Source organism: Arachis ipaensis, chromosome B10, assembly GCF_059453495.1.
Source record: "Arachis ipaensis isolate K30076 ecotype BB chromosome B10, ASM5945349v1, whole genome shotgun sequence".
Classification (NCBI taxonomy): domain Eukaryota; kingdom Viridiplantae; phylum Streptophyta; class Magnoliopsida; order Fabales; family Fabaceae; genus Arachis; species Arachis ipaensis.
The window spans coordinates 138478804-138550892 of NC_142435.1; the positions used below are offsets into that span (position 1 = coordinate 138478804).

Below are 72089 nucleotides of genomic sequence, written 5' to 3' on the forward strand. Positions count from 1 at the left end.
GACAACGGATTATAACCCTTTTACTATGTTTATTGTCTTGTGTTTTTTTCTAGACATACCTTATACATTCTTGCTTAGGGGTGTCAAAAATCCCCAGGAGACAGGGATCCTCGCGGGGACCGCCCTGAATGGGGCTCCAATGATGGAGAATTTTTTCCGTGGGGATGGGGATGGGGAGCAAAATTCTCCCGAGACAGGCGCGGGGACCCGAGCGGGGATCCCCGCCCCATCCCCGAAATTTCTCGAATTTTTGAAGTTACTTAAATACCCTTACTTTATTACTAATATAGGGGGTGTTTTTGTAATTTTACCCATTAAAAAACCCTAAATCCCCTAACCCTATTATCGGTATCTCATATTCTCATTCTTCCCTTCTCACTTTGTGCCGTCTAATACAGTTCTACTATCCCATTCAGTCATTCTTCCCTTCTCACCTTGCTGCGCCATCTACTCTACTCTACTATCTCATTCACCGTCATCGGTCACCACTCCTGCTACCGGCCACTCCTGCGTCACTCGCCACCGCGTTGTTCTCTCTCTTCAGGCGCGATGTCTTTCCCTTTTCTACTCCTGCGTCTGCGTGTTTACTTCCGCATCTTCACTGTTCGCCGCGTTGCATCCCACTGCTCCACTATCTCTTCGCTGCTTGTCGTTTACTGGAGAGCATAGCTGCTGACCCTGCAACAGCCACCGGTTGTCCCTCTTCCAGTCCTCTTCCTTCTTCCCATCAACTTGACTTCAGGTTAGATTTTCTCTCCTTCTATGTATCTGAAGCAGTTAGACATATAAGGTTTATAATTATGAAATAGTTAGGGTTTGATTTTGTTAATTATAATTTCTGTGATTCTGAGTTGCTGGATTTGGTTAGGATTTTGTTAATTTATGGTTTTCTGGTTTTTTGGTTTTGTTCATTTCTGGTTTAAGACATCGTGAATTTCTGTATAAAGTTGTACCATCTGATGATGAGTGGAAAATGGCAAATGAACTTGTTGATAAATTAGAAGTCTTTTATAGTGTGACTGAATTATTCTCTGGCACTTTATATCCAACGACAAATTTGTACTTTTTCCAAGGTGTGTGAAATGAGATTGACATTGAATGAATGGTTGTGTAGTCCAAATGAGATAGTTTATAGAATGGCAACAAATATGATTAGTAAGTTTGAAAAGTATTGGGATCAAATTAACGAAGTCATGGCTGTGGGAGCTATCTTAGACCCTAGGTATAAGATGAAGTTATTGAAAAAAATTTTTCCTAAAATATATGGATCTCAAAGTGATAATCATCTGAGCAAGATGAAGAAAATGATGGAAGAATTAGTATGTGAATATCAACTTAAGGATAGGGTTAAAACAAGGGCAACAAATGATGATAATTCAGCTTCTACTTTGAATGTTGGACATGATGAAGGATCTTCAAAGAGAAAATTTAACTCTATCTACTTGCAATTTGTGGAAGATACATCTGAAGATTGCGCCGCAAAAACTGAGTTGGATTTCTATTTGGAAGAGAGTGTTATGGTAGATAAACAAATTTGGAAAATTTTGACATTTTGGGCTAATGAAAAAATATTGGAGTGAAATATCCAACTATACAAAAGATTGCAAGAAATTTTTTAGCCATTCCTATTTCTACTGTTGTCTCAGAGTCTGCTTTTAGCACCGGTGGTCGAGTTATACATCCACATCGCAATAAATTGGATTGTAAACTTGTTGAGGCGTTAATTTGCACTCAGTACTGGATACACTCTTCAGGTAAAAGTACTAATAACTCAAATTTTATTTCGCATTAAAGTTCAATTTCATGTTAAATTTAACTCTCGTAAATTGTTGGTTGATATAATATAGATAAATCACGGTTAAAAATTCCAATTCTTTGGGACTATGTGATGGATATGGAGATTTAGGAGTTTAGGTAATTATTTTTTTATTATGTCAAATTCATATTAAATATATGATATTCTTGTTTATGGTGTATGTTAACATATTTATATTTGTGTTGTATTTTAACAGAGAATATGGAGTTGTTTGTTGGAAGTTGAAGACTTTATTTTATGACTTTTTTTAAGAATGGAAGTTGTAATAATATTTCATGGATTATGATTTGTTATTTTATATTTCTTGACTTGCAAGTTGTAATCTTGGATAAGATATGTATGTTTGTGTGTTGTAATAATGTTTTGTGGTTTTTTTTATATTTTTTTAAATTTTTATTGTAATTTTCATATAAATGTTCAACATAAAGAGATGGGGAATGGGGACTCGCGGAGAACACGGAGAACGCGGAGAATGAGAATGGGGCAATTATCTCTCCATGGTGGGGATCGGGACGGGGACGGGGACGGGGAGGCATCCCCCGCTCTCGTCTCGCCCCATTGACATCCATATTCCTGCTCCACTTTCTGTGTTGAGCTTGCTTTGTCCAAAAAAAAATAAAAACTTATTATGTTAATATTCAATTAAGACTTTTATATGTGTATTATAGTATCATTTAATGTGCTACATTAATAAATTTTGACATTAAATATATAAAAAAATAATAAAAAAATTAACGCGATTAATTTAAAATTTTTAAAAAATAAATTTAATTAAAAAATAAAAACTAATTTAAAAAATGAATAATCTTAACGAATTTAACTATTTATTCATATTCTTACCTACTAAGTGGCAATGCAATACCACCGTACTAGCTTGCTAGTTCCTAGTATTACTCTACACAATAAATTCGGCACAAGTGACGGTGACAGCTTGACAAAAGTCTTATATCTTAGAGAATTGGAAAATTAGGCATGTGATTTAGATACCCTTCTCTTTGGTCTTTAACCTTATTTGGGCACATAAACCACATCTTTGACTCAAGTCGCTCGGTTATTCTCCTTCTTTATAATAATATTCTCCTCGCATACGTCCAATAAAAGAGAATCTCCATTAGAAATATATCCTATGATAATATGATGGTGTAGGCATGTTATTGGATATTGATTGATAATTAATAATAATAAATTATCAACTAATCAACTCTCTCAATGTTATTATGATCTAGTAAGGGGAAAAAGATACTAAATATTGATAATTACTAGTTTAGTATCCTGCCATTTACGAGGTGGTTAGTGGGCTTAATTTCAGGGAACATGGAGGAGTTGCAATTGGCAGGCAGCATTTATTTTAAATGAATTAATTGTTTTATAGTGGTGGCAGATCAGATCACATTCACATTCAGAATTTACTTTTGATATATGACCAAATGATCAGTAATAACTAATAAGATACGTAAATCCTAGAGAATTTATGATGAATTTATAAATCTTAAAAAAATATTAATTAAGTTCTTAAAAGATTGCAATATTATTAGATTTATAGATTTTTTATTGAATCAGAAGAATGATAGAAGGGTACATTTTGTCTAATATTACAATTTTTTAAGATTTTAAGTCTATTATTATAATTATTCAGGAATTCACTTAATTAATTCTTCTTTGGAAATTTATAAATCCATTATATTTTTTAAACATCTACTTATCTTATTATTTTACACTTCTTTTACATTAGTATAAAGTATTAAATTGGTCTTTTACGTTTGGGCGTAATCCTGTTTTAATTTTTAAAGTTTAAAGTGTCCTATTTGAATTCAAAAAAGTTTCATTTAGCTTCAATTTAGTCCCACCGTGAGATCAAAGTTAAATAATTAACTAAATGTCCTACATGACAGGTCGATAATCTGGAGAATAAATACAAGTTTCAAAGGCACAAAATCAACTGTGGATGCATTAATACATTTATTTATCATTCTCCTTAGTTTTATAGAAAATATTTTACTTAAATTATAAAAAAATGATAAATAAAAGTATTGATGCATCCACGATTGATTTTGTGCCTCTGGAATTTGTACTTATTCTCCAAATTATCGACCTTATTCTTGTACTGCTGTCATGTAGGACATTTTGTTAATTATTTAACTTTGACTTCAACTACATTGAAATTAAATGAAACTTTTTTAGATTCAAATAAGATACTTTAAACTTTAAAGATTAAAATAAGATTATATCCAAATATAAAAGATTAATTTAATCCTTTACCCTTTACATTATTATTTAATCATATTCGTTCGTCTAAATCACTTTTAAAAATGCATATAAAATGTAACTAATTTTGTTGGCACAATAATACATAAATGACTTTGGTATCACATTCTTTTATTAACTAAATTTCATTTTATTAATATTTTACTTTATTGCCTTTTACCTTAAAAGCAATATGATAAGAATAATCCTTTTCTCCGAATTTCTTTTGCTTCACTCCATGCTTGTTATCCATCCATTGGACTAACATCCAAGGTTCGGAAAATCGGATCGGTCATCAAACTGCTCTAGCTATTGGTTTATTAATTTATTGGTCTAACTGGTTTAACCAGTAGTTCAACCAGAAAAATCATTTCAAAATAAAATAATAAATAAATTATATATAAATATCATAAAACATAATTATAGTCTAATATAAATCTTAAATATCTTCCAAATTTAAAACATTATATGAAATGTCAACCAAATCTATATGATCTTATCAAAATACAAAGTTAAATAGTGAAAAGAGTAATAGTGCAAACAGCAATACAACTAGAAATAATCATTAATCACCCATAAATTAATTCAAAACAGTAGCATAACAAATAATCACCCCTAAATTAATTCAAAACAGCAGCATAACAAGATCACTAATATAATCATAAATCACAAATCACATTCAAAATTCAAAACACTCAGTGCCATAATTCCATAACAAAACAGTAGTATAAGTGCATAACAAGTTAACAACAGCAGCTAATGTCATGTGTCTTTTGGGATTCTTCACTTCTAATATCAGAGTGATGCTTCTCAGTGACACTATCTTCGTTGGTTGAAGTTTGAACTTGATCTGTTTCATGTGCATTTCGGCATTCTTCACTTGTAATATCAGAAGGATTACACTTGTTTCATTGGCTGAAGTTTGAACTTGATCCACCTCTTGCGTATTTCGGTGTTCTTCACATTTTTTATCAGGGTCATGTTTCTCAATGACACTTGCTTCATTGCTTGAAGCTTGAATTTGATCTCCGTCATCATGCTTCTGCACAGTAGTAGCCATTCCTGTCTTAACATCATTGTTACTATGTTCTTCAGCAAGCTGTTTTTTTCTGCCTGAGGCTCCACTGACGACTCCATTCTCTTCGTCTTCAAGAGTTCTTTGCATAGACTTTAATTGCTCCTGTTGCCTAGCAAACAGTAATTGTATCACTCACATGTTGAATGAAATGCCCGAAGTTGTGTTTTCCTACATAACATCGTCGAACATTAGTGGTCTAAAATTCTAATATCACAATGAAGTAAGATGCAGGTGAAGAAGTTGCAACATGAAGCGGAGGTGTAAATCAGCATGTAAAGTGACTATTATACAGAAGCAATTATGAATACTATATTTAGAAATTTTTATTGAAATAACAGAGTAAGAGTAGAGTGTATATATAAAAGAAATGTTTAGTAGTGCATATTCTAATCAAGACAACACAATTAATCATCCAGAAACCTGCATTGTTGTTTAGGCTAAGATCATAGCTCTCAAATTAGTAGTCAAGAACTATAGAAATAGAACCCTATAATTTTGTGGTCAATTATTGATAGAGGAAGGGTGTATAAATAGAACAATTGTTTTTAAGTAGCAATAACTCTGAAGTTTTCACTAATCAGTAATCACAAATTCCAAACTCAAATCAGCAGCATTACAAAAGACCCAAGAAATCACAAATTACAAATTCAACCTCAAATCCCTGAAAGAGTAACACAGATTCAACTTTTCACTAACCTCAAATCAGTAAATCAGTAATCAGTAAATTAGTAAATCAGCATTGATCAAACTAAATGTATACTAGCTACCTTCAATTTATTTTTGTATTTTGCAACCCCTGGTTCTGTTTTGCAGTTTTGCTTCCTTCCACTTGATCACATTAGATGTATTGAATCTAATTGCCAACCCTTCATCCAATGGCATAGCCCCCTTAACTGAAAGCCACAATTTGGTGCAGCCCTACTTGCCCATTAATTTCTCCCACAATTTGGTGCAGAAGGTTGCATATTCAGCTTGACAAAAATGTCAGAGCTTCCATTTCCACCAACCTTAGAAATTCAACCTGAAATTCCTGAAAATAGCAATAAATTGAACAAAAAGTGCAAACTAAGAACGTTTTCATGTTTCTGTATCAACTGAGGAATTAATTTAATTTTAAGATTTTTTTTCTTATACTAAACAACAAATAGAAATTGAAGACCGAAGAAGACCGAAGAGGCGAAGAACGAAGAAGATGCGCAGAGGAAGTTCAGAGAAGATGAAGACGACGCGTCACTCACCTGGGTTCGATGGAGGGCTACTGGTGTTGAAGACCAAGTGATGATGAAGACGATGAGAGGGCTACTGGTGTTGAGAAGATGAAGACGATGGAGGGCTACTGGTGCTGAGGACCAGGCAACAGTGGTGGCGCTAACGACCTGAGACCGCGGCGACGATGGAGGACTACTGGGCGACGATGGAGAGGAACTTCAGAGGGCTAGGGTTGGTTCACTGTGAGACTGAGATGAATGAATGGAGGTGGGGGTGCTTCACGAACGGGTCGGGTAGGTTTTCATTTTTTAATTTTTTAAAACAATTAAAAAAACGGCGTTGTTCAGAGGAACCGGCCGATCACCAGTCCGCCCCAATTAGCCGGTTTTTGGCCGGTTCACCAGTTTTTCAACGGTTATTTTTCAGGCGGTTTCTAGAGAAGGACCAGACCGCTTGCGTCGCCAGTTCGCAGTTAAACCGGTCGAACCGACCGGTCCGATCCGATTTTCAGAACCTTGCTAACATCCTATAGCACGGTTATTAATTTGCCTACTTTAGAGGTGGATTACAAATGACACATTATATTAAAAAAAGTTTTTGGCCCAACAATTTTTAATATTTTTTATTATTTGATCTGTATAAATATTAATTATATTTAATAAATAATTTTTTTATTAATTTATGTATATAAATTTTAATAAATATAAATATAAATCATATGTTTTGTGCGTATAAAATTTTTATAAATATAAGTATAAATTATTATTGATAAAATATTAATAAAAAATAATAATATTTATTAATTATATAACATTACTCTTATATTAATTAAAGTCAAATTATAACATAACATTTGTATAACTGAAATGGATACATGGTCCGAATCATTATAAAATCACATGATCAAAGGAAAAATATAAAGCAAACTCGATTAATTTACAGTACAGTATTGATGTGAGAATTTTATGTCAGTATAAAAATTAGCAATAAATCCAATCGTGAGTATAGTCTAACCAACACGCAATTTCACATTAAACAAATCTAAAATCAACAACCGAGAGTATTAGTCCCGAGTTATTCTCCCTAGGAATTGCCTTAGAGTGCACATCATTGGTTAGGAAGTCTTTTGTGGTTTTGGAGTTTAGTGTAAGAATTCAAGCTAACAAAAGTGGACAACAATCAATCAAGATAAAAGCTATGGCTAGGGGTGAGTATTGGAAGTTCCATCATTATAGCTTCCATCAATTGTGACAACAATTGATCATTGCTTCACTTAGTTAACCTCTAATCATGGAGGAAAGTTAAGTGAAAATAATCAACTTGAATCACAAGTCCTAGCCTAACCCTAGGAAAGTCTAGCTTTAGTGACATACAAGTTAATTAGCAATTCTCAATTGATAATCAACAAAGGATATTAACTATTCAAGTGTCTCCAACAACTTAACCCCTAAGCCAAGAAAGAGGATTCTACTCCATAACTAAGGTTGTCATTTCCTCAAACAATTGGTGAGCAATAGTGAGAGACATTATGAAATTGAGAAAAGGAATTGAATTCAAGCTATCTAATTCAAGCAATTATCAACAATCAAACAATTGAAATCAATGAACATGAAATACATCAATTCATTAATCCAAATCAAAGTAACAAAGTCCAAATCTAAGATCCAAAGTGAATGAATAAAAAAGAGCACTAATTGAAAGTAGGAGAATTAGATCTACAACTTGAATAAAAGTGAAATTGAATTGGCAATTGATCTCACCAAAGGAATCAAAGAGCAATTGAGATGGAGAGAGCAAAATCCTAGAAAGAAGTTAGAGTTTCTCTCTCTACAAAATGTAACTAACTAAGAAAAATATCTAAAAATGTGTGTAATATGTGAATTGATGTGGATCCCTTCAATCCTTGGTCTTTTTATGCCTTTTCCCTCCAGAATTCTGCTCCAAATAGGGTCTGTAACTCCCCTGAAATCGTCAGTCACGTTTTCTCTTTAAAAGTCACGTGCGGGCATCAACGCGTACGCGCACAGCACGCATATACGTCCCTGGAGCTTTACGATCCACGCACATGCGTAAAGCACGCATGCGCGTCCATGAGGTTCTGGCTTAGCCATGCAGATGCGCTGGCTTCTGGCTTTGGCTTCCTCGCGCCGATCCTAGTAGCGTGCATCCACATGTACGCGCAAGGCACGCGTACGCGTCGCTGCTCAAACTCCAAAGCTCCACTTTTCTATGCTCCTTTCATTTATGCATGCCTCCTTTCTCTCTTCTAAGCCATCCTACTTCTGAAATCACTTAACAAACGGATTACGGCATCGAATGGTAATAGATGAGGATTCAAATATAACATAATTAGTGTAAAAGAGGCATGTTTTCATCCATGAAGCAAAATTGGAAAGGAGACACAAAACCATACATTTCATATGAATAAGTGTGTAAGATCATTGATAAAACCCTCAAAATCCATACAAGATAAACCCTAAAAACGGCAACCTCCCCACACTTAAACCAAGCATGTCCTCGTGCTAAAGGGAAGCAAAAAATCAAAGGATCACAAAGGAATGGGATGTATGAGATGCAATCTCCATATATGGATGCAACTAAAATGAATGCTACTACCTACTTGATCAAAAGCAAATCAATCTTCCAAGAACACATATAAGCACGTAGGGCAAAATAATAAACAATATATGGACTATACCAATTCCAATAGTCAAAGTGAAGTGTACATAACTTGCATGAAGAATGCTCGCGAGAGCCAGGAACAAGGAATTGGGCTTCGAACCCTCACCGGAAGTGTTTGCACTCTATTCGCTCGGTGTATGGGGTTGATCACTCAATTCTCCTCTATTTCATGCTTTTCCAAAATTTGTTCTTCCTCTAACAATCAACAATTATTCTAAGCATGCATACATATATCATGAGGTCTTTTTTTAGGTTGTAATGGGGTTAGGGTCAAGGTATGGTTATATATTTGGCCAAGTGGACTAGAATTTGAACCTTTAATTAACCTAAGTTTCCCACCTAACCTATATAACATCCTATACAATTATGTACTAGCCTAACTACCCATTCCTCATTTTTTCACATACTCATGCATTCTCTTTTGGTTACTACACATATGCATTGATTGTTATTGCCTTACTTTGGGGCATTTCGTCCCCTTTTTCTTTCTTTCTTTTCTCTTCTTTTTTTCTTTTTTTTTTCTTTTTCATTATTCATTTTTTTCTCTTCCTTTTTTGTTTTTCTCTTATTTTGTATTTCTTACCAACGCATATGGTCTACATATTTAGTTAACACATGAGTATGTACCCACTTCCTAATATTTTAACAAAAACAACATCATGCTCTTACCTCAACCAATGTACCCCCATTTCCCCACACTTGAATGACACACATACTAGCCTAAGCTAATCAAAGATTCAAATATGGACATTCATGGTTTTCCACTTTTGGCTTGTAATGTGCTAAAATTAAGAACAAGTAGGTAAATCGTGGGGCTCAAAGTTGGTTACAAGGGTTGTTATAAGGTAAGGCCATTTAGGTGAGTGGCTAAGTGAAATGATGGTCTCAATCACATACATGCATTCATACATACAATAATGGACATATAGAGTCAAACAAATTAAGGATCACAATCATAGAAGGAGAACAATACACACAAGAAGGAAGATAAGTGGCTATAAGATGTAGCCACGCAATTGGGCTCAAGACTCACTTGCTTGTGTTCTCAACTCAAAAACCATGTTCCGAAATACATTCCTCAAGCAAGCTTAACATCAAATTTTCAAAATTGGTAGGGTTGTCCTAAGATTCTAGTTCCTTGGAAGAGAAGTCATTACTCTAACTAGGGGTGTTCATGGTTTAGTTTTTTCATAAACTGAACTGAAACTGTACTAAACCATTTTAAATGGTTTAGAAACTGAATCAAACTACTTTATCAAATAAGAAACTGGTTTTAAACCAGTTTGCAATACAGTGCACCAGTTTAAACCAGTTCATAAAAATAAAACCAGTTTTAATTGAAAAAACTAATTTAAACTGGTTTATAGGCTAAAACTAGTTTTAACTTTTAACATATATAAAATTAATTTTTTATATTTTCTCTCTCCCCCTCTCTCTCCCACTCTCTTTCTTCTTCTCTCCCTCTCTCTCCTTCCGTTCTCCCTCTCTCTCTCTCTCTCTCTTCTTCTCTCCCTCTCTCCCCCTCCTTTCTCTCTCTCCTTCTCTCCCTCTCTCTCTCTTCTTCTCTCCCTCTCTCCCCATCCTTTCTCTCTCTCCCTGCTCTCCCCCTTTTCCTTTTCACTCTCCCCCTCCTCTCTCCCTCCTTCTCTCTCTCTCTCTCTCATTCTCCCTCTCTCCCTTATCCCTCTTCCTCTCTCTCTCTCTCTCTCATTCTCTCTCTCCCCTATCCCTATTCCTCTCTCTCTCTCCCTCTTCTCCTTTCCTCTTTCCCTCCCCTCTCTCTCTCTCTCGCTCCCTCTCTCTCTTAATATATATAAAATTAGATTTTACATTCTCCTTCTTCCCCTCTCTCTCCCTCCCTCTGTCTCTCCTTCCTCTTTATCTCTCCCTCTCTCTTTCTCTCTCTCATTCTCTCCCTCTCTATCCCTCCTCTCTCTCTCTCTCTCTCTTTCTCTCTCTCCCTTCTCTCTCTCTCTCTCTCTCTTCTTCTCTCCATCCTTTCTCTCTCTCTCTCTCTCTCTCTCTCTCTCTCCTTCTCTCCCTTTCTCTCTCTCCTTCCCCTCTCTTTGTCTTTCTCTCTCTCCCACCTTTCCTTTTCTCTCTCCCCCTCCTCTCTCTCCCTCCCCTGCCCCTCTTTCTCCCCCTCCCATTTCTTTCTCTCTCCCTTTTCTCCATTTATCCCTTTCTTTCATTCTCTCTCCTCTATCCCTCCTCCTCTCTATCTCTCTCCCTCTCTCCTTCCCTCTTTCCCTCCTCTCTCTCTACCTCTCTCTTTCTCTCACACTTTCTCTCCTTCCCTCTTCCCCTCCTCTCTCTCTCTCCCTCTCTCTTTCTCTCTGTCTTTCTCACTTTCTCTCCCTCTCTCTCTTCCTCTCTCTTGCGCTCTGTCTCCCCCTCCCTTCTCTCTCTTTCTCTCTCCTCCTCCTCTCTCTCTTTTTCCTATCTCTCCTTCTCCCCTATTTTTTTCTTTTTTTTCTCTCCCTCCTTTTCTCTCTTATTTTAGAGAAAAGAGGGGGAGAGAGAAAAGAGGAATATAGAGTGAGAGAAGGTTGAGAGAGAAAGAGAAAAGAGAGAAAGGAAGGGAAGAAAGAGGAGAGAGAGAAGAGGAGAGAGAAAGAAGGAAAGAGGGAGAGAGAGAAATAGGAGAGAGAAAGAGAAAAAAGGGAAAAAGGAGAGAGAAAGAGAGAGAGAGAGAAAGAGGAAGAGGAAGAGAGAAGGAAGGGAGAGATAGAGGAGGGAGAGGAGAGAGAAAAACAAAAAAGGAGAGAGAGAGAGAGATAGAGAGAGAGAGAGAAGGGGGAAAGGAGGGGGAGCGAGGGAGAGGGAAGAAGAAGGAAAGAGAGGGAGAGAGAGAGAGCGAGAGGAAAAGGAGAGAGAAAGAGGAGGGGAAGAAAGAGAAGAAGGAGAGAGAGAGAGAGGAAGAAAGAGGGGAGAGAGAGAGAGAGAGAAAAAAGGGGAGAGCAAGGAAAAGGAGGGAGAGAGAGAAAGAGAGAAGAAGAGAGAAGGGAGGAGAGAGAGAGAAAGAGGAAGGAATTAGGAGAGAGAGGCAGAGGAGGGAAAGGAGAGAGAAAGATAGAGAGAAAGACAAAGAGAGATGGGAGGGGAGAGAGAGGAGGGAGAGGAGAGAGAGAAAGAAAGGGGAAGAGTGAGGGAGAGAGAGATGAGAGAGAGAAAGAGGAGGAGAGAGAGAGAGAGGGGGAGGGAAAGGAGAGAGAGAGAGACAAAGAAAGATAGGAGGGGGAGAGAGGAAAGGGAAAAAGAGGAGAGAGAGAGAGGAAGAGAGACGGGGAGAGAGAGAGAGAGTGAGAGGGAGGGGGGAAGGAGAGAGAGAGAGAAGGGAGAGAGAGAGAGGAGGGAGAGAAGGAAGAAAGGGAAAAGAGAGAGAAGGGAGAGAGGGGGGAGAAAGAGGAAGGGGAGAGAGAAAGTGAAGGGAGAGAGAGAAAGAGTATGTAAAATTAATTTTAGAGTTTAAATAAAACCAGTTTTAATTTGGTTTAAAACTAAACTGAACCATAAAAACTGGTTTTTAATAAACTGGTTTTTATAAAAACTATGGTTTCAGTTCAGTTTTTTATTTAAAAAAACTAGTTTATTTAAAACAGTTTCAGTTCAGTTTCAATTCAGTTTAGTGAAACTAGTTTTTTTGCACACCCCTAACTCTAACCAAGTAGACCTAACAAGAAATAACTATCATGCAAATGGTGTCAAAAAGAAAAAACCTAATCATGCAATCTATCCTAATTAACAAAAGAGATTCAAAGTTTATTTGGGTGTTACCTATGGAGATCGGTCGACCAACCTCCCCACACTTAAAGGTTAGCACGGTCCTCCGTGCTATGAGTGAGGCGCAATGGGCAATTGGCTCCGGAATGTCCATCATCTCCTTCATCATCGCTATCTTCACTTGAGGTTGCGGTAGATGTGGAGATCTCCGATTCCTCCATAGGTGGGGTCACAACACTCAAAAGCTTCTTCACATAAGCATACCGGCGTTGGCTCTGTCGTTCATATCGATCCATCTTCTTGTGGAGATCCTCAAGGCGTTGGTGGGATGATCTTGGTGGTGCGGATGAAGCAGTGGAGATGCATACAGAAATGGCCATGCCAGGGTGTCCGGTGTCCGCCGGAGGCTTGAGATATTTCCTGGTTGGGACAACATTGCCATCTACCGGGATCATGGCCTTCTGATCCTTAGTCTCCCGGGGAACACCGGCTGCGACAACTAACTCGGTCACCAAAACGGGGAAGGGTAGGTTTCCCTTAGCATGGATACGCCCCATGGCTTGTCGGATGATAGATGGTATGTCGATTGATTTCTCAGTAAGTATGCACCAAACCAATAAGGCTAGCTCGGCGGTGATAGATGACCCATCGGTGCTTGAAAGCACATAATGGGCTAAGATTTGGGCCCATGCCTGAGCCTCTACAGTGAGAAAACGTGCGTCAATGCCCTTGGGCCGGGGTCTCATTCTCCCTTGAATCCAAAATGCTTCCGGTTCGGCTATGACCCGGAGAATGGCATCCCAATCGAAACCATATTCACAACGCTGTGACAAGATCCCTTGGTAAGCGTCAATTCCATCCGCTAATGGCCCGGTCCTACGCACTCCTTGAATAGCTTCCTCCGTGACGGGGATGGAGGACTAGCTTCCGATGCACAAAAACCGATGTAAGAAAAGGTGAGTGGTAGTTGGAGTAAAATTCTACCACCCAAGATAGGTTGGCCTCCTGCGGTTGTCTCATGAGAAACCCCCATTGCCGCCGCTCGATGCGGGGTATCACAAACGGAACAACATGAGCCGGAGGGGCAAGAAGAGGCTCAGCGTGATAGTTCCTTTCAATTATCATGGGGTATACGAGCTCACAGTATTGGTTGGGAAACTTAGTTGGATCCCTCGCAGGGTTATCCTTCTCTAGTGCATCACCATTGATGATGCTCCTCGCCTTCTTAGCTGCTTGGGGCGCCTTGTTGGTGGATCTTTGAGGTGCCTTTTTAGTGGCCGGTTTCTTGGATGCCTTTCCCTTATCCTTTTTGATGACCATCCTATGAAAGAGGGAAATGAGGAGACATTAAACTCAAAGAAACACTCATAAATGGTAATCATGCAAGTGAGAAGGAAGGCCATAAAAGAATAGGTGGCTTAAATACATGACAGCTGCAACATGTGACTAAGACAACAATGAAAACAATGGCAAGTTACTAGCATGCGATGCAAGAGTGGTATAGGCATGCAAGTAAAAGGCATGAGAAGCATATACTCAAGTATCAATAACAAGAAGCAAGTCCGAAGGGGTGAGCATGTGAAATAAGAAACACGAAGAGTAATAGGCTCAATGCACATAGGAATAAGCAAGTGAGTGAGAAAGGACACTAAGTGGAAAGCATTGGGTCAAATTTGAAACAAAAACTCATATGTGCCTTTCATCAAACACTTGGTGTGCAACCCTTGAGCAATAAACAAATGGAGAAAATGTAATAATGTAGCATCCAACAAAGCCTTATCAATCATCATAGAGCACCACATATTGCAAGGAAATAAAATATAACAAATGAATCCACTAATGCAAGAGAAATCTCCACCCTCAACACCCATGAAAAAATAAAAAAAAGAAATGGAAAAGCAATCAAACAAGTAAGCATGAATAAGAAGCTAACTAAGAAGGAAAGTAAGGAAATGCAACCAATGAAAGAGAAGGAAAGAAGCAAAACAAAGAAGGGGGAATGTGAGAATACCTTGTGAGGGAGAAGAGGGTAATGGAAAATGTAAGTGAGAAGAGAGAAGAAAAAAATGGGGAAAGAGAGGAGAGAGAAGAGTGTGGAACCGCCGGAAGTGGTGGTCGCCGGTGGTCAGTGCCACCAGTGGAAAGGACGGAGAGAGGGTGATAGTGGTGGTTGAGGAAGGGGGAAGGGTGGGAATAGAAGAAGAATATTAATGAGAGAAGAGGGAGAGGGGGATTTGAAAATAGGCGCGTTGCAGGAGAATTGCGTCGCGAATTCAACACGCGCGCCCTCCATGCGTACGCGTGGATGGACAGAAGACAGCAGGGAAGCGGAAGCGTCGCCTACGCGTGCGCGTGGGCAGCAAAACAAGGAAGGGAACGTACGCGCAATCAGCGCGCACGCGTGGGGTATTTGTGCTAGTGGCACAATACTAGCATGAAAGTCACCCAACTCTCTGGTTTAAGTATCGGGAGCTGGCTGCAGGAATATCGACGCGCACGCGCATGGTGCGCGCACGTGTGGATTTGGCATGAAGCAGATGGACGCACAAGTGTCATGTACGCCTACGCGTGAGTGGGAGTTGTGCTCCCAGCACAGTGTTGGCGCGATGTTCGCGCAACTCTCGAGAAAAATGTACCAAGATTTCGAGTTGCGCGATCGACGCGGACGCGTCATGCACACTCACGCGTCGATGCGCAGGTTACAAAAGGACGCGTACGCGTCATGTGCGCATACGCGTGGGCTAGGTCAGGCGCAGGGCATGGTGTCAGTCCAGAGTTTGCCTAACTCTCTGGAAAATATACCAGGGATGCAGGTGACGCAGTCGATGCGTACGCGTCGCCCACGCGAACGCGTGGGTTGCGCTTTCAGGAATATGGACGCGTACGCGCCAGGTGCGTGCACGCGTGAGTGGGGTTGGGCGTGGGGCTCAATGTTGGATCAAGTCTCACATAACTCTCTGAATTTTTGTACCAGGAGTTGCAAGGGCCATCAACGCGTACGCGTCTAGCACGCCCACGCGTGGATGCCCTTTTCTCTCTCTCTCTCTCTCTCTCTCTCTCTCTCTCTCTCTATAGACATGAAGAAATGCATTTGTGTCACAAATTGAGCAGGCAAGCAAGCCAAACGGACCAAAAACACCCAAAACTCCATGCAATACCTAAAAATTGGGTGTTTTCTTCCACACTATCAATCCACCTACTTAAAATCAATGCAAATCTTTATGAACAACTTATCTAAGGCAACCAAAATCAAATATATCTAAACAATTCTATAGCTAAGCAATCACGAATCAACAAAGAGTTCAAGAACTATATACAAAAGAGACAAAATGGTAGATCTCACCATGGTGGGGTGTCTCCCACCTAGCACTTTTGTTTAATGTCCTTAAGTTGGACGGTCACTAGCTCAATTCTCTTTGCCATGAGGTGCATCTTCGAAAAGGAACACCTCAATCTCCTTGTTGCTCTTCATCTTTTCTTCATGATACAACTTTAGATGATGCCCATTAACCTTGAAGATGTCGGGGCTTGAAGGATGGCGCAAATAATAGACCCTGTATAGCTTCGCCTTCTCCACTTGATAGGGTCCTTCCCATCTTGACCTTAGTTTTTCGGGCAACAATCTTAATCTTGAATTGTAGAGAAGGATTAGGTCGCCGGCTCCAAATTCTCTTCTTCTTATGTTCTTATCATGCACGACTTTCATCCTCTCCTTGTAAAGTTTAGAGTTCTCATAGGCTTCCAACCTCAAACACTCCAATTCCACTAATTGTAGCTTTCTCTCAATTCCGGCCCCTCCAAAACTTGGATTGCACTCCTTGACGGCCCAATATGCTTTATGCTCTACCTCCACCGGTAAGTGGCAAGCTTTCTCATATACCAACCGAAAGGGACTCATGTCAATAGGCGTCTTGTACGCCGTTCGGTAGGGCCATAGTGCGTTGGTAAGCTTAGCACTCCAATCTTTTCTATTAGGATTCACAATCTTTTCTAATATGCGCTTGATCTCCCGATTGGAAACCTCGGCTTGGCCGTTCGTTTGGGGGTGATAGGTCGTGGCTACTTTATGTATGATGCCATATTTCTTCACGAGTCCTCCCATTCTTTTATTGCAAAAATGTGAACCTTGGTCACTCACGATTGCTCATGGTAACCCAAAGCGACAAATTATGTTATTCCTCACAAAGGAAAGGACTACATTAGCATCGTCCGTCCGGGTGGGTATCGCTTCCACCCATTTGGACACATAATCAACGGCAAGTAGAATGTAGATAAAACCATTAGAATTTGGGAATGGCCCCATGAAGTCAATACCCCACAGATAAAAAATTTCACAAAGTAGCATGGTTTGTTGGGGTATTTCATCCTTCTTGGAGATATTACCAAATCTAAGACATTGAGAACAAGATTTACAAAAGAGAGAAGAGTCCTTGAAAAGAGTTGGCCACCAAAATCCATAATCTAGGATCTTTCTTGCCGTCCTTTGAGGTCCATAATGTCCACCTCCCTCGGAGGAGTGGCAAGCTTCCAAGATTGATTGGAATTCAGTTTGTGGAATGCACCTCCGAATTACTTAATCCGCTCCACATCTCCAAATATATGGGTCATCCCATACATAGTATTTGGATTCACTTTTTAGCTTATCTTTTTTATGCTTGGAGAGATTAGGAGGAAAGGTGCGGGATACCAAGTAATTGACTATTGGTGCATACGAAAGAATGACTTCCGAGATTGCTTGCAAGCCCTCAAAGGGGAAAGAATCATTAATAGGAGTGGGATCGCCTTTGGTGTGTTCAAGGCGACTCAAGTGATCCGCCACTAGGTTTTGCGAACCGCTCTTATCTTTGATTTCCAAGTCAAATTCTTGCAATAATAAAACCCATCTAATCAATCTTGGTTTGGATTCCTTTTTAACCAACAAATATTTTAACGCCGCATGATCCGAGTACACTACCTCCTTAGAACCAAGTAGATAAGCTCGGAATTTATCCAAAGCGAAAACAATAGTCAATAGTTCTTTCTCGGTGGTAGTGTAATTGGATTGGGCTCCATACAATATTTTTGATGCATAGGCTATGACATATGGATTCTTACTCTCGCGTTGTGCTAACGTAGCTCCTACCGCATAGTTGGAAGCATCACACATTATTTCGAACGGCCGACTCCAATCCGGCCCTCTCACGATGGGAGCTTGGGTCAATGCAACCTTAAGCTTGTCAAAAGCCGCCATGCATTCTTCACTTAAGGTCAAACTCAACGTCCTTTTGCAACAATTAAGATAGAGGCAATGCTACCTTACTAAAGTCCTTGAAAAATCTTCGGTAAAAATCTGCATGTCCAAGGAACGAACGGACTTCCCTCTCGGAGGAGGGGTAAGACAAGCTAGATATAACATTAATCTTTGCTGGATCTACAGAAATACCATCTTTGGAGACAATATGTCCTAAAACGATACCTTGCCTAACCATAAAATGACACTTCTCAAAATTTAGGACAAGGTTCGATTTAGTACATCTCTCCAACACTTTTGCAAGGTTATCCAAGCAATGATCAAAAGAGTTCCCATAGACACTGAAGTCATCCATGAACACTTCCATGCATTGCTCTAGAAGATCGGCAAATATGCTCATCATGCACCTTTGGAAAGTTGTCGGTACATTGCATAAGCCAAATGGCATACGCTTATAGGCATAAGTTCCAAAGGGGCAAGTAAATGTAGTTTTTTCTTGATCTTCTAAAGCAATGTGTATTTGGAAATACCCCGAATAGCCGTCTAGAAAACAGTAATGAGATTTACCGGATAACTGATCAAGCATTTGATTGACAAACGGTAGCGGAAAATGATCCTTTCTAGTGGCCATGTTCAACCGTCGGTAGTCAATGCACACCCGCCAAGAGTTTTGCACTCTCGTAGCTATAAGCTCCCCGCTCTCATTCTTGATTGTGGTCACCCCAGACTTCTTTGGCACAACTTGGACGGGACTCACCCATTCACTATCCGAAATGGGATAAATGATGTCCGCCTCTAATAACTAGGTTAACTTTTTTTTTACAACCTCTAGAATGGTAGGATTTAGTCGCCTTTGAGGTTGCCGAACGGGTGTAGCTCCTTCCTCTAAGAAGATTCGGTGCTCACATACTTGGGGGCTTATGCCCACTAGATCCGCCAAGCTCTAACCTATGGCCCTTTTGTTCTTCCTCAAAACATGAAGCAACTTCTTTTCTTGTTGAGGAGTGAGTTCCCTTGCAACAATCACCGGGAACTTGTGGGCTTCATCAAGGTAGGAGTACTTTAGGTAGGGCGGTAGTGGCTTCAATTCTACATTTTGTTCTTGACTTGACACTTGAACTTCCGGTGGTTCCGAATGGGGTGAGGTGTTCTCTTCATTCGGTTCTTCAATCATACTTTTCTCATATAGCTTTGCATAATGCACTTCGACCACAATGTTGTCAATTAGGTTACACCGGAATATGGAATGGTTCTCCGGTGGGTGCCTCATCGCTTCATCTAGGCTAAAACTTACGACTCTCCCGTCGATCTCAAAGGACTAAGTTCCCGAATAGACATCCAATTTGAATCTAGAGGTCCTCAAAAATGGCCTCCCAAGTAAGATGGATGATGTCTTTTCGGATTCACTCGGTGGCATCTCGAGGATATGAAAATCAATCGGAAATACCAAATCTTTTATGTTTACCAACACATTTTCCACAATACCCGTCACAGTTATTATGCTTTTATCCGCTAAGACAAACATAGCCGCCGACCGCTTCAACGGTGGGAGCTTTAATATATGATAAACGGAAAGAGGCATAATACTAACGCATGCACCAAGATCACACATACAATCAATGAATTGAACTCCATCTATGGTACAAGTAACCATGCACGGGCCTGGATCACCACACTTTTTCGGTAATGCTCCCATCAACGCGGAAATAGAACTCCCTAATGGAATAGTCTCTAACTCATGAATTCTATCTTTGTTCATACATAAGTCCTTAAGAAACTTTGCATATTTAGGTACTTGATGGATAGCATCAAATAGAGGGATAGTTACCTCAACTTTCTTGAACATCTCCACCATTTTGGGGTCAAGCTCTACACGCTTCTTAGCCTTCCTTGCTAATGTGGGAAATAGAATTGGTTGAGCAACTTCCTCCAAGACCTTCTCATCTTTGGAGACTTCACTTCTTGGTTGAGAGACTTCATCTTCAACTACTTCTTGTGCCTCATTCTCCTCTACAACTTCTTCTATCTCAACCTCGTCCTCATCTTGAGTGACTATTATTGGGCTTGGTTTCTTTGGCCTCCTCTCTTGCAATTTGGTTCTAGACCTCAAGGTAATAGCATTGATGCCACCATTGGGGTTGGGTAGAGGTTGAGAGGGTATGGCACTAGAACTTGAGGTTTGAGGAGTGGAGGATGGTTCCATGCGGGCTAGAAGATCTTGGAGAGTAGATGTAAGACCGGTGAGGCCGGAGACAAGTGTAGTTTGAAGTTCTTTTTGTCCTTGAAGAATGGAGTGGAGTGTATCATCTTGATTGGAAGAAGTGGAAGGATAGATGATTTGAGGGGCTTGTAATTGATTGGGTTGAGGTGGTTGTCTTTGATGTGGAGGTTGATAGGTTTGGTAGTTTCTTCCTTGGTTTTGTTGAGGGTATGGTTGGTTTTGTGAGTATCGGTTTTGTGAGTTGTTGTTGTTCCATCTTTGATTTCCTCCATTGTCCCTACCTCCTTGTTGATAATTATCCCGCCATCCTTGGTTGAAATTATCTCTCCAACCTTAATTATAGTTGCTACCCCCTTGATTATAGTTGGAGACTTGGACACTCATCCGTGTAGTGGGAGTAGCAAGAGCAAATACCACACACTCGTTGGGGAACCAATTGTTGGCTTTGTTGTTGAGGAGGTGGTGGAGGTTGATGTTGTAGTTGAGGTCGTTGTTGACCAAGTTGGAGTTGCTTAAGAAGGCTTGTCATCTCACCCAAGGATTTGGCAAGGGCGGCGGTCTCACTACTAGAAGATACTTCATTTACAGTCTTTGGATGGTTGGTTCTCCGTCTAGCATGTTGAGTGGACTCGGCCAAGTCGGTAATGAGTTGCCATGCCTCCTCCGCCGTCCTATACTTTGATAAAGAACCATTGCTTGAAGCATCCAATAGAGTTTTGTCTTGAGGTCTCATGCCTTGGCACACATAGCTAAGCAATACTTGAGTGTCAATCATATGGTTGGGACACGAGTCAAGAAGCTTGCGAAATCGTTCCCAATACTCGTATAGAGTCTCCATCTCACCTTGAACAAGGCATGAAATCTCTTTCCTTAGCTTGTCCGTCACTTCCACGGGAAGGAATTTATCTAGGAACTCCCTTCTAAGCAAGTCCCAATCGAAAACAACCTCACTAGGTAAAGTGTAGAACCACTCTTTGGCTCTTCCCTCGAGAGAGAATGGGAATGCAAACAACCATATAGCAACCTCATCGAAACCTTCCCGCCTAGTTGTTGAGCATACACCTTGAAAGTCCTTGAGGTGTCTTATAGGGTCTTGTGCAGGAAGTCCGTCAAACTTCAGTAGAAGATTGATCAAAGCGGTCTTAAGCTCAAAGTTTGCATTCAAGTTTGGATGAAGCACGTGAAGGGGTTGAAGAAGTCCGGAGCACCCGCTTCCTTAAGAGTAACTCTCCTTGGAGCGGCCATAGTGTCGGCACCTAGATCAAGAGAAGAACTATTAGTAGTATCAACGGAAGAGTAATTAGTGCCTTCTTCGAATGACGATTCGGAATCAACCTCGGGTATGGTTGGTGAATTAGTAAAAACCTTTTCACCACCCTCAAAGGCTAACCGCCTCCGAGCTTGCCTAATGTGAAGCAAAGTTCTTTCGATTTCAGGATCAAATGCGGCTAAGCTCGGATCTGGTAGTGAACGCGTCATACAATGAAGGAAGTATAAAGCTCATGACAACAAATTGAACTAAGCAAAGATTAATCCTAACTAACACACACAATCAAACAAATAAACAATCAAGAGAAAATGTAAGCATTCACATATCAACATATTCACACTAACCAATAACATGCCACGCATATGCAATTTTCCAGCAACGGCGCCATTTTGATGTGAGAATTTTATGCCGGTATAGAAATTAGCAATAAATTCAATCGTGAGTATAGTCTAACTGACACGCAATTTCACATAAAATAAATCTAAAATCAATAACTGAGAGTATTAGTCTCGAGTCGTTCTCCCTAGGAATTGCCTTAGAGTGCACATCATTGGTTAGAAAGTCTTTTGTGGTTTTGGAGTTTAGTGTAAGAATTCAAGCTAACAAAAGTGGACAACAATCAATCAAGATAAAAGCCTTGGCTAGGGGTGAATATTGGAAGTTCCATCACTATAGCTTCCATCAATTGTGACAACAATTGATCATTGCTTCACTTAGTTAACCTCTAATCATGGAGGAAAGTCAAGTGAAAATAATAATCTTGAATCACAAATCCTAGCCTAACCCTAGGGAAGTCTAGCTTTAGTGACATACAAGTTAATTAGCAATTCTCAATTGATAATCAACAAAGGATATTAACTATTCAAGTTTCTCCAACAACTCAACCCCTAAGCCAAGAAAGAGGATTCTACTCTATAGCTAAGATTGTCATTTCCTCAAACAATTGGTGAGCAATAGTGAGAGGCATTATGAAATTGAGAAAAGGAATTGAATTCAAGCTTTCTAATTCAGGCAATTATCAACAATCAAACAATGGAAATCAATGAACATGAAATACCTCAATTCATTAATCCAAATCAAAGTAACAAAGTCCAAATCTAAGATCCAAAGTGAATGAATCAAAAATAGCACTAATTGAAAGTAGGAGAATTAGATCTACAACTTGAATCAAAATGAAATTGAATTGGCAATTGATCTCACCAAAGGAATCTAAGAGCAATTGAGATGGAGAGAGCAAAATCTTAGAGAGAAGTTTTAGTTTCTCTCTCTACAAGATGTAACTAACTAAGAAAAAAAATCTAAAAATGTGTGTAATATGTGAATTGATGTGGATCCCTTCAATCCTTAGTCTTCTTATGCCTTTTTCCTCCAGAATTCTGCTCCAAACAGGGTCTGTAACTCCCCCAAAATCGCCAGTCACGTTTTCTCTTTAAAAGTCACGTGCAGGCATCGACGCGTACGCGCACAGCACACGTACGCGTCCCTGGAGCTTTACGATCCATGCGCATGCGTAAAGCACGCGTGCGCGTCCATGAGGTTCTGGCTTAGCCATGCAGATGCGCTGGCTTCTGACTTTGGCTTCCTCGCGCCGATCCTAGTAGTGCGCATCCACGCGTATGCGCAAGGCACGCGTACGCGTCGCTGCTCAAACTCCAAAGCTCCACTTTTCCATGCTCCTTCCATTTATGTATGCCTCCTTTCTCTCTTCTAAGCCATCCTACTTCTGAAATCACTTAACAAACAGATCACAGCATCGAATGATAATGGAGGAGGAATTCAAATATAACATAATTAGTGTAAAAGAGGCATGTTTCATCCATGAAGCAAAATTGGAAAGGAGACACAAAACTATGCATTTCATATAAATAAGTGTGTAAGATCATTGATAAAACCCTCAAAATCCATACAAGATAAACCCTAAAAACGGGGTTTATCAAGTATTTTATTTAACATTTATTAATTTTAATAATAATTAATGAATATTAAATAAAATAAATTTTTGTTATTTTTAATATTATTTTTTTCGTTTGGTTACCAAACTAAGAAATTCGACGTGTTATACCTCAATTGGAGTTCAGCCAAAACAATATCTAACCTAATGTTTGAAGTACGTAAAAGAAAAGTACAAAGAGAATTTTTGTATAAATATTTTTACAAAGATACAGGTATGTTTATCAACTCTTTTTTTTAAAAAAAAAGGGGTTACAACCTAAGCAATCCATCAATTACAACTTATATTTTATTATGATAGTTTAATATTAAAATATTGACAATCTAAAACTTAAGCCTAAATTCAACTAAATTGTTTCAACTAAAAGTTAATCATATTTAATTTAGATATTTTTTTGTTTTAACATTATTTTTGAAATTTTAATTTAAGATGAGAAGACATCACATCTAATTCAAAACCTTAAAGTATTAAGTTAATATTTCTTTTATTTTATAAACTCCTCACTCTTGTTTTTTTTATATGGGACTAATTTTATGCATTCCTCATACTTAAAACATTAACAATTCAATTTGTTGGACTTTTTCTCTCCTTTAGGAGGCCTAAACCTAATTTTTTAGGATGTCTCCTTGCACCCTTGTATCATTATCCTAATTAGATTTTTGGAAGTCGTTGAGAGTGAAAGAGAGCAGCCACAAAGTGAGAGAGAAGAGAGAAAAATAGAATTTTCGTTTTTGTGCAGAGCAACAGATTTCAAATAGCTTCGTCATCTTGTTCTTTATTCTAAACAGTGAAAATTTTGATTAAAGGTTTGCAGAGGGAAAAACTTGCTTCGAATAGCAGCTCTGTTATTGGATATTTTTTCATCTTCTTATTACTCATTTGTAAGCTTTGGTGCTTTGATGTGTTTGATGATTGTATGCACGTGTGCTTTATTTGAGATTCTCTTGTACCTTATATTTGATTATAGTGGAGCTATTTTCTTAATCTTGATAACTCGTGGTTTTTACCTCTCACATTAAGGGGGTTTTCTACGTTAAAATATCAGTGTGTTCTTGTTGTTACTTTAGTTGATATATTACTTATAGTTGCTGCCATATTGTGTTGTGAGTGCTTTCATATTATTCTTGTATTTGATATTTGTGTTGTTTCTTGTAATACCCTCACTATCAGAATGTCACGCTTCTGTCTGCGCCACTCTGATAGTAAGAAGCATTACGACTACTTCATATACTTAATAATAAAATATGAGCGTTTGATTCGAAAATGTATCGCTAATTTTTTTGAAAAATCGGAAAACTACTTTATCTTGAAAACAAACCAACATATGTTTATATACAAGATTTCTTACATAAGTAGCTAATAAATACAATATACATATAAAACATACAACTCCTACCCCTCTTACATCATTTTAATAATAAGGGCGAGGGATAAAACCATAACATGTGTAAACAAACAGAAACAGCATATCTAAGTACTTAACTAAAATTTCGCAAGCTTCTTTGTCCGTCCTGAAAAGATAAAACTGTAGGGGTGAGAACCTAACCACTTAGTCTCACTATGGAGTTTCAGAATTATCATAAGAAGATATTTAATAAGAAAACTGTTTTTCAAGCTCAGTGATTATCGTTGCCTTATGAATCTTTGAAAACAGACGGTTTAACCATCCAAAAATTTAAAATCTTTTTAAAGAAAATTAGTTAATTATGCAAATCCAAAACCTTTCTTTTCATATAAGAAAAATCTTAAAAATTTCCTAGACTGTATGAATAACCAATCTGTTCTAAGCATAGGTTCATTAAGTCTATGCTAAACCAGCTTGATTTTTCATACTTAACTAGACCTCAATCAGGAACCAATCACGGCCTCACGCCCATTCACGTAATCAATCAGTACTTAACATCAATTCAACACCAAAACTCTATCTCAAAAGTTCCACACCAAAAGTTCCACACCATAGCAAACATAGGCAAAACAAAAAAGGAAAACACATGCATAGATAGCAGTTACAACAAGTAGCTCAGATAGCAGTTAAAGACAATTAAACAAACTAAAACAAATTCAAACTCAAACAAAGCATACAAATGCATATGATGCATGCCTGTCCTATGGCTGATGATATCATCTGTCAGTTATATAGCCACCCCGACATGTCTTGGTAGCTAACCATGGACTGAAACACCCATTGCGGAGTAAGTGGGTTTGAGCTACAACCCCTTTACTACTACTCGCTTAACCCAGAACCAGTGAAATAACTACTGCTGCGGCTACTACCCAGGCGGGTGTTTAAAAGTTCAACCTGGAGCAAGTAGAATAATCCACTATGCTACTACTACCCAATCGTCACAATCACTGATTTGGAGCAAGCGGGATGAACCACAATCCTTGCTACTGCCCAGGTATCTCAAACATACATTCATTCTCATTATCATTCAATTATTCAAAAATCATACTCAAAAATCAATCTTCATTCTCACAGTCATTCTCATCATACCTCTTATTACTACCTTCAATAATTTAGGTTCAAAATATAATTCATTCTTTTCTAAATAAATCAAACTCCAAACGTAACCCTTTTCTTTATAACTCCAAAAATCAAATTATAAAATCTTTAAAAATCTAAATCTTTCTAAATAACCATTTTTAAACTAAGTCTCTAATTTTTATAAAAATTTGGGCAGTATCTCCTCTAAAATTCAGACTATGCCACCCTTACGGGTTCCATTAAAATCACATTTTCCAACCAATTTCCAACTAGTTTCAAATACCAAATCCTTTTCAAAATAAAACCAAATTTCAATTTTGAATCTTTTCTAAAATCAAACATTTTCAAAATTAAACTAAATTCCAACATTAAACATTTTCCAATAATTCAAGGAAAATCAATTCAATAATGACTAACTTAACAAACCAAAATAGCAAATCAAAATAACCAGCTTCCTCAATAATTCAATAAATCAATCAAATAAATGATCACATCCATCCAAACAGTTCAATTCAATTCATAAAACTCATGTAATTATAAAAATATATTTTTCATACTATTATCGACTTATAACAACTCTTGAAAATAAAATGAATTTAAGCAAACACCCTACCTCGATTGTGACTCAACTACGCGACAAAACTCTTTTTCTTTCCAGCCTGCAGCAGCTTCAATCGCAACTCACAATAACCAGAACTCGACCTACGTTACCAAAACCTCAGAATCTCTAACCAAACACAATAGAATACTAGTTTTAAAAGGTTCCAAAATGTAAACACTTACCGTAACAAAGGTGTAATGACTAAACCAAATTGCAGAAGCTTTGACGGTGGTTCTGGCGGCCACAGAACCATTCCAGTGGTTAGAATCTCGGTGACACAGCCTTCTCCTCCTCTGGCAGTGACTCCACAACGGCAACGTCCAAAATCCAACCACTAAACCAATCTCACCAAATCCCAAACCTTGATTTTGGAAAACCCCAATCTATAAACCTTCATCCTCAAACCCCAATAATACCGTGCAACTTGCTGGTGATCGTGACAGCAGCAGAGATGAAGCACGGCAACGAAATCAGAGACGGCGGCGCAACAAAGCTGGTGGCGCAAGGCGTGATGGCGACCATGGGCTTCCTCTCGGCGAGCACAAATGACAGCGATGGTGGTCTCTCTCCCTCTCGGCGCTGCTCTCTGCCTCAGGTCTTGGTAGGCGCGACGATGATGACGACCAGGCAGCGGCTTGGACAGCGACAGCGGCAAGCTCCACGAACAGCGACGGCTCGAGCTTGATGGAAGGCAGAACAGCGACGGCGCGCGAAGACAGCCCTCCAACTCGTGCGAGCTTTCTCAGCGACGGCCCTGGCGGTGGTGACGTTCCCCACGGTAGCTCGCTTCCTCTCTTTCTCTGGCAATGGTGGCACGGCGGCAGGACGCAGCATGGTCCCTTCCTCCCTACCTGATCTCCCTTCCTTTCTTCTTTTCTGTCTTTTTTTCTTTATTTTTTGTGTATGTGTGATGCAACTGAGAGGGGAAAAGGGGTGGGATGGTAGTGGGTGAGGCGGCTAGGTTTAGGTAGTTAGGGTTAGAGTTGTGTTTTGGGGATTTAGGGTTTTGACTTGGAAATTAGGATTTTGTGTATGAAATTGGGGATTTTAGATTTAAGTAGAATATTAATTAAAACCAAATTTAATGCAACGATAATATCTATAAAAATACTATTTAATTATCAACTTAAAATTTATTTTCAAATAAATAATCTGATTCAATAATTAAAGATATTAGAAACCAATTTCTTTTATAATCATAAAATAGAGTTCAAAATCTAATTATTCAAATTAAACTGTATATCTAAAACCCTCGTTATTTTTCAATTACTTGAGCTTTCAAATCGATAATAAGAAAATATCCAATTAATATAAAAATTTCTGAAATTAATATCTTGAATAAATAAATAAAATAAATCATAATTAATTTATTATTTAATTTCTAAAAATCTGGAGTCTTATATTTTTGCTGCTGCGCTCTTTCATAGTGGCATCAGAGTTTGTTGGTATTTTTTTGGACTTGTGATTCTATGAACAATAGAGACTAATACTAATACTAGTAGGATGATCATTTTTAGTGGTCCTAATTATGATTTGTGGAAGTCAAAGATGGAAGATTTGTTTTTGTCAAGAATTTTTATCAACAGGTAGTGGATTAACAATAATGTGTTGAACCATATTATTGGAGAGACACATGCTCGAACTTTTTGAATTAAGCTTGAGCAGTTGTATACTCGAAAAACTGGGAATAACAAGATGTTCTTGATTAAGCAGTTATTGACTTTGAAATATACAGATGAGACATCAATGACAGATCACTTGAAGAACTTTCAAGGAATAATGAATCATATCTTCCATGAGTATCAAGTGTGATAAAGAGGTTCAACTAGGATTGTTACTTCTTGGCTCTTTACCAGATCGTGTGATATTCTCAAAATTTCATTGTCCAATTCTACTTCTAATGGTATAATCTCTATATTTCTTACCAAGAGCAGTGTTTTGAATGAAGAAATAAGAAGAAAGTCACAAGGTATATTAACTGCACATTTAGATGTTCTTTTTTCTGAGTCTAGAAAGAGAAACAAAAGCTGAGGTCCTAAAAGTAGAGATCAAAGTAGAAGCAAATCTCAAAGAAGGTATAAGAATATTGAGTATCATTATTGTGGTTAAAAGGGGGCATGTAAAGAAATTTTGTTGGCAGCTAAAGAAGGAGAAAGTCAAGACAAGTAAAGACAAGAGCATAAACAAAGATGATTGTAGCAATAAAGATAAGGTCAATGTAACTCATGATGATTTTCTTCTTGTTGAGGAGTTTAAATCTATTAATCTTGTTGATAATAGCATTAATTGGGTAATTGACAGTGATTTTTCTCTCCATGTTACATCTAGGAGGGATTTGTTTAGTCCTATACTCCTGGTGATTTTGGTGATGTAGAAATAGCTCATCAAGGTATTACAAAGTGTGCCAGTGTTGGACAGATTTGTTTGAAAACCTCCAACGGTACCAAGTTGACTTTGAAGCGTGTGAAGCATGTTCCTGATATTCATTTGAACTTACTTTCTATTGGTAAGTTGTGTGATACAGACTTGGATAGCTCATTCTCTCGTGATAGTTAGAAGCTCACCAAGGATTCCATGATTGTTGCTAGAGGTATCAATACTCTACTCTTTACTTAACTCAAGCAAAGATTATGAAAGATGTTGTTAATACTGCTAAGTTTGTTAATGGAACTGATTTATGGTATAAGAGATTACGTCATACGAGTGAGAAATACATAAATATGTTATCCAAGAGAAATCTTCTACTTAGTTACAAAGTTGCTTTGTAAAAGTACAACCATTACTTTGCTGGAAAACAAAATAGGATTTCTTTCAAGAGTCATCCACTTTCAAGCAAACTAGAGATACTTGACTTGGTACATTCTGATGTATGTGGGCTGATGAGGACAAGAATACTTGGAGGGTCTATCTATTTTGTAACCTTTATTGATGATCATTCTAGAAAATTATGGATTTATACTTTGAAGACCAAATATCAAATTTTAAATATGTTAAAGTAATTTCAAGCTTCTATTAAACGAGAAACTGGGAAGAAGCTAAAATGCATTCGTACTGATAGTGGTGGTGAGTACTTAAGTCCATTTGATGTCTATTGTAAAGAGTGTAGTATAAGACATCAGAAGATTCATCCGAAGACTCCTCAGTTGAATGGCTTGGCTGAAAGGATGAACAAAATATTACTTGAAAGAGTTAGGTACTTATTGTCACAGTATGGATTGGCAAAATTCTTTTGGGAAAAATCTTTAAGTACTGTTGTTCATGTCTTGAACTAGACACCATGTGTTCCCTTGCAATTTGAAGAGCCAGAAAAGGTATGGTCAAATAAAAATATTTCTTATGATAATTTAAGAGTCTTTGGATGCAAGGTCTTTGTTCATATTCCCAAAAATGAGAAATCCAAGCTTGATATAAAGACTGGACAATGTATTTTTATTGGCCATGGCATGGATGAGTTTGGTTACAGGTTTTATGATCTTGTTAACAAGAAGGTGATTCGAAATAGAGATGTTGTCTTTGTTGAAGACCAAACTTTGAATGATATTGATAATGCAAAGAAGCCAATGGTTACGCCTAGTGATGATTTTTTTGACTTAGGTATTACTCCCTCTATGCTTGATGAAGTTGGTGATGATGATCATGATGAACAAACAACCTTAAAAATTCCTGAAAATGCAATCAAAAGGTCTACAAGAGAGAGGAAATCTTTGTCAAGGTATTCTCCACATAAGTTTGTCTTGTTGACTGATGGGGGAGAACCTAAATACTTTGGAGAGGCTGTTGAAGATGGAAGTAAAGCTCAATGGCTTGAAGTTATGTAAGAAGAAATGAGGTCCTTACTTGAGAATGATACCTATGAGTTGGTGAATCTACCTAAGGGTATGAGAACTTTGAAGAACAAATGGGTATTCAAAATCAAGAATGAAAAACACAATTCTAAGCGTCGGTATAAAGTTAGATTGGTTGTTAGAGGCTTTAGTTAGAGAAAAGGTGTTGATTATGAGGAGATTTTTTCTCTTGTGGTGAGGATGTCATCCATTCGTGCTATACTTGAATTATCAGCTTTTCTTGATTTGGAGATTGAGTAAATGGATGTGAACACGACTTTTCTTTATGGTGATTTGGACATGAAAATCTACATGGAGTAATCGGAAGACTGTGTTGTTAAAAGAAAGGAAGGCCTTGTGTGCAAGTTTAAGAAGAGTCTTTATGGATTGAAGCACGCTCCAAGACAATGGTACAAAAAGTTTGAATTTGTTATGGAGATACATGGTTATCACAAGACAACTTCAGATCATTGTATATTTTTGCAAAAATTTTTTGAGGATGATTTTATCATTCTTTTGCTTGATGTGGATGACATTTTGATTGTGGATAAGAATGCTTTGAGGATTAATGAGTTGAAAAAACAGTTGAGCAAGTTCTTTACTATGAAGGACTTGGGTCTTACCAAATAGATTTTGGACATGATTATTACTCGTTATAGAGATTCAAAGAAGCTTTATTTGTCACAGGAGAAGTACATAAAGAAGGTGCTTCAAATATTTGGCATGAATAATATCAAATATGTTGTTAGTTCTTTTGCTCCTCATTTTAAGTTGATTACCAAGCAATGTCTAACCACTGACAAGGAGAAACAAGCAATGGATGAAATTTCTTATGCCTTAGCGGTTGGAAGCTTAATGTATGCTATAGTGTGCATTAAACCAGACATTGCTCATGCAGGTGGTATTGTGAGTTGTTTCCTCTCTAATCCAGGTAAAGAATATTAGAATGTTGTTAAATAGATTATGGATATCTCAAATGTACAATTAACTTGTGTTTGAACTTTGGTGGTGAGAAACCTTTGCTAGTTGGCTTTACTGATGCAGACATGGCAGGAGATGTTGATTCTTGAAAATCTACTTTAGGTATTTGGTCAAGTTTGCAGGGAGAGCTATTTCATGGCAGTCAAGGCTACTGAAGTGTGTTGCACTTTCTACCACAGAGGCAGAGTTTATTGTAGTTACTAAAGCATGTAAATAATTTTTGTGGATGAAGAAGTTCCTTCAAGAACTTGGTTTAAAGTAAGACCGTTATGTTTTGTTGTGTGATAGTCAAAATGTTATTCATCTTGCTAAAATGTCTACTTTTCATGCAAGATCCAAATATATTGATGTTAGGTATCATTAGATATGACATGTGTTAAATTCCAAGTTGTTGGAACTTGAGAAAGTTCACATTAATGATAATGCTATTAATATGATGACAAAAACATTCCCAAGAGATAAACACTTAAAACATGTTATTTGATCTCCAGGATGGCAAGGGCCTCTACCTAGTTGAGAAGGAGAAGATTTGTTGGCCTTTTTCTCTCAGGTGTCTCCTTCCACCCTTGTGTCACTACTTTAATCAGATTTTTGGGAGATCATTAAGAGTGAAAGAGAGTAGTCACAAAGTGAGAGAAAAGAGGAAAAACAAAATTCCTATTTTTGCTGCATTTTCTAATTCTGTAGTTTCATAATCTGAATCCAAAATATGGAATTGTAGAACTGTAAGTGTTGAATGTTCTGCTTCTAAATTTGTCGAATGTTTGTCGATTAGGTGCAATTCTGACTCTGAATTAGCTTGAATATTTGAATTTGGATTGTCTATTGATGATTCTGTTTCTTGCTTTGGTTGTGGTTGATACTTCTCCAAGTATGTTCTGATTTCTTTCAAAGCTATATCTAAATTTGAAACTTCATTCCAAGAAATTTTTTATGGTAGTATTGAATGAGAATCTGGTACATAATGATATATAAATACTGTATCAAATACTGATATGTCTACATTTGGATTGCATTTCTTCAATAATCTGAACCATGTTTCAATCTTTGAAGCATTTTTCAATCTCTAAAAATTTTTGCTATTCTGTAGTTCCTTGAGCATTCTAAAATTGTTCTGTGAGAATAAGCTAATGGTATTCATCTCCAGTATCATCAAACATAAGAGATTTATTCAGTGTAAGAACCATTTGATACAATATTATATCAAGAAATAGAGAGAACTAAATAGAATAAGAGAGAATAGAATAGAGATTCCTAGAATTAGGACTAAGAAGGGAATTAGAGTTTTTAATTACGGCATGCCTCTTCCCACTATTACATCAGTTTTCTATTTATAGCATAATTCTCTAATTGAGCTATAGACCTAATACTAATTCTATCAAATTGCGGCTATGGCTCGGTTAAGAACAATGCAGAATTGATAAGGCTATTAACTATTAAGCGACATGCCAAGTAAGATTCTTCTGTTGTAGTTGGAAGATGTGGATATGAGTATATAACGATATTGCTAAGAATTTGACACCAACTAGGCCAGAAACTGATCCTGATGCTTGCTCAAATAATCTTTTTGAAGTTATATAAAATCGAAGAATAATGAAAACAATTCACATTGGAGCTTAAACTTGAAACACTACGATATCTTGACTATTGAGCTTTCAGTTATAGACTTATAGTATGTTTTTGGGATAACTACTATTTTGGTCCCTAAAGTTTAGGGTCAAAATCAAAATCGTCTCTAACCTTATTTTGGATCTAAAATTGTCCCCAACATTTCATTTGGTATCAAAATCGTCCTTTGAACAATTATACCCTCGATATTATCATCTCTATCACAATCCTTTTTTCTCACTCACACCTTCAAGGAGAGAGAGAGAGAGAGAGAGAGAGGGAGGGAGGGAAGGAGAGAGAGAGAGAGAGAGAGAGAGAGAGAGAGAGAGAGACCGAGGGGGAGCGAGGGAGGGAGAGAGAGCCCTCGCAGCGCCATGACTTGCCCTCGCCCTCGCCTCGTGTTTCTCATCGTCGTCAGGGAGGTGGTGGTGGTGGTTGTGTTCCTTGTGTTTTTCAGCATCACCGCCGTGCTTCCCTTCCCCTACCCTCACCGTCCAGACTCACTGCCACCACCATCATACAGCTCCACCGTCACTGCCCTCACATGCAAGTTAAGATTCAAGTTCCTAATTCTTGTTCTTATTTATCACAATCCCCAATTCTTTAATTCTTGTTCTTGTTTTTGTATCTGGATTTGTTGTTAGCTCTTTTTGGTTCTTTAGTTTTGGTGAAAAATTGGAGGAAGAACAAGATGCTTTTATTGTATTTGACTGTTCTTGACAATTATATTTATGGATTTTTTATTATTGTAATTAGAGATTATTGAGTTAAAAAATTAACTAAATTAATAAGTGATGACAAATATTATTTTTGGGCAAAATAAATAATTAGTGTTGATTATTTATATCTACATATTAACTAATTGTTTATTGTTGCAGGCCAAATGTTAATAGCCCAAATGGAATAAAAAAATCAATCAGCAAGAATATTGGGCTGAAAGCAAACTTAAAAGCCCAAGCAAAAGCAAAGAAAGAAGCCTAAGAAATCAAATCAGGCCAAACAGGTTACATGAACTAAACCAATCCAAACCTGTATCCATCCCACAAAGCTTCTCTTGTAAGATTGAATTCTTCACTCCTCCAAAATGTGCAACGTATCTCTTCTCTCTGACCAAGTCAAATCAGCTTCAGAAAAGTAAGAAAGAGAACGAGAGTGAGAGAGCTTCTTCACCAAACAAAACACCAAAGAAGCAAGAGAGAGAGTGGTTAAGCTTGATACACAGAAATCTAATCAGAAAATCCAAACCAAATCAAGCTTAGGTTAAAGGTAATCCATCTCATCTTGCTTGCATCAAATCTTCTTCTCTTCTTCCCAACTCTCTGCTCTATCCGAAAAAGGCATTCAAGGAAAAGTTGTTCTCTGCCCTATTCTGCTTCACATCTACGGTCACAAGTGATACTTGGGGACCAAGTAGTTTCTCAATGGCTAAGATCAAGTTGACCATGAGAAGATTTCTATGGTTGCTGTTTCATGGCTTTTGGTCAAGATGAGGAAGTCAGAAGGAAAGTTTCCTCTCTAAGGATTAAGGTGAAAAAGTGTATCTGTGGGTTGGTGAAGCTCAAGGCTCAAGATGTTGACCTTGGAAGAAGAACCAAGTAACATGCAAGGAGATAAAAGAAGCTTGCTGTTCATTCAGATTGCAAGGAGAGAAAACCAGAGTTGTGTGAGCTGTGTTCTGTAAAGAAGTTCCTCTACTTGGATAATGCTTTCTTTCAAAGAAGCATTCGGCCAATACTGAAGAACTCAAGCTGAGGTTTGCAAATCTGGTTTTGCACATAGCAAAGAGGCTGTTGATGAAGTCAATCTCCTTTATGTTTTACTGATTATAATGTACTTTTCTATGTTTATCTTTCTGTAATTTCTTGTGAGAAAAGGCATTGTGAGAAAGCTCAAGTAAAAGCCATGAGTGGAAAAAGGCTGAGAGATACACTTGAGAGAAAAGCCTAGAGTTATTTTCTGATTTCTTTAGGTTGGTTAAAGTCTTGTATCTTGTACCTGTAAGGTATCCCTTTCTTAGTTGGGTTAGCACTAAGAGTAAATAGTTAGGTATTAGCATAGCCAATGTCAAGTTAGGTTAGAACTTGAGTGTGAAAGGATTGGGTCAATCCTGTGAAATTGTTGTATGTAATACTGTTAATTATAGTAAAATTCTTCCACAGTTGTGGAGGAGACTGGACGTAGGTTGCATAGCACAAGGCAACCAAACCAGGATATATGCTGGTGTTAGCTTTTCTCTTCTCTGCTGTGTTCTGTTTTCTGATATTCATGAGACAAAAATAAATTATCTCATAAATTTCCGCTGCTGAGTTCAATCAGAATCAGAACTGCAAAGTTATTTTAAAGGGTCATAACAGCAACTTAAAAGGAAGGCATAGATTCAACCCCCCTTCTCTAAGCCTACCACAACCTTCAATTGGTATCAGGAGCTAAGGTCTCAAGAATCAAGCTTAACCGCTTGGAGCAAAGATCCAATGGCGAACAACTTGGGCACAACCACAGTTGCCTACACCCTCACTGAAGGCCAGTCAAACAACCGGCCACCTTTCTTCAACGGGAAGAACTACTCCTACTGGAAAGAATGGATAAGGATCTTCATCCAATCCATTGACTACAACATATGGAAGATTGTTGTGAGCAGTCCCAAGATCCCAATAAAAACAAGTGCTGATGGAGTGGTGACTCCAAAAGAAGAAGCTGAATGGAATGAAGATGATAAGAAAAAGATAGAGCTGAATGCTAAAGCAATCAACCTTCTTCACTGTGCTATCAGCTTTGAAGAGTACCGGAAGGTGTCTAGATCCAAGACAGCCAAAGAAATCTGGGAAAAACTCCAGGTTACACATGAAGGCACCAAACAAGTAAAAGAAACGAGGATTGATATGCTGCGAAAAGAGTACGAGATGTTTAGCATGAAGGATGGAGAAAGCATTGATGAAGCATTTGAGAGATTCTCAATCATAATCAACAACCTTGATGCTATGGGTACAAACTATGCAGAACAAACCTTGGTGAGAAAACTCCTTAGAAGCCTCACAAAAGAATAGGAAACCACTGCCACTGTCCTAACCGAAAATAACAACCTAAGTCCCATAACCTATGATGAGCTGAGAGGAAAACTCCTTGCCTATGAAGCCACACACACAAACACAGACTCAAAGAAAAAGGGAATAGCCCTCAAGTCAAAAATAGAACCAAAAGAGAGTGAGTCTAGTGATGGTATTTCAGATGACGAGCTTTTGTTTTTTGCTAGGAGATTTAGAAGGATGATGAAGAACAAGGGCAAATACAAGGGTTCAAGTTCAAAGGAACACAAGATCGACTTGAGCAAGGTGACGTGCCATCACTGCAAGGAGGCTGGACACTTCAAGCTAAACTGTCCAAAGCTCAAAAAGGAGGACAAAGGAAAGAAGGAAAGGAAGAGAGTACTCATGGCAGCTTGGGAGGATCTTGAGAATGACTCAAATGAAGAAGAAGAATCTGAAGGAGATGACAAAGACTGCTTCATGGCTGGAAACAACAATCTTGATGAGGTAAATTATTATGATTTGACCATTTAGGATTTGCATGCTATTATTGATGATCTCACTTTAAATACATCAAAACTGCTTGATAAATACAATGAATGCAGATCTGAAAGAGATGTGTTAAGAACTGAAAATGATTTTTTAAAAGAAAAAGTGAAGAAAACTGAATGTGCTCTGGACATCATTGAAGAAAACAGATTTCTAAAATCTGAACTTGAAAAATTAAAAGGAAAGCACATTGTGGATCCTTCTCATGAGTTAATTGCTGAAAATGAAAGATTAAATGATATGATTAAAAGACTGAATGGTGACTTAGCAAAATTTGCTCAAGGTTCTAGCAACTTGGACAAATTACTTGCAAGTCAAAGACCATTTTTTGAAAAATCTGGTTTAGGCTACATAGCTAAGGAAGATGCAGTTTCTAATACTTCCTCTATAAAATTTGTGGCTTCTTCATCAAATACCAAATCCATACCAAGCAAATCAGGTATCGGATATGTTTCAACTTGTGAAGAAAAATTTGATGAAGCATACACAAGTGAAACTGAGCCTTCACCAAGAACTGGTCCGAGTTCAAACCGGCCAGGTTTGGGTTACATTTCGAAAAATGAGGCTGTTTTCAAGAAACCACCATTTTACAACAAAACCTCATGTTCAAAAGGTAAAAATGTTCAAAGAAATTCTGGTGAAAATGCTTTTGCAAAGAGGAACAACTTTAATAAAAATCAGTTTGTCAAAAGAAATGCATCTCCTCCAAAAACCAGAAAATTTCAACACTTTAATCATTTCAAGCAATATAACTCACCTCAATTTCAGCAACACACATCTGAAAATCATTGTGTCAATTGCAAGAAATTTGGTCACTCATATGAACAATGTTTCATTAAAAAAAGAGTTGTTGGAAACAAAGTTTACAATGTTGTTTGTGATTTCAATGCACTTGGGCAACCAAGATGGATTAACTTCAAAGGATCCAAATTAATTTGGATACCTAAGGCTACTTGAAACTCATCATGCAGATTTGCCTAACACCCAAGAACAAAAAGGACATGTGGTACATAGATAGTGGATGTTCAAGGCACATGACTAGAAGGTCAACCTACTTCATCAAACTAAATAAGTATGATGGAGGTTTTGTGACCTTTGGAGATGATGGTAAAGGTAAAATCATTGATGTAGGAAAAGTAGGTAATGAGCAATCTACTTTCATTGATGATGTACTTTTGGTATGTGGTTTAAAGCACAATCTTTTGAGTATAAGTCAGCTGTGTGATTTAGGATATTTAGTTGTTTTCAAAAGGCTTGAATGCTGTGTTGTTAATGAAAAGACAAATGAAGTGATGTTTGTTGCCAAGCATTTCAATAATATGTATGGACTTACTCTTAATGAACTAAAGGATCAAAATGTAGCTTGTCTTCACTCTAAAGAATCTGAAAAGTGGTTATGGCACAAAAGATTGGGCCATGCAAGTATGTTTCAAATAAACAAACTTGTAAAGAAAGAATTAGTAAGAGGTCTTCCTTTGATAAAGTTTGACAAAGACATCACTTTTGATGCTTGCCAAATGGGAAAACAAACAAAAAGTTCTTTTAAACCAAAGGAAGACATCTCTACTAAAAGACCACTTGAGTTGCTACACATTGATTTATTTGGTCCAACAAGAACTCAAAGCCTAGGTGGTAAACATTATGGTTTAGTAATTGTGGATGACTATACTAGGTTTGGTTGGGTTTTATTTCTTGCACACAAAATGAAGCCTTTTCAGTTTTTGAACCTTTTTGCAAGAAAATTCAAAATGAAAAGGATTTGAAAATCTCTTCTATAAGAAGTGATCATGGAACTGAATTTGAAAATAATTTGTTTGAATCCTTTTGTGAGGAATTTGGAATATCTCACAACTTCTCTTGTCCAAGAACACCACAACAAAATGATGTTGTGGAAAGAAGAAATAGAAGCATACAAGAGATGACAAGAGCTATGCTTTGTGAGAGTAATGTTCCAAAATTCCTTTGGGCTGAAGCGGTTAACACAACTTGCCACATTTTAAATAGAACAATCATAAGGAAATTTTTGAAGAAAACCCCTTATGAACTTTGGAAAGGCTACCCACTGAACTTAGACTACTTACACATCTTTGGATGCAAATGTTTTGTTTTAAATAACAAAGAAAATTTGGAAAAATTTGATCCAAAGGCTTATGAGTGTTTGTTTGTAGGATATTCCACAACTAGTAAAGCATATAGGGTTTATCATCAAGATGCTAGAATTATTGAGGAGTCCATACATGTTACATTTTGTGATACTAACTTGGTACAAAGTATTTTGAAAGATTGTGATGCAGGAAATCAAGCTCAAAAGGAAGATGAAGCTGCTCAAAATCATGAAAAAGAGAATTCTGGACAAGTTGCACCAGAAACTACTAATGCTGAGAATTCAAGAGACAATTCCATTTTTTCTCATAAATCTGAAGGAATTCTGCAAGCAAGCAGCGTTCATAATCCCTTGGTGACTTAATCTGCCTCCAGGTCCACCAGACCTCGTGAATGGAGATTCTTGAAGAATTATCCTGAGGAATTTGTCGTTGGGGACGTATCTCATGGAGTGCAAACAAGGTCTTCCACTAGAAAGGCAAATGAAGGATCAAACATTGCTCCTCTTTCACAAATAGAGCCTCAAAACATCAAGGAAGCACTCAGTGACCCTTCTTGGGTTAAACCTATGGAGGATGAGCTTCTTGAGTTTGAAAAGAACTAAGTATGGACTTTGGTTCCAAGGCCAAGTGGAAAGAAAGTGACTAGCACCAAGTGGATATTTCAGAACAAGTTGGGAGAAGATGGTAGCATTGCAAGAAACAAGGCAAGGCTAGTGGCACAAGGATATGACCAAGAAGAAGGAATAGACTTTGATTAATCCTTTGCCCCTGTTGCCCGAATGGAAGCCATAAGACTTCTCTTAGCTTATGCTGCATTTTGTGGTTTTAAATTATATCAAATGGATGTGAAATGTGCATTTTTGAATGGTGTGATAGATAGAGAGGTGTATGTGGAGCAGCCTCCTAGTTTTGAAAATAAAGAGCATTTTGATCATGTTTTCAAATTATCTAAAGCTCTCTATGGTTTAAGACAAGCTCCTAGAGCTTGGTATGAGAGACTTAGCTCTTTTCTTTTGAAAAATGGTTTTCAAAGAGGCACCACTGACACAACTCTATTTATCAAGAACTCTAATGATTCTTTCATTCTAGTCCAAATATATGTTGATGACATTATTTTTGGATCAGCTAATGAATCCCTTTGTTCTGAATTTGGAAAACTCATGACAAGTGAATTTGACATGAGTATGATGGGTGAGCTTAATTTCTTCCTTGGGCTGCAAATTAAACAAACTGAAAAAGGTATTTTCATTCATTAAGAAAAGTATGCCAAGGAATTAGTTAAGAAATTTGGTATGGAAAATGCCAAACCCATGGGAACTCCCAGGCATCCTAGTTCTAAATTAGATAAGGGAGAAACTGAGAAAGATGTTGATGAGACTAGGTATAGAGGAATAATTGGTTCTCTTATGTACTTAACTTCCTCTAGACCCGATATTGTGCAAAGTGTTGGATTGTGTTCTAGGTTTCAATCCAAACCAAAAGAGTCACATCTTTCTGCAGTTAAAAGGATCATTAGATATATTTATGGCACATCCAATTTTGGTCTATGGTATCCTAAGATTGATGATTTTTCTGCAGTTGGTTATTGTGATGCAGATTTTGCTGGTGATAGAGTTGATAGAAGAAGCACTTCTGGTTTATGTTGCTTCCTTGGAAAGTCCTTAAATGTCTGGTCAAGTAAGAAGCAACCAACAGTGGCCTTATCCACTGCATAGGCTGAGTATATAGCTGCTTCTTCTTGTTGTTCTCAGCTTTTATGGTTAAAAACACAGCTTGCTGATTACAAATTAAATGCTGAAAATATTCCCTTGATGTGTGATAATATGAGTGTCATTAATATTTCTAAAAATCCAGTTTTGCACTCTAGAACTAAGCATATTGAAGTAAAATTTCACTCAATAAGAGAACATGTCCAAAAGGGGGATATTTGCATTCATTTTGTTAAATCAGAGGAACAATTAGCAGATATTTTTACAAAACCATTAGCTGAGGATAGATTCTGCATGCTTAGGACTTGTCTAGGAATTTTGAGTTATGATTCCTTATTTGAAAAATGCTGATGTATTTGCTGGAGTTTTTTGTCTCATAAACAGGTATGAGACAATTCTGGGCAGGTGATGAACGTTTCCCTCAAGTCAGCGTGTTTTGGGCTTATTTCAAATGAACCTCAATCTGGGCCAACCTCAAAATTCAGATCATGAGTGGTCCAAACCTGTTTCCTTAAGTCCAACATCTCTAGGCCCAAATATGAATGTTACAATCTTGTTTGTTATTTTAGATGACTTGTGTGTTTCAGTTTTCATAAAGGGTTTTTACTTAATGTTTTGTGGCCCAAAAGGTTTTCATGTGGATTTAATTTTTACCCAAAAAGTGTTTCAGGTTAATTTTGTTGTTTTTCAAAATTTAAATTAACTTCCTATTTTATTTTTTAAATCAAATAAAATCTTTCTTGTATGAGGTCATATCTTTTCAAGTCTTTTCAAATGGTGATGCAGTTGCATGGTTTTGGAAATTTGCTTTTGGGTACGGTTACCAACACTCCCTCTCTTCCCTCCATAACTCCTTCTTTATCCCTTCGGTTTTCACCACTACCCACATTACTCTCTTTCTTCTTAAATCAAAAAACCACCAAATGAGGAAGAAAACCATAGCACACAAGCCTCCTCGAGAAAAGGTGTATAAACTTCCATCCAAACCCTCCACTCGCTCCCAAGACCGAACATTCACACCTTCACCATCTCCTCCTACCTCTCCTCCTCGCACTGCTCCCATGGCGCGAACCAAAACTACACCACGATACCCTGCCCCTGCCAAGCCGACGCCACCACTTAAGGCAACGCCATCCAAACCAAGCTCTTCGAAACCTGGCTCATCCAAGGGTAAGCGTCCTGCTGTTGAAGAACCTGTTCCTGAGACAGCAAAACCTAAGTCAAGGTCTGTTCCTGTCCGCTCACAAAGAGGTAACCCTCATCACCCTCTCAAATCTGTTAGAGAACCAGACATTGATCATTTTGCTCACAAATCACACTACATGACATCTCACTCAGACTATAACCCCCATCGTTTCAAATCTGCCATGAACCATGATTTTTATGAGGGAGTTATTCAGTATCGTACTCTATGTCCATCTTTTCTGGCTGATTTACCTGATTTGAAAAAGAAAGGTTTTCCTTTTGTTGAAAATTTGGAGTTTTTAGACTGGAATCACCTTTTCAAAATCAAAAAACCTGTATATCCTCAGTTAGTCAAAGAATTTTATGCAAACATGACTTACCATGAAGGAAGTGTGCATTCTTATGTCAAGGGCAGAGACATTATCCTGAATAATGAAACTATCAGTGATTCCTTGAAGTACACTGATGTTGGGCCGTGTGCTTATACATCTGTGAAGTGGGATGAAGGTGTTGGTATCTCTTACCATGATGCTTTGGCTCACATTTGTGAACATGTTTCCTTAATTGATGGCATCACACCCACTCACAAAGCCTTAGGATATGAACGTGCTCAGTTGTACCGTATTATCAACCACATCTTGATTCCTCAAAGTGGTTCATATCAAAGGGTTTCTTACACTGACACACTTGTTTTGTATGCCCTAATCACTAAAACAGAAATCTCTTTTGCCTATTTGATGGCTAGATACATGTTTGATTCTGTTAGAAGTGTGAAAGATAAAGCACTACCTTATGGCATGTTTTTAACTTGCATATTTGAGAATTTTGGTGTTGATCTGTCAAATGAGGATTATGAAAACAGACATTCATACCTAAAAGGGGGTGGTTCAGTGAAACAGCAAAAAGGACCAACTAGATCTGAGAGAGTGGTTCTAGATGATGATGATGAAGAGTTCATTCCAGATGACTCTCCTCCTCCTTCCACCGAAGGTACTTCCATCTCCACTGGGAAGAAATCTGCTCTGTTGAATGTGGTCAAGGATGTCGCTCAAGAGTTTGTTTCCCAATCAAATCACATGATTGCCATGAGCAAGGAACAAAGGAAGCTAGCTAGCAAGCATGAGAACTTTCTGAGAAAATCAAGGGACAGGGTGGCTGTGCTCATGACCTTCATTGATAACCTTCACAATGATGAAGACATTGCCACTGATGTTGAAGAGGATGCTGCTTCGGAGGGGAATGGTTCTGATGCCTAGGATTTGTCTCATAAAAACTGCTGCTGCTGCTATTTTTTTTGTCTCATGAATTCTGTTTCTTTAGCTACTTTTGAATTGTTTCATTTTGGATGACTGTAATAACTCTAGATATTGTTGCACCTTTGGTAGTTTAGTCAGTACTTTGCACTATGGACTAACTCTTTTCTGCAGGATGCAAGAATTTGTTTTTGTTGATCTTGCTTATTATCCACCCTTGATGACAAAAGGGGGAGTAATAGCAATAGGAGAATAGATCTTAGTACTTCTTTTGGGATTTTTGCTGCATTAATACTTGAGTTTGCATGCTGAATATTCTTTGCTGCATTAATACTTGATTTCACATGCTGAATCAGTTTGCTGATGGTATTAGCTTGATGTTAGGCTGATTATGTGATGTTGCTTATCTGATATCCCTTAGCCAAAATAAAAGTATTTTAGCTCTTTATTGTGCTATCTTTAAGATCAAAGAAAAACAGGAACAAAGAGGAAAGCACAAATTCAAGGGGAGCTAATCTTGAAAAGAAAAGGGGGAGCAACATAAAAGCAAATGACAAAAATCAAAGGGAGTTTCCATACCTTACTCAATTTATTTCCTTTTTGATTATTGCTTAAATCATGTTTGTCATCAAGGGGGAGATTGTTGAGTTAAGAAATTAACTAAATTAATAAGTGATGACAAACATTATTTTTGGGCAAAATAAATAATTAGTGTTGATTATTTATATCTACATATTAACTAATTGTTTATTGTTGCAGGCCAAATGTTAATAGCCCAAATGGAATAAAAAAAGCAATCAGCAAGAATATTGGGCTGAAAGCAAACTTAAAAGCCCAAGCAAAAGCAAAGAAAGAAGCCTAAGAAATCAAATCAGGCCAAACAGGTTACATGAACTAAACCGATCCAAACCTGTATCCATCCCACAAAGCTTCTCTTGTAAGATTGAATTCTTCATTCCTCCAAAATGTGCAACGTATCTCTTCTCTCTGACCAAGTCAAATCAGCTTCAGAAAAGTAAGAAAGAGAACGAGAGTGAGAGAGCTTCTTCACCAAGCAAAACACCAAAGAAGCAAGAGAGAGAGTGGTTAAGCTTGATACACAGAAATCTAATCAGAAAATCCAAACCAAATCAAGCTTAGGTTAAAGGTAATCCATCTCATCTTGCTTGCATCAAATCTTCTTCTCTTCTTCCCAACTCTCTGCTCTATCTGAAAATGGCATTCAAGGGAAAGTTGTTCTCTGCCCTATTCTGCTTCACATCTACAGTCACAAGTGATACTTGGGGACCAAGTAGTTTCTCAATGGCTAAGATCAAGTTGACCATGAGAAGATTTCTATGGTTGCTGTTTCATGGCTTTCGGTCAAGATGACGAAGTCAGAAGAAAAGTTTCCTCTCTAAGGATTAAGGTGAAAAAGTGTATCTGTGGGTTGGTGAAGCTCAAGGCTCAAGGTGTTGAACTTGGAAGAAGAACCAAGCAACATGCAAGGAGATAAAAGAAGCTTGCTGTTCATTCAGATTGCAAGGAGAGAAAACCAGAGTTGTGTGAGCTGTGTTCTGTAAAGAAGTTCCTCTACTTGGATAATGCTTTCTTTCAAAGAAGCATTCGGCCAATACTGAAGAACTCAAGCTGAGGTTTGCAAATCTGGTTTTGCACATAGCAAAGAGGCTGTTGATGAAGTCAATCTCCTTCATGTTTTACTGATTATAATGTACTTTTCTATGTTTATCTTTCTGTAATTTCTTGTGAGAAAAGGCATTGTGAGAAAGCTCAAGTAAAAGCCATGAGTGGAAAAAGACTGAGAGATACACTTGAGAGAAAAGCCTAGATTTATTTTCTAATTTCTTTAGGTTGGTTAAAGTCTTGTATCTTGTACCTGTAAGGTATCCCTTTCTTAGTTGGGTTAGCACTAAGAGTAAATAGTTAGGTATTAGCATAGCCAATGTCAAGTTCGGTTAGAACTTGAGTGTGAAAGGATTGGGTCAATCCTGTGAAATTGTTGTATGTAATACTGTTAACTATAGTGAAATTCTTCCACAGTTGTGGAGGAGACTGGACGTAGGTTGCATAGCACAAGGCAACCGAACCAGGATATATGCTGGTGTTAGCTTTTCTCTTCTCTGCTTTGTTCTGTTTTCTGATATTCATGAGACAAAAATAAATTGTCTCATAAATTTCCGCTGCTGAGTTCAATCAGAATCAGAACTGCAAATTTATTTTAAAGGGTCATAACAGCAACTTAAAAGGAAGGCATAGATTCAACCCCCATTCTCTAAGCCTACCACAACCTTCAGAGATGAATTTAGGAATTTCTTATTTTTGTAATTGGTTCTGAGTTTTGTCAATTGTATTTAAAGATTTTTAGTTCTAAATTTTGTTAATGGAAAAAGAAGAAGAAGATTAACTTGTATTTGACTGTTCTTGGTAATTAGATTTATGAATTTTTAGTTCTTGTAAATTGGAGATGAATTTGGGGATTTCTGATTCTTGTAATTGGATCTGAGTTTTGTTAATTGTATTTAAGATTTTGTAGTTCTGAGTTTTGTTAATGGAAGAAAAAGAAGAAGAAGAGTAGTAAAATGTTTGGGAAAAGGGGAGCATTTTTGTCATTTAGAATAATATTTTATTCAAAAAGGCGAATTTAGTATCAAATGAAATGTTGGGGACAATTTTAAATACAAAATAAGGTTAGAGACGATTTTGATTTTGATTCATAATCTTAGAGATCAAAACAGTACTTATTCTTATATTTTTTAATCGAAAATTAGTATACATACCATTTTTTATATATTTTTCATACAATTTATTTTGGATGAACTTTTTATATTATAATTGTATTTAAATATTTTTATATATTCTTATTTTAATTCGACAAACCAAAAACTAATCTATTCTAAATTAGAGCTCTACTTAAGAGTTTATTATTAATCGTCAATAGATTACTGTACATATACAAGGTAGAATTTGAATTACTGCATGCGTAAAACATTCAAACTCTTAATACTTATCTAAATAGATTATTAAATTAATGACTAAATTACCCAAATTGGTGAATTAATTATTGAAAAAGTATAGAAAAATAATGTAGTCAATAATGGTTAAAAAATAAGGTAAATTTAAAATTAAAAATCAAATTTTTAATTAATTAAATAATTATTATCAAATTTTAAAATTTAAAAACATTAAGATTAGCACCTAAACCACTACGTACAATTACACATTCACATATTTTACGTTTTTCACCCCACCATCCCCTCAACGGCTTCGGTCTCTCCCGCAACCGTCATCATCGTTGCCGCAAAGGTCTTGACACCGCCGCCCCCTCAATGCCGCAGTAGTTTTCTTTCAACCCAGGTAGTGACGCCGTTTTGCATCCCCTCACTGGCATCAATCTCTCTCGCAATGGTCATCGTCGTCGCCGTAAAGCTCTCGCCATCCAACCACTGTACTACCTCTCCCTTCACGATTCGCAGCTCTGCTAATCAACCTTTTTTGCCGAATTTGGTGATGCCTGGATTTGGTCCCGGGCAAGCAAAGCTTCATGTGATGCCAATTCATCCATTCTTGGCAATGCAACAACAACGTTCTCCTAATGAGATGGGGTTCGTGTTGCCTAAGGGTGAACCAAATATGGAGCATATTCTTGAACATTATAACTTGTCCAGTGGCTCATACCGCCAAGATCTCATGAGTCGCATGCCTCTTGGACCTCATATGCGAAATTTCATTCCTTTATTCTTTCTCTAAAGGAAATTCATAATATACCGGATGGTCATTTTAATAGGTATACGGATGGTTAATTTAATTCTTATGTGGATAGTTATTTAATTAGAATTGGTTTAGTTAGATACAATTAAAATATGCTGAATGTTCAATTTACTAGATATGCGGATGATTGATGGTTATCCTTAAGTGTCGATGAGTGTCATTGTTGATGAACCAGTGGTGGTGAGAAGGATCCCAGCGGCGACGATGGGAGCTGGTTGGTGACCAAGCAACGACGTAACGGCAGAAAATTTGGGGGAGAAGCTGGTGTTTTGGTAAATTAGAGTATAATGGTTGGTTAAAATTTTTGAATTACTGAATGAGATTTTTTGGTTGGGTAATTCGGGTGGAGTGTATTTTTTTTTTAAATTTTATTTGGCCAAATTTTCAATCTGTAGTTTACATTGTTCAAATTTTCTATTGTCCATTTAGTTGAGCCGTTAATTATTAGTTGTTAATTCTATTCTGCCATCTTTCTCCCTAATGTTTGAACTCTAATATGCAGAATTCGTTATCGTTTGCTTGCTATTGAGACTATGAAGCACGGATACTTCGCTGAGTTATTGTGTCTGACACATTTCAGACACGATACTCACCGACACTCATCTAACGTGCGTGTCTGCTATGTCCAACCGTGTCTTAATAAAAAGGTTTAATTACTCTGCAGGTCCTTATAGTTTCACCGAATTTTCAATTAGGTCCCTATACTTTTTTTCATTTCAATTGGGTCCTATACATTTTTTTTTCAATTTAGTCCTTGTTAACGTTAAACGTTAAAAAAATGTTAGTAAATTGTGAAATTACTTGTATACCCCTAGGGACCTAATTGAAAAGAAAAAAAGTATAGGGACCTAATTGAAAATTTAGAAAAATTATAAATATTCAATGAAAGACATTCCTATAATCCCTTTTATTTTATCACTATAATTCTTTTTCTTATTCATATACAAATTGTACCAAAAATACCTTCTCTTTATTTTTTTAACTTTCAAAATACTTTATCTTAAGAATATACAAAAAAAAGTAATGAATAAAATGAAACAGAAATAGTAGTAATAAGTATAATATAAAATTTAATTTCCATCACCCAAGTATTTATTATGACCAACATAATGAAAGAACTTGCATATGGCATATAGTAACAAGAACCATTGATAGAATAATAACTAAAATTGTTTACAAGAACTGAGTTCTATATAGTTCCTCAAATAAGAAAACCAATTTGACTGACAAAAACTCAAAAACAAGTATATTGAAGAAATGAATTTTTCTTATGGTAACAAGAACCAATAGAAAGAAATCCCTAAAGGCTGCTTGCTCTAGCATAAACAGATATTCTATCTCCCTTGAATATGATCTTTGCCATTGCAACTGATGCCAAGTGACGCACAGGCCGTCGAGCACCAAAAGTGAGCAGGGAATACAATGCATCCTCACAACGTCTTTGCCACAACAAAATATTTTCCTAGAAGATATGATAAATTGTAACATCAGAAAACACACTAAGATTTTTAATGGAAACACAAATCAACAACAACAAATAATATCAAATGAATAGCACCAAACCTTAATTAAAAGCAAATTCTCAAAAGGTCTTTTGCTAATACAGTCACCGATTTTTCACATAAATTAAGACCATCAACTATTCCAGAAAAGGCATTTGCTACATCAGTTTTGGCTTTATTACCATATTCAACAGCTATTTCCTTTGCTTTATGAAGCTCCAGAACCAAACTCAATGCAAGAATCAAGAATTTTACATATTTGGTATCCTGTCCTTGATTTAAAATATTAGCACCACTGCTTTGAAGAAACTGTAAAATATATGCAACGGATCCACTATTAAACTCATACCAGAAAATTAATGCAGGAATACTAGTCAGTGCAGCAATGAGTTTAAAATAACTATTATGGACTTAACAAAACTAATATATAACTCAAACTAAAATATGCTGCTTCCAATATTAAGAGTTCTTTTTTATTTGTCTTATTTATTTATTTACTTTTTATGAAAGAAGAATAAGAAGAATAATACAAGCAGTAACACACATTGCTCATTGCTATAAAGGTTTTGCCTCTTTCCTACTCCACAAAACCAGCAAACATGGTTAAGAAAAACTAATTGAAGCTTGTATAGCAGACCCAATAAAGGGACTAATGAGTAATCCACTAATCCTAGCTCAAATTGGGGGCGCAAAGCATCACATAACATGATATGAAATCAGATATTAAGGCATGAAGTAACAAAAAATATTTATCATGAGAAGCTTCACGTTTTCAATGGTTAGTGTTACTTCAAGATTTATCATAAACTTGCCACCATGATGTATGTCTATGGTGAAATCTGAGTCTCCTATCACTACAGGTATTAAAAACAGAAACATAATCCATTTAAAAAAACATCATCACAGCCACAACAATCAACATTCAAGAATAAACACAATTTATCATTAGCAAAATTAATTTATATTTCAATTCCCCCTTTAACAAAATCCATGCACAGAGATATCCATATTGTAAACCCTAAATCAACCATTATCAAAACAATCCAAAAATTAATCCCAGAAATAGATATTCAACCAATGTCATTTTTATAAAAAAAAATAAAATTAGGATACACATCAACTTTTAAAACTAACAAAAGAAGCTTTTTTTCCTAACCTGTTTTCAGAGAGAACGTTCGAGTGCAGAGAGATGGAGCAGACGCACAATGCGGGGACGGGAGGCCAGGTGCTATGAGGCTCTGATCGATACGGCAGAGCGACGGTGATAGGCTTCACCGCGACGGACAGCGACGAGAACGCGCTGACCACCTCCGAACGGAACAGAGTAGAGCAGAACGGTTCACAGGGAAGGTGGCGACGGACGGCAAACCACCAAGCGTTCCTTGCAGAAGGCCCCAGCGACGGATGTTGACGACGGCCCGAAAGAGGGGAAGCAGAGGACGACTTAATCGCGTTCTCCACAGAGAACCTTAGGGTTTCTTTTTTTACTTGTGATAAACTGCAAGGGGTGATTTGGGTATTTTGGAATAATGCATGTTTCTTTAGCTAGCCGCTCCAACCAAATTTAAAGAATATTCATTTTTTACCAAGAATATTCTGTTAACTTTAATGTTATACACACGGCAGGGACTTAATTGAAAAAAAATTTCACGTATTGGGACCTAATTGAAAAGAAAAAAAGTATAGGGACCTAATTGAAAATTCGGTGAAACTATAGGAACCTGCAGAGTAATTAAACCTAATAAAAAATAAAAAATTCTTTGTCAGACACGCTTAAATACATTTAAATACCATCACGTATTAGTGTGTCCGTCTTATTCTTAATATATATTTTTAAAATAAATTTAAGAATAAAATACATAAATAAATCAAGAAGTCACTAATATTATCTAATATTTTATATTTAATATATATGTATATCTTCATGTCTTATAAAATTTTAAAATTTATATATTATATTGTGTTTTGTGTCCGTGTCAGTATCCGTGTATCAATAAATTGAGGACAATCAATTACATACGTTTATTGCACTTGCACACTCTTGTCAAGTTGATTAAGCAATCTATAGTCGGTGTATACGAGACAATTTAGTAAGCACACATATAATTCTTTTGCCGACATATGGTAACGCATAATATAAACATACTAATCAAACAAGAGTAAAATTCTAAATTCATTTTCAATTTCTTACTTAAAATTTTACTCCTCAAGTAAAATATGAAAACATTCAAAGCATAACTATCAGAAACGAACGAATAAATAATTCAGTTAAAATATTAAATTACTGGATTAATTGATCTTTTTAATAAATTAATTTTCTTGACCAAACTATTCTTCAAAAATAATACATATTATTGATATAATAATTTTATTTATTACTATAAAATACATAAAAATTTAAATTAAATATTTTATATTATTATTATGAAAATTGATGAAATAAGTATTTATTAATATATATAAAATTATAGTAATTATATTTTAATTAAAAAATAAATAATATGTTATTTTAATATGCATATTATATGTTAGAGAATAAATTAGAATCAATTTAAATTAATTAGTATCGTTTATATTTATATAGAATATCTGTATATTAATTATAAGATTGTATATTTTTATTATTTTAATTTTTCTAATATCCATATATATTCTTATGTATTATATCTTTTCATTCATTCAATAATACACTCTTTATATTACTCTCCCATTTCTAACATTATAAATAGAAAAGAAATGAAATTTAAGATAAGAAAGTGTGATTTTGTGGACAAAATAAAAATAAAATGCTTGGTGCCCAAGTTACACGCGTGGACGCGTGGTGACGTATATGCCTTGTTCATATAGTAATACTCAACCTCTATAAAAGACAAGTCCCTAAAGCTTTCTCAAAAAGATGAGGAGAGTAAGATGAAGACAAGAGCAGGAGACACGATGTTTGGTCAAATAGGATCCATAATTGCTTCATTGATGTTTATTTGGGCCATATTCGAGAAATTCTTCCCATTCCAAATCCGAAACCAAGCACAAAAACATACTCTAAGGTTGTTCTCTTTTGTTTACCCCTACATCCAAATCACATTCAATGAACTCATTGGTGATAGACACATGAGTAGAAGTGAGGCTTATACTTCCATACAGAATTACCTTTCTTCCAAGGCCACAACACAAGCTAAGAGACTCAAAGGTGACATAGGCAAGAACAACCAAACCCTTCTTCTTACCATGGATGACCATGAAGAAGTGTGTGATGAGTTCAATGGTGTTAAGCTTTGGTGGGTTTCTGGCAAAAACGTTGCCAAATCCCAAACTCTTTCTCTACACAACAATTTAGCGGACGAGAAAAGGTACTACAAGCTTACCTTCCATAAACACCATAGAAACATGGTTTTAGGAACATATCTTAATCATGTTATGAGAGAAGGTAAAGCGGTTATGGTTAGAAATAGGCAGAGGAAGCTTTATACTAATAGCGGTTCGTTTTGGAACCATGTTGTGTTTGAGCATCCGGCAACGTTTGAAAGCGTGGCGATGGACGAGGAACTGAAGAAAAGAATCATTGACGATTTGGTAACGTTTAGTAAGTCAAGGGAGTTTTATGCAAGAATTGGAAGGGCCTGGAAGAGAGGGTATTTACTTTTTGGTCCTCCGGGAACGGGGAAGTCGACGATGATCGCGGCGATGGCGAATCTGTTGGGATATGATTTGTATGATTTGGAACTCACTGCTGTGAAGGACAACACAGAGCTGCGGAAGCTGTTGATTGAGACATCAAGCAAGTCCATTATTGTGATTGAGGACATAGATTGTTCACTTGATCTAACTGGTCAGAGGAGGAAGAAAATGGAAAGAGCGAAGGAAGATGAAGAAGAAGAAGAAGATGATCAACGGAAGAAGAAGCAAAGTGGGTTGAAAGAAAGGGATGTTAAGAGCAGCCAGGTTAGCTACATTGCAGAAATACTTCAATTTTTCTTAGCTTAGTGAAATAATTAACAAACTACCTGAATTCCTGAAATGTTGTCTTTATTTTTAATATTTTTTATTTTTAAAATTTTGTGAAAGAAAAAATAAAAATAAGATGTGAAAATAAAAAATTTAATTACAAAGTTAATAGTTGAAAATAGTTAAATAATTTGGTATGTTTAATTATATTATCGGTTAACGGATTACAACTATTAATATCATATAAAATTAACTGTACTTGAGTTTTCACTAAATTAAATCCAAGTCTATCTCGCTTTAAATCTAAACGTTAGTTAAGGTGAGTTTTTTTATATATAAAATAAATTATTTTAAAGTAAAAATATTATTATAATATAAAAAATATTATTTAAAATATAAAAATATAATTTTTATTACTAATTGCATATTTTAATTGTAAAACATGATTTTCAACGTGAAAATAATATCAAATAAAAATGACAAATTTAGATCTAATAAAATATATTTTTTATTCAGACTAAATTTTAAGTTTGGTCAGATCTTGGCTTACGTGTTTGATTTTTTTTTTAAACGAGTTTTTTAAGTATATATTAGATGAATGATTTTATTAGTATATAATTTTTATGTATAATTTCGGTAGTTATTTCATTTTTACTCGCTTAACTATGTTGTATATATCTAAAATCTATATCAAATATAATATTGTTATTTTAAACTTTTTAAAATTTTGACTATTCTGTTAATCTTTTTTTTCATAAAATTATTATATTTATGTGTCCTATCCGAATTGTAATGTACTTGGTACTCATGATGATATTTGTGCAATCAATGTAACAGGTTACACTCTCAGGGCTTCTGAACTTCATTGATGGATTGTGGTCTGCATGTGGAGGAGAGAGGCTAATAGTTTTCACTACAAACTATGTTGAGAAATTGGATCCAGCATTGGTGAGAAGAGGGAGAATGGACATGCACATTGAATTATCATACTGTGGATTTGAGGCATTCAAGTTGCTGGCCAAGAATTACCTTAACATTGAATCACACCATTTGTTTTCAACAATTTCTGACTTGCTCAAACACTCTCAAATCACACCAGCTGATGTTGCTGAGCACTTTATGCCCAAACCTGCTTTTGGGAACAATCCAGACCTTTATTTGAAGGCTTTGATTCAATCACTTGAAGAAACCAACTTCAAACAGAACAAACATGCAACCAATACTTAAAAAGATTCTTTTAACTATGTTATATATGGAGCAATTCATTGACCAGCAACAGTAATAGATTCTTAAATCGAGCTTAGAATCGACGGCAGACTAAAGGCACAAATTAGAGGCAAAAAGGGAGCAGCTTAGTGGAAGGGAATGGATGAGGCATTCAAAAATATTTACACTTTTTTTTTTCAATTTTTTATCTGTTTATGTCATTGGAAAATTGTGGAACTATAGAGGTCCTGTTAGGCCTGGATTTTGCTGAATTATTTTAGTGGCTATATGTAAAATAACTAATATAGTTGAGGACCTAACTTAAAATCCAATAGATATGTGATAAAATGATGATAAAGTTGAACAGAATGAACCAGAGCTTATCATTTGGGAAGTTGATATCATATTATATGCAAACACTGAACTGTGAATGGTTAAAACTTACAAGTTGTTTAAAAGACAGTGACCAAAAACAGGGTTGAAAACACACACAATGCAAAGAAACAAGAACTAATATTGCAGTAGGAAACATCAAAATGCATGTATACTTGGATTTTCTCTCTTTAAAAAATAAAATAAATAAATTCAACAGTTTTGAAAATAATAAGAATAAAACCTGTTATTATGTACTCAGATTTGATTATATAGAAATAAATATATATGCGTCTTTTTTTTTCCTAAATGGATCACTATCCTTTTTTTTCCAATTAAGAAGTCGTCTTAATAATTTGTCTTCTCGTATTTCTTTTTGAAGGATAACTTATTTTCAGTGTTATACATACTGGACCAAATCATGAAGTTATAAAGAACATTAAATCCATTAGGCCGACAAATTCTATTTTTTTGGGAGTTGACAAATATCTGAAACTCCGTTTTTGGTCAGAAAATGTGAAAAACTCCATACATTTGAAGGAATTTCTTATTTATTTTTCTTTGTTGGGCCTTCCTTTTTGTTTACTCATGGACATGGCCCGTTCCATCTACATCCATCAGACAAATCATTTAACAAAAAAAAAAAAAGAAAAAGAAAAGAAATCAAAGCGAGACAAAAAAAAATCTCTAAAGTGAGAAAATTAGTAAAGTTTTAAACTAATACAATCAATTGGATTGGTCTATGATGCACGGACACTGATACAGATACGGGACACGCTGACATGCAAATTTAAAATCTTACATGACACGGGAGACGCATACATATAAAATATAAAATATTTTTTAGATTAATTGTAATGATATTTTGATATTTTATTGATATTAACATATAAATTAATTTTTTAATTATTTTTAATATTTTATTTTAATTATGTCAAGTATTTAAAATATTTTTTATTTTAATAAATAATAATATACACTATATCTAAATTTATTTTAAAAATATATGTTAAGAATAAGACTGGACACGCTGACACGTAATGATATTTAGGTGTGTCCGGAGAAGAATTTTTTATTTTTTATTAAGACACGGTTGGACACAGCAGACACGCGTGTCGGACAAGTGTCAGTGAGTGTCGTGTTCAAAATGTGTCCGATACGCAGACACGACAACTCAGCAAAGTGTCCGTACTTCATAGGGATTGGTTGACTGGTCAACTCACTCATCCGCTTAAAAAAATGTCAAGGGTTTAAATTCTACATTATATGCAAGCAATTTATTAGCTAATGACAATCAATAAGTTATAACTCAAATGACATAGTCTTTTCATATTCATCTAAGAGGTCGTAGGTTCGAGTATCCCTATCTTTAGTAAAAACTAAATATCTTTATTAGCTAACGACAAACCCTTAAATAAAATTTATTTTTTGATAGATTAATTCTTGATCTGTTAAAATTAAAAAATACTATAGGCAACAAAAAAAATAATACACTAATTATCTTTAAATTTCTAACTGTCATTAATTGAAATTTTTACTATTTTAATTTAAAGATAATTAAAATCTTGCTTTATTATTTTATCATGTTCTTCACTTTTGTGAGCTTTATCCAATAACCTTACCTTGATTTAAAATTCAAAATCAATCAATGTGAATGCATGGATGCTTTGAATTTGTATCAACTCCCAGAAATTCCAATTTGGTTCCCACATTTCTTCCCCGCTTCCCACCTTTCTAAACGCCAGTTAACTACTCAACTATTTGATGATGATAAATTTTTTACAAAATGGAAACGAGAGTGGATACCTAGAATTTAAGAAAATTTTTTTTGAACCACCAAAAAAATAATATTTTTTGTTATAAATATATTTGTTATGAATGTTTTAAATTGTAATTGTATTTTAAATTTTAAATAGATAGAATCAGTTAATCTAACTAAGTCACCTAGGAGTTAGACTTTTAGCTATAAATAGTTTCTTTTTAGAATTCTATGTACACACCAATTATTAATAAAATCATCTCTTATTCTCTCTATTCTCTTTTATCTTTCTTCCCTCCTCAAACTCTAATCTTTATTTTCATAACACGTTATGAGCACGAGTTCTATTCTAAAGCTAAATATGGATATTCTTCACATTTCGCTCAAATTCAATAATGAAGAAGTATGTCTAGCTGACAGTGCTTTAACGCATACAATACTTAGAGATAAAAGACATTTTATCTCTCTTGTTACAAAGAAAATAAATATAAGTACGATTGTTGGTAGTGCAAAAATAATTTAAGGCTCTGAAAGAGTTACTATAGTATTGTCTAAAGGAACCAAGTTCTTTATAAATAATGCATTACTATTAAGTAAGTCTCATAGAAATTTAGTATGTTTTAAAGATATTTGCCAAAATGGATATCATGTAGAAATTGCAAGAGAAGAAAATAATGAATATCTTTGTATTAAAACTATAAAATCAGGAGAAAAATGTGTCTTAGAGAAATTACCCGCTCTCTCTTTTGGTTTGTACTATACCACTATTAACAATGTGAAATCATATGCCATAGTAAACCAGAAGTTTACAAATACAAATATATTTACAATTTGGCATGACTGGTTAGGACATCCAGATTCAATCATGATGAGAAGAATCATCGAGAATTCACTTGGTTATCCTCTAAAGGAACATAAAATTCTTCAATTTAATGAATTCTCATATGCTGCTTGTTCTCAAGAAAACTTAATTACAAGACCATCACAAGAAAAAATTAGGATTGAGTCACCATCTTTTCTGGAATATATTCAGGGTGATATATGTGGGTCCATTCATCTCTATGTGGGCCGTTTAAATATTTCATAGTTTTAATAGATGCATCTTTATGATAGTCCCATGTTTGTTTATTATCAACTCGCAACATGGCATTTGCGAGATTGCTAGCTCAAATAATTAAATTAAAAACTCATTTTTTAGACTATGTTATAAAGACAATACGTCTTGATAATACTGGTGAACTTAGATCCCAAATATTTAATAATTATTGTGTGTCAATTGAAATTATGATAGAAGAACCTGTTGCTCATGTACACACTCAAAATAGTCTAGTAGAATCATTAATTAAGTGCCTCCAGTTAATAGCTAGATCATTACTTATGAGAACTAAGCTGCCTGTTTCAGCGGGGACATGCTGTTTTGCATGCTGCAGCACTTATACGCATCAGACCAATAAGTTATCTTAAATCCTCCCTATTACAACTAGCTTACGGTCAGGAGCCAAATATTTCTCATCTTAGAATATTTAGATGTGTAGTTTATGTCCCAATTGCTCCACCACAACACACAAAAATGGGACCTCAAAGAAGATTGGGGATATATATTGGTTATGAATCTCTGTCAATTATAAAATACTTTGAACCCGCGATGGGTAATTTATTTAAGGCAAGATTTTTTTATTGTCACTTTGATGAAACAATTTTTCCAAAATTAGGGGGAGAAAATAAGCAGTTAAAAAAAGAAATTACATGGAATACATTGTCATTATCCCACTTAGATCCTCGCACTAGACAATGTGAACTAGAAGTATAAAAGTTAATTCATATGCAAAATATTGCAAATCAATTGCCAGATGTATTTACTAACCTAAAGAGAGTAACCAAATCTCACATTCCAGCTTCAAATGCACTAGTAAAAATAAGTGTCTCAGAAGGACAAACTGTTAGTGCAAATGAAAGCAATCCATGCCAAAAGCTTGGAAGACCAATATGTTCTAAGGATAAAAATTTCCGAAAAAGAAGAGAAATAGTTAATCATGATGGTTATAATATGGAGACAAGTACTCAAAAAAAATCCAGAAACATAAATATTGATGAAACCTCTGAAGAGGTTCAGGTACCTGAAAATGAAGAGATCTCAATAAGTTATATCACTATCGAAAAAATATAGAACCGAAAGAATACTGTTGTCGATGACGTTTTTGCTTATAATATTGCTGTTGAATTAGTAAAGCAAGATGAGGATCATGAACCAAAATCTATCAAAGAATGTAGACAGAGAGATGATTGACCAAAATGAAAAGATGCATTTCAAGCTGAATTAACTTTTCTTAGAAAATGTTAAATTTTTTGTCTTATAGTCAAAACACCTGAAAGTATAAAATCAGTGGAATACAAGTGGGTTTTCGTGCGCAAACGCAACGAAAAAATGAAATAGAAAGATATAAAGCATGACTAGTAGCACAAGAATTCTCACAAAAACCTGGTATTGACTATATGGAAGCATATTCTTCTATGGTAGATTCAATTACATTAAGATATCTTATTAGTCTGACAGTGCATGAAAAGCTTGACATGCGTCTAATGGATGTTGTTACAGCCTATTTATACGACTTAATTGACAAAGAAATTTATATGAAAGTTCTCAAAAGGATTCAAAGTGCCTAAAGCATAATAATTCTCCAAAAATTTGTTCAGTAAGACTTCAAAAATTTTTGTATGGATTAAAACAATCTGAGCTTATCACTACAAGATTTTTGTTTATTTGTGGAGGTTTTTTCTCCTATTTGTGGAGGTTTATAACCCCCACCAGATGGTTTGTGGAGGTTTCCAAAATCCCCAAAATTTGAGGTGCCACGAGATCTTTTGTGGGAGTTTTTAAAAACCTCCATAATCTATTCAGTGGAGGTTTTGTATGTGTTTAATGGGGCTTTTATATTATACTTTTGTGGCAATTTTAAATCACTTTTGTGATGGTTTAAAACCCCCACAAATTGATTTTTTAATTTAACAAAAATTAACTATTTTGTGAGATTTTCAAACCTTCACAAATCTTATAATTATTTATTTATTTTTAATTTCAAATCATTCATTAATCTCATCTTATTTACATATTTTAAAATTAAAAATTTATTTTTTAATATCAAAATTTAAAAACTAACTATTTTATAACAATTCCTCAATATAAGACATAATTCTGTATAAAAAAAATTCTCAATGTTAATAGTTCCAAACATAATTACATATGGTATTGTTCTACATAACTATTATTGTTTTTCTTTAAAAAGTAAAAACAACTTCAATATTTCAATATTATCTAATTACATAAAAGTTTCAAAATGAAAATATGAATACAATCCCAAAATACCATTTCTGTGATCCTTTCTTTAAACTCTTCTAGGCACTGCAATTTCCCCTAGTCAGAAGAGAGCAAAAAGAAAAAGCGAAGAAAAAAAAAAGATTATGCATGTCGTACCAAAGCTGTTCTGTGATTTTCCTTCTTTACCTTTGATGCAGTCATGAAAGTATCTGTTGAACACAAAGTCATATATCAGCCAATAGTGAAGTAGATAAGCACCATTTTTCATTTGAATATAGAACAAGAACATATGATAATTCTGACTTAGAGAAAACTCTAAATCAACTGACCAGATACCAGAACTAGACCAAATTAAATGTTATATGAGCAGCAAGAGAACACTAAGTGCAGGAGCGCATAATCATATCAAATCTCATCTTAAATTGAGCAAAGGATGCAGCACAATATTAAGGTTAAACATGCTAGTCAATAACTTTCAAACAACCACAATGAGTGAGAATATGCATACATGGGAAGTATAGAAGGGCCAAAGTATTAAGGTTAAACATATCACTGTTATCTCACCTTCAATTGACCAGTGGTATACAGAGGTCTGTGTCACAAGCTCTGCCTCTACCTCTGCCTCTGCTATTATTATTAGTGGCTGCCTTTCCATATGAAATCTGCTCCAATAAATAAATACTTTTAATTAATAACATCATCATCCTTTGGTAAAATGTCAAGCACATAATAAATAAAAAGCTTAAAATGTTACCTTTGGCCACAAACTCAAGTACTAAACTAATTCATCTAATTAACCATGTTGCCGAATATAAGCTAAACTTCTCTGTGCCACAAACTCTTCTACCCCATGCCCATTGTATGTTACTTTTCCTGATTTCTGATTTTTTCATCATCATAACTAACCCAATTATTATCCTTTTTTTATTGAACACATATGAACAAGAATATCCATGTGTAATAATTCAATTACTAAAATTTAAAAGGAACTATGGCCTACAATATATGAACTTATTGTAGCAAAATTTGATTGATTTGCTTACTTTTAAATCTTTGCCAAGTTTTCTAGCAAAATGTCAATCAAAGCTAATAGCAATGTGGTCTTTCCTGAGACTGGAGGTCTTAACAACAGAGTCATTCTACAAAACAAACTTCATCATTATACCAGCAATAAAATAATAAATAAATAAATAAAGTTTTATATGGTTCTCGTGGGTGTACTTTTTAGCAATAACAAAATAAATAAAAAATAGAGAAAAAAAACAAAAAAAAATAATAATAAAATAATCATTCACCTTTTAGCAGTATCTTCAAGGCTTTTATCACTCTTTTCATGTTGAGGGTCATTTGTTACATTCTGGGTACTTCTACCTAGATTTTCTCCAACAGTATTATCTGACCCAGTGGTGTGCATCAGAGATGAAGGCTCTAAATGCAAGTCAACTCCATCAGAATCCATATATATTACCTCATCATTGGTTTTATAGCCATGCTATCAGTAGATGCATGAGCATTTTCAACATTGCTAGCTTTAGGCATTTTAGCACCTGCATTGTCACTTTCTTCTGCTGTAACTACTTTTTTCCTAAGGTTCTTGTTGGAAGAAGTATCTCTTTTTATTAAGCTTGGATCAAGATTGAAGTTATCCAACCTATGCTAATAGAAGACGTGTAAATATGATAATACATTTTAACCTTCAAAACACTCACACTACCAAAGCTGAAGCCAACAATAACATTGTTCCACATTAGATGATTATTGTCTTGAGTACTTTGGCACTTACTCATTAAAATCAAAGCTGAAATTAAATGCATTTTCTTTTCCTGCTTTTTCACCACCAGAAGATTCTCCTTTTTTGTCCTTAGACTGGAAAGAATTTTTGGGTGTACATGCAAAATCAAGGTCAGACATGTCCATCTTAAATGATGATATGTTTTTGAACTCACCGTCCAAATTAAAATTCATGTCCCTACAACAAGAGAGTGTTTCTTATAAATAAATAGGTGCTACTAATTCACATTTGCATATATGTATATCATGTCTTTAGTGAAATAAAAAATTTAATGTATCATATAACCCTTCTCTAGTATAAATATTAAATAAAAACATCTTATCAGTCAATTGGAACATTTAAAATGAAGAATGTTTCAGAATGAAACCAATAACAGCATCCTTTGACTTCATATTTCACTTTGCCAAAATCAAACTCTAAAATTCAAGAAGACTCACAGTTTCTCAAAGTCAAATGTCTTTTTCTTCCCTTTAGGAATAGAGTCAAAGCCAAAATCCATTGCATCATCATCTGCCATTGACATGGTTTTTCATGAACTAAGAAATTCCTTTCTAATGTCTTCATCTGTCAGAAATGAAAAACAAATAATGATAAAAGAAAACTCATGTAACATAATATCTCTAAGAATCTTGCATCGATAATATAATAGGTTAGATCCTTAATGAAGTGCAAAAAACTGCGTATGAAAACAGTGAAGAACTTAAGTCCTATATATCTGAACTATTATTGCAACAGAACTGAGGAGGCAAGACAGAGAAGAAATTTATCATTAACAAAGAAGAAATATCAGTAAATTAACAGGGAAGAAGAAGAAAAAGAAGTACCAGCGGCAGTCCAAAGGAGAAATCGGAGTGAGAGAAAGCGGCGTTGAAGAAGAAGCTCGGGAGTATAGAGAGACAACGGCGGAAATTGTGGCGGCAACGGCGGCGAAAACTGCGGTGACAACAATGACAACAACGACAGTATAGAGAGACAGATCTGAAAACGCATTGATAAGATAGGTGGCTCGATCCAGAAGCTCTCTACTGCAACGAACATGGCAGTGGTAATGGCGCCGGCGGCGAAAACGGCAGCGAGAACGGCGGCAAAAATGGCGATAGAAAATTTAGGGTTTGAGGCGCCGTTCTCTTCTCCGTTAACCTGCCTCTCGTTTCTGCGATTAGGGGAAATTATATTTTGGGGGAGAATTTTATATTTTAATTTTGAATTAATTATTAGTGGAGGTTTTTTAAATTGCCATAAATAAAATATATTGCAGAGGTTTTTAGAGACCCCACTAAAATACTCCCAAAATTAAATATTAATCTTGTAGTGTATGTGGTATAAACGTCTTAGTGAATACTTATTGAAAGATGGATACAAAGATGAACGTGTATGTCCATGTGTGTTCATAAAGAGATTTGAATACAAATTTGTTATTATTGTGTGCAATATATGTTGATGATTTAAACATCATTGGATCATTTGAAGAAATTCCAAAAACTGTGGATTATTTAAAAAGAGAATTTAAAATGAAAGATCTTGGTAAGACAAAATTTTACCTTGATTTACAAATTGAACACTTAAAAGATGGTATATTCATGCATCAGTCAATTTATACTGAGAAACTTTTGAAAAAATTTTACATGAACAAGGCACAACCCATTGAGTACTCCAATGGTAGTGAGATCATTAAATGTGGATAAAGATCCATTTCGACCTTGTGAAAGTAATGAAGAGTTCCTTGGTTCTGAAGTATCTTACTTAGTGCTATTGGTGCACTAATGTATCTCACTAACAATACAATACCAGATATAGCATTTTCAGTAAACTTATTATCGAGATTTAGTTCTTATCCGACTTAAAGACATTGGAATGGTGTCAAACATATATTAAGATACTTTTAAGGATCTATTGATAAGGGTTTATTTTACTCTAATGAAACAACATTTCAATTAGTTTGATATGCATATGCATGTTTTCTTTCTCATCCGCATAAAGACAGGTCACAAACAGGTTATCTATTCACAAGTGGAGGAACAGCTATATCTTGGCCCTCAACAAAGCAAATTATAACTGTAACCTCCTCAAATCATGCAAAAATATTGGCAATTCATGAAGCAACTCGAGAATGTGTTTGACTTAGGACAATCACCCAATATGTTCAAGATATGTGTGGTTTACCGACGAAAAAAATATCTACAGTTATATACGAAGATAACTCTGCTTGTATACGTCAACTAAAGGAAGGATATATCAAAGGAGATAGAACAAAACATATCTCACCAAAGCTTTTCTACTCTCATGATCTTCAACAAAGTAGTGATATAGATATTCAGCAAATTCGTTCCAATGATAATTTAGCATATTTGTTCACTAAAACACTAGCTACCTCAACATTTAAGAAGCTGGTATACAAGATTGGGATGCACCAACTAAGAGATATCAAGTGATATAATTATTAGGGGGAGTAATACGCGTTGTACTCTTTTTCTTAACTATGGTTTTTATCCCATTAGATTTTTTCTATTAAGATTTTTAATGAGACAGCTACCTAACGTATTATCACTAGAGACATTCAAGGAGAGTGCTATAAATATATTTGTTATGAATGTTCTAGACTGTAACTGTATTTTAAATTTCAAATAGATAAAATCAGTCAACCTAGCTGATGAGTTCTATAGGAGTTAGATCCTTTGCTATAAATAATCCCCTTTTAGAGTTCTATGTACACACTAATTATTAATAAAGTCATTTCTTATTTTCCGTATTCTCTTTCATCTTTCTTCTCTCCTCAAACCCAAATCTTTATTTTCGTAACATATTGTCAGCACAAGTTCTACTTTAAAACTAAATAATTACTTTCTACTACTTATCCTCCTTATTCTTCTAATTTGTTTTACACCACTATCACCGTCGCAATACATTAACATTCTTCTTCCTTCTTCTTAAATTTCTTTGTTAATCTTTTTTTTTTATACTTTCATGTTTCTTTTATATATGCCACACATAAAATATATTTATCTCCATAGCATTGCATCAATTTTTTTTATGCCTAACATGCTTTGCTTTACTATATGCATATCATGCATATACTTATTATATAAAGTATATCCTGTACATAGGACTATATGTAATTTTTTTATATAATAATTTTTACGAAGAATCCATATGCTTTACTTCCTAATGTTAAGAAAGATTCATAATTATTATTCATGACATGTACGCCATTTTTATTCTTCTTCGATCGTCTTTCAATTTTTTTTCGATCGCCTTTTATTTGTTTTCTTTTAGTTTGTTTGTCGTCTCTCTTCCTTTTCTATATTTTCTCTTATTTGTTATGTTTTTATCTTTATTTGATTTATTTTTCTGATAAAATTATGGGCTGAACTCTTTTTTTAACTATAGTTTTTATTCCACTAAATTTTTTCGGATAAAATTTTTAATAAGACAGCTATCTAATGTATTAACATTAGAAATGACCTTCGAGTTTTTGTGCCTAGGATTTTTTGTGCCTCTGATAGGATTTCTTGTGAATCCTAATTTTTAATTCTATTCTATTTTTTTTCTTGTAAATTTTAATCACTAAGAGTTCAGACCTTCTCCAAATAATCTGAGTGAACAGTGAGATTTCGTCCTTCTTTAAAGTTATAATTCTCTTTCATAACTCATCCTATGACATCACCTGAGGTGAGAGTTACACAGAATCCAGAATAACTTGAAACAGAAGAGGAGGAGATTGTTGTATTGGAGGTGGAGAATGTGAAGGAAGGAGTCGAAATATGCTCTAAAAGCTTAATAGGGAGACTAATGGTGGACAGAAAGGTTAGCGGCGGGACAATGGAGGGAGGATTCGGAGCTATCTGGAATCAACCTGAGGGATTTAGAGTCAAAGTGCATGGAGAAAACATATTCCAATTTTTCTTTTCTAAGGAAGCAAATGTGATAAGGGTGGAAAGGGGATCTCCATGGCTATTTAAAAATTATATGATCCATCTTAGAAGATGGCAGCCAGGTATGAAAGTGGAACAGGAGGACTTTACTTGAATTCCAGTATGGATCCAAATATGAGGAATGCCTGAATTTTGCAAAACAATAACGGCGGCATGGAGGATAGGTCAAAAACTAGGGGAGGTAATGGAGGCTGATAAATTTGCCATGAGAGGCAAGGAGGACCAGATTATGAAAATAAGGGTTAATATGGATGTGACCAAGACACTACGTCAATCAATAAAAGTAGCTAGTCCGGATAATGTAGTTTTTGAAATTATGCTGAAGTATGAAAAATTGGGGATCTATTGTAGTTTTTGCGGTTACATCAGGCATGAAACAAGGAACTGCGAAGAGTACCTGAAATTGTCTGCCAATCAGCAGGAGATTAAAGAGAGATGGAATAGAGTGTTGAAAGCAGACCAGATCGGGTGGAGAGTGGAAGAGCAAAAGGAGAACTCACACCCAAACCCACGTGGAAAGGAAACTGGATTCTCTCAACCTCATAATAAACCTACACCAATAAGCCTTCTAAAAAACCTTTCTAACCTATCATTCAATGACCATAACCCCAACCGTATCCATAATCCACCAAATTCTCAAATACACCTAAACCAAACCAACATTCTAAAACCATCAGCTCAGTATCATATCTCAAATCCGCAGGAAAACCAAAACATTATTCCATACACTAGAACAGAACCGGTGCCAGGAGGTATGGAAGGTTTGATACGGATAGAAAAAGTAGGGGTGTTTCACGTAGGCAGCACAGAGAGAGGTATTAAAAGAAGTAGTAAACGACCAAAAATTAAACATTTGGCGAGAAATATGGAAGTGACGGAGGTAGGGAGTAAGATTGTTGGTGTTAAGCGAAATTCGGAGCAACAAGATGAGTTTTTGAACGAAGAAGACTCTATTTCATCCACTGAATTTTATTCTGAAGGGCTTCAGGGTGCCATCTCAAAAGCGGCACCCCAAGGTTCATGAAGATGATCATGTGGAACTGTCGGGATTTGGGGAAACCCCTAACAGTTCACAGCATCAAAGGGTTATGTAGAACCCATTCCCCCGAAGTGGTATTCTTATGCGAGACCAAAAATACTACTTCGTTTGTGGAGAAACAAGGCAGAAAAGCAGGTTTTCAGAGGTTCCATTGTGTTGAACTAAGAGGAATAGCGGGAGGGCTGGTATTAATGTGGAAGGAAGGTGAAGATATTAATATTATTCAGCATGATGATTTTCTTTATTCATTTCACCTAGAGAGACAATGTGCATAACAGAATTTGAGAGATTTTTGGAATACATTTGCACAATGAAGAGGCCCAACGAAACGTTCAATACAATCAGATCTTAAGTATACTGGATACAGCTGGAGAAAATATTCTGATTACTGGTGATTTTAATGCTATCTTAGCCTTTAGTGAAAAAGAAGAGAAAAAATGAAAACTATATCTTCTATTCAAGCTTTTCGAGACTTTATTAATGGAGGTAGCCTGGTTGATCTTGGATATGAAGGTAGTATGTTCACTTGGAGTAATAAACAGGCAGGAATTAACTTTATTCGAGAAAGATTGGATAGATGTTTGGCCTCTATTCAGTGGAAACAGAATTACCCAAATGGCTCGGTGGTGCACTTAGATGACACAGGATCTGACCATAGACCGCTTCTGGTTTCCTCGTATAGAGGAGGTTTTAAAACAAAGAGAAGGTTCAGATTTCAGGAAAGATGGTGTGATAGCGAAGAAGCTAGGCATGTGGTGGCAAATTCATGGCATATGAAGGTTAAAGATTCTCCGATATTTGTATTATTCAGCAAGTTTAAATAATGTAGACACAATTTGGTAGCATGGCAGAAAAATTTGTCTACTAACTTGAAGAAAAATATTGCTGAATTAAACTCAAAGCTGAATGCAGAGAAGGATAAAGGTGCAGGGGCTGACACTACTATGATTCGGGTCTTAGAGGTGAAACCAGAAGATGAATATGAGAGGGAGAAAAGATTCTGGAAAGAAAAGGCCAGGTTGCAGTGGGGTGATAAGAACACAAAATTCTTTCATGCCAAATTCCGTATGCGGAGTAGCAAAAACAAGTTGCACAGGCTGGAAAGTGATTCGGGTGAGGTTGGTACTAATCCAGAACAAATAGCTAGTATTGCGCAGCAATATTTTAAAAACCTATTTACTACTTCTAAACCAAAGGAGCCGACTGAGGAGCTGGAGGGGTTGACTAGAAGGGTAGATAACAATACCAATCGAAGGCTAACTAGACCAGTCTCGGATCAAGAAATCAAAGATGCAGTTTTTTCTATTAATCCTCTTGTAGCACCTGGAGAGGATGGATTCACTGCAAAATTCTATCAGTTTTTCTGGGACACTATTAAAAGGGATGTTCTTAATGCTGTTCATAGCTTCTTTGAGGGAGGGAAGATGCTCAGAGCCTTCAATCATACACACATATGCTTAATTCCTAAAGACTCCAACATTAGCAAAATGAACTAGGTGAGGCCAATCAGTCTTAGTACTGTTTTTTATAAAATTATCTCTAAAATTCTTGTGCATAGATTACAACATACTATAAACAGAATTATTAGCGATAACCAAAGTGCATTTATAAAGGGCCGGCTCATTAGTGATAATGTATTGATTGCTCACGAATTTATGCACTTCTTGAAGAATAAGAAGTTTGGGGATGAACAACTAGCATTGAAAGTAGATATGAGCAAAGCCTACGACCGGGTTGAATGGAACTTCGTTTGGGCTATTATGGAGAAATTGGGTTTTTGTAGAAGGTGGGTGGAGTGGTTGAAGGAATGTGTAACGACCGTTTCCTACTCTGTTGCTGTAGAAAGACAACCTCATGGTTATTTTAAGCCATGTAGGGGATTGCGACAAGGCGACCCACTTTCCCCCTATATATTCTTATTTTGTGCAGAGGGACTCTCCCATCTGCTCCACAGAGGAGAACAGAGGAATGAGATCACTGGAATTCGTTTGAACTACAGATGTCCTTACATTACTCATCTATTCTTTGCAGATGACTCAATTATATTCGATAAGGCAACACCCCAAGTATGTGCTAACATAGTCAAGATCCTACAATCTTATAGTGATGTGAGCGGACAGTGGTTAATCTACAAAAGTCATCGTTATTTTTCAGCAAAAATATCAATCCTAAAACTCGAGAGACTTTATCTGATATTCTCAGCATTTCCCATGTTGGGAACCAAGATGAATACTTGGGTCTGCCCTCAGTGATACAGAGATCGAAAAAAGCAACCTTCAATTATATTAAGGATTGGGTGGTGAAGAAATTATAGCATTGGAAAAAATCCCTCTTATCAGCCAGCGGCAAAGAAACATTGATAAAAGACGTAGCCACTGCCATTATGATATATACGTTGGGGTGTTTCAAGCTGCCTGAGACTCTTATTGAGGAAATACAATGTATGATAATGAGATTTTGGTGGGGACAAAAGGAGAATGAAAGAAGACAACATTGAATTGGTGGGGATATAATCTGTAGACCTCATACTCAAGGGGGATTGAATTTCAAGGATTTAAAAGTCTTTAATCTAGCTATGCTAGGAAAACAAGGCTGGAGAATCATTTCTCGACCTCACTCTCTATTGAGAAAAGTTCTAAAAAGCAGATACTTTAAATACACTTCCTTTCTAAGGGCAGAGACAGGCTACAATCCGTCATGGGGGTGGCGCAATATTTTGGAAGGGCGGAAAATTCTCGAACAAGGCTGTCTATGGAGGATAGGACGAGGTGAAAAAGTCAGGGTCTTTGAGGATAGATGGTTAAAACAGGTGGATCCTAGCTCAATTCACAACAATACTACTGCCAACAACCAAATTGAATGGGTCTCACAGCTAATAGATCACAACAAACAATGACGAAGAGACATTATAGAAGCAACATTTGAACTAGACATTGCACAGATTATTCTACAAACTCTAATAAACGAAGGGGAAGATTTGCTAACCTGGCCAGCAGAGCGAAATGGACAGTACTCTGTTCAATCTGGTTACACATATGCCTTTAGAATGCTCCACAATCCACCGGAACTGCTACCTGAAATTTGTCAGCAGAAACAAATGTAGCGAGCTCTTTGGAGGATCCAATGCCCTCCCAAAGTAAAAAATTTCCTCTGGCGTGCTCTTCACAATAGTCTTCCCGTGCGGTAGAATTTGAACCACCGATTACCAACAGTTCTGCCACAATATCCTAGATGTCCAAATCCTTCTGAATCGGTGACCCACTGCTTGGCCTCTTGCTCTCAATCAAGACAGGTATGGTGTTTGGCAAGGATCCAACCATCAGAAATGGCTGGAGATGACGACATATTTTGGAAATGGTGGGTGCATGTGAGTGGAAGGATGATGGGAGAAGATGGAAGAAACAGAAAAATAGTAAAGATGGCTTTCACCCTCTGACAAATATGAAAAGTACGTAATATGAAGATCTTCGAAGACAAGAGTTTCTCACCTTTTGAAGTTTTCTCCATAGCAGATAAGATGGAAGAGGAATTTGCTGCAAGGACATTACATGGATGAAGTAACTCTTGAGTTCTTAGTCTCGATTGTTTTAAAGTAAGTTAAGTGGGAGTACCCTATTTTAGTTTTCTTTTATTGTGCTGTCCAAAGTTGGACCAACTCTATTTGTTGCTTAATCTTCTAATTAATAATATTATATTCTACCTTTGAAAAATAAATAATGTATTAACATTAGAGACATTTAAGGGAGAGTGTTATATATAAATATATCTGTTATGGATATTCTAAACTATAACTATAACTATATTTTAAATCTCAAACTCTAATCTTTATTTTCATAACACTTTTTAATAAATAATTTTTAGAATTTGATTAATTTTATTTTAAAATTGTTATAAAAATATCTTTTTCTTCATAACAATTATATTTCTAAAATGTTGATGCATAAGCCTTCTTTTATTTTTAACTTATGTTTAGCCATTTAGGTAGTTTCTTAGCAATAAATATCGATCTCTATTTTTTTTTGTCTTTAAAAATTTTAACACCATGTAATATAAGTATTTAATTAAAAAACTTAAACATTTAGACCAAAATATGTGAATAATTATATATTTAACTATATTCAGATCGGGTGTTAGCTAAAAATTAACAGTTAATTAAAGAATAGTAGTAAAAAATGGTAAAAAAATGATTTATAAGATTAACCAGTTAATTATAAGAAATTAGTAAAAAAATAAAATAAAAAGTTAAATGTTTTGTATAAATCATTACTCTATTATACCTAATTGAATTTTAGTTAAATTCTCATGGAATCTCTAAATCTTTCAGTATTTTTTAATTTTAAATTCACCAACTCAACGATGAATCCAATTTTGAGAAGCTCTTAAAAGTATTGTCGCCAGCACATATATAATTATGCTTCCATGTTTTCTTTATTTGACTAGTATCCAGTAATTAATGTTTTTTCTCACTTTTCTTTCTAATTCTTCTACTTAAACAAGTCACACCTTCCTAGAAACTACATGCATATATAATTGTTAAGTATAATAAATACTAAATAGTCAACATCACAGATTATGTGTGTTAGTTTAGTTCTTGAAAATTTATATTTTAACTTGATCTTTAGAAAATATAATTATATATTAAATTGATTATTTTATCAGTTAAATGATTATTTATTATAAAATAAAATTTAAATTAATTTTTATAAAATATAACTATAAATTAAATTAATCTTTTTATTAATTAAATAGTGACATGTGACATGATCATGATATATTATCATCTAATTAGTAAAAAAATAATTTAATTTATTATTAAATAGAGACTCACAAACAATTATCTTCACATGAAGTTGATAACTAAAAATTATTAGATAATTTAATAAGTTTGACTAATTAAATTATTATCTAACGATTGTTAACTTCACATGAAAATAATTGTAATAAGTTTTTATCTTATTATTATCAACTTTGTTACGTATACATTAAAATCAGCCATTAGTATAAATAATTAAAAATACAAAATATATACTAATTAAAAATAAATTAAATTATATATGTATTTATACATAAATACATAGTGATTAATTTTGATGTCTAATTTTAATATGTAAATGATATTTTTTTTATCACTATACCCTTTAAAAATTAATTTGAGATTTAAAGTAAATTAACACGCACTTAATCTTTCGAGAACTATTGAATATTAACCCATAATAACCACTATAATTCTCAGAATAATCAATCATGAGTACGTGTAAACTGCATGTAAGTTCATGTGAGAAATTGATGATGATGTCTAATTAATAATTAATAATAAAATGTTAGACTAATCAATAACCTCCAAACTTAGAAATTCTTGCTCCCCTCCAATTTTCCAAAAGCTCTTCCAATAATTTGAGGGGTTGCAACTTCGCAGTAAGTTCATACTTCTAGTTCTAGATACTCACACTGCACTGAACTCTGAATTCTATAAATACACACACCAAGTGTATGGCATGTGGATCACACCACAAAGAACAATAATGCGGAAAATTGAATTGCAGAGGTTTAGGATGTTTTGTCGCAGGAGAAATAGCACCAGATTAATACATAGAACATAAAATGAATATGTTCGTATGGTCGGCGCTATTCTCCTGCGACATGATATCCTTTAACCTCTAACCACAATCATTGATGTGATCTTTTTATCTTCACACGAACATATATAAATGAGGTAATTTGATTATCAACAATTTTTTTTTCCTTCTTTTTTCACTGTAATATTCGTTCCGATCTTGTTGACACATACATTATTATCTTTCCAAGATCGGTAAGTGATTAATGATATATGAAATTTATCGCTTCTCATCAGTTTCATTTGAATTTGTAAATTGTGCTGCAATCGTGTAATAAGTAATAACGAATGATCAGTTTGGTCTTTAACGCAAAATAAGAAGAAATTAAATTGATTGGTGTACGCATAATTTTGGAATTGCAAATTTGTAATACAGTAATGTTATTGTTCCGGTCCAGTTCATTAATAAACTAGCCCGGTTACGAGACACCGACTCGACGGATCCACCAACCCGAACTAGGAGGCGACTCGCACATCACCTCCCATTCCACAAGAAACCTGGACAGCTAGCGGAAGCTTCCAGGCACACGTGGGATTTCACAAAGGATTCACTCGAGTACGGAGTATAAATTGGGAGGGACCTATTCATCTATAGAGGTACGTCACTTTATCCTAATTAGCCGCTTTATCGTACGAACATTGACTTGAGCGTTGGAATCCTTGCAGGTGGCCCCATCCCGTCAGTGCCTGGCCAACTCAGACGAACGCCTTCCTCCAGGAGTCCACATCCAGGTCGAGCAACCCTCTCACACTCTGTTGCTCTAGCATCAGCCTCACCCAACTCACTAAACACCCAAGCAACCCAACAGTTATGTAGTCAAAAAATTATAAATAATAAATAAAATATATATTTAATAATATTCTTATTTATATATAATTGCTGGAAAATGGAAGCTGGAACTTCTTTATCTTTCTCTCAAGCTGGAATAATCTTGAAACTTTGATTATGTTAACAAACATATTTTACAGCTATGTCACTTGACTATGTATATATTTATGTTTGGATGTTATTTTTTCAAGCTTAAAAGTTAGAAAGTTTAACTAGCTATCACGTGTTACTACGTATACACCACCCTAATAAGTTTTGGTTTTGTTGACTT

General features: G+C 35.7%; 5 protein-coding genes across 5 annotated transcripts; 3 read left to right on the forward strand and 2 right to left on the reverse strand.

Annotated features, from left to right (window-relative positions):
- Positions 1–19300: 19300 nt before the first annotated feature.
- On the reverse strand, positions 19301–27032 carry LOC148581887 (uncharacterized). The gene is made up of 4 exons (XM_088494331.1): positions 26927–27032; positions 26693–26871; positions 20618–21317; positions 19301–20535 (listed from the first exon to the last, which is right to left on the reverse strand). The coding sequence occupies exons 1-4, from the start codon at positions 27030–27032 to the stop codon at positions 19301–19303; spliced, it is 2220 nt and encodes a 739-aa protein (XP_088350457.1).
- Positions 27033–41067: 14035 nt separating this feature from the next.
- Positions 41068–42750, forward strand: LOC148581888 (uncharacterized). Its single transcript, XM_088501155.1, has one exon. It carries the CDS (start codon positions 41233–41235, stop codon positions 42748–42750), a length of 1518 nt encoding a protein of 505 aa, XP_088357281.1. The 5' UTR covers positions 41068–41232.
- An 8177-nt stretch (positions 42751–50927) lies between these two features.
- Positions 50928–53569, forward strand: LOC107624126 (AAA-ATPase ASD, mitochondrial). Its single transcript, XM_016326589.3, has 2 exons — positions 50928–51956; positions 52797–53569. The coding sequence occupies exons 1-2, from the start codon at positions 50928–50930 to the stop codon at positions 53184–53186; spliced, it is 1419 nt and encodes a 472-aa protein (XP_016182075.1). The 3' UTR covers positions 53187–53569.
- Positions 53570–60076: 6507 nt separating this feature from the next.
- On the reverse strand, positions 60077–61607 carry LOC148581889 (uncharacterized protein At4g18490-like). Its single transcript, XM_088495208.1, has 4 exons — positions 61229–61607; positions 60842–60968; positions 60396–60581; positions 60077–60263 (listed from the first exon to the last, which is right to left on the reverse strand). Exons 2-4 carry the CDS (start codon positions 60925–60927, stop codon positions 60077–60079), a joined length of 459 nt encoding a protein of 152 aa, XP_088351334.1. The 5' UTR covers positions 60928–60968; positions 61229–61607.
- Positions 61608–65812: 4205 nt separating this feature from the next.
- Positions 65813–66871, forward strand: LOC107621451 (uncharacterized). The gene is made up of 2 exons (XM_088494334.1): positions 65813–66123; positions 66205–66871. The coding sequence occupies exons 1-2, from the start codon at positions 65813–65815 to the stop codon at positions 66869–66871; spliced, it is 978 nt and encodes a 325-aa protein (XP_088350460.1).
- Positions 66872–72089: the final 5218 nt, after the last annotated feature.

What these genes read in the sequence shown, in the direction of transcription:
- LOC107624126 (XM_016326589.3), top strand. Translation starts at nt 50,928, where the DNA reads ATGAAGACAAGAGCAGGAGACACGATGTTTGGTCAAATAGGATCCATA. An exon ending in GGGATGTTAAGAGCAGCCAG is followed by an intron (nt 51,957 to 52,796) that starts GTTAGCTACATT and finishes TCAATGTAACAG; the next exon opens with GTTACACTCTCAGGGCTTCT.
- LOC148581888 (XM_088501155.1), top strand. Translation starts at nt 41,233, where the DNA reads ATGAGGAAGAAAACCATAGCACACAAGCCTCCTCGAGAAAAGGTGTAT.
- LOC148581889 (XM_088495208.1), bottom strand. Translation starts at nt 60,927, where the DNA reads ATGTCAATGGCAGATGATGATGCAATGGATTTTGGCTTTGACTCTATT. An exon ending in ACATTTGACTTTGAGAAACT is followed by an intron (nt 60,582 to 60,841) that starts GTGAGTCTTCTT and finishes CTCTTGTTGTAG; the next exon opens with GGACATGAATTTTAATTTGG. An exon ending in TTCAGCTTTGATTTTAATGA is followed by an intron (nt 60,264 to 60,395) that starts GTAAGTGCCAAA and finishes CTATTAGCATAG; the next exon opens with GTTGGATAACTTCAATCTTG.
- LOC107621451 (XM_088494334.1), top strand. Translation starts at nt 65,813, where the DNA reads ATGAAAACTATATCTTCTATTCAAGCTTTTCGAGACTTTATTAATGGA. An exon ending in TGTGATAGCGAAGAAGCTAG is followed by an intron (nt 66,124 to 66,204) that starts GCATGTGGTGGC and finishes TAAATAATGTAG; the next exon opens with ACACAATTTGGTAGCATGGC.
- LOC148581887 (XM_088494331.1), bottom strand. Translation starts at nt 27,032, where the DNA reads ATGGTCGCCATCACGCCTTGCGCCACCAGCTTTGTTGCGCCGCCGTCT. An exon ending in GTCATTACACCTTTGTTACG is followed by an intron (nt 21,318 to 26,692) that starts GTAAGTGTTTAC and finishes CTTCTACTGAAG; the next exon opens with TTTGACGGACTTCCTGCACA. An exon ending in GGTTCCCCAACGAGTGTGTG is followed by an intron (nt 20,536 to 20,617) that starts GTATTTGCTCTT and finishes ACTATAATTAAG; the next exon opens with GTTGGAGAGATAATTTCAAC.